The sequence below is a fragment of the Mirounga leonina genome, unplaced genomic scaffold (assembly GCF_011800145.1).
Source record: "Mirounga leonina isolate KUSES-001 unplaced genomic scaffold, KU_Mleo_1.0 Mir_168, whole genome shotgun sequence".
In the NCBI taxonomy this organism is placed as follows: domain Eukaryota; kingdom Metazoa; phylum Chordata; class Mammalia; order Carnivora; family Phocidae; genus Mirounga; species Mirounga leonina.
In genome coordinates, this window is record NW_023270426.1 from 43134468 (window position 1) to 43202938 (window position 68471).

At 39.4% G+C, this 68471-nt stretch overlaps 1 protein-coding gene across 1 annotated transcript; it reads left to right on the forward strand.

Moving 5' to 3' along the window:
• Positions 1-18810: 18810 nt before the first annotated feature.
• SLC30A5 (solute carrier family 30 member 5) lies at positions 18811-55066 on the forward strand. Its single transcript, XM_035014569.1, has 16 exons — positions 18811-19143; positions 27736-27858; positions 28944-29010; positions 30228-30313; positions 35027-35114; positions 38417-38504; positions 39693-39769; positions 40038-40208; positions 40877-41165; positions 41341-41549; positions 42477-42634; positions 43469-43598; positions 46441-46642; positions 47279-47505; positions 53467-53595; positions 54226-55066. Exons 1-16 carry the CDS (start codon positions 19049-19051, stop codon positions 54394-54396), a joined length of 2310 nt encoding a protein of 769 aa, XP_034870460.1. The 5' UTR covers positions 18811-19048; the 3' UTR covers positions 54397-55066.
• Positions 55067-68471: the final 13405 nt, after the last annotated feature.

The following is a 68471-nucleotide window of genomic DNA, read 5'->3' on the forward strand; positions in this document are numbered from 1 at the left end:
TAGATTCAGAACACCTAGGCACAAAAGTCCTAGTGACCCATGAGCCTTTGTGTGCATTAGTTTGTCATCCTTCTCAGCTCTGGCCATCTTATCTCAGCTGTGACATTTCTCTTCAATCTATTTGTCGCTCTTGGACAGCAAAATAAGTGATAATGCAAAGCAACTGTTCCTTCACATCCCAAGTGTCCTGCTTCATTAAGTACACCTTTTACCTCAGAGGTCCTGGGAGTGTGGAGCCCTACAAGTTTTATCCCCCTTGATTTAAATAATAATAATGATGTAGGAAAGATGCTGGGGTTCTGAGCCTATGGCCAAGGAAGAATTCTTGAGATGCCTTTGGTGCAAAAAGGTGATTTTATTAAAGCACAGGGGCAGGATCCATAGGCAGAAGGAGCTGCGCTGGGGTCCCGAGGAGTGGCCCATTATATACTTTCACATTGGGAGGGGGGTTAGGGATAGCATAAGTCTCTAAGGAATTTTGGAAGCAAGGTTTCCAGGGTCTTGAGGGGGCTAGCCATTGTTAGGAAAAGGTAATTTATTACCACCTAATAAAACCTTAGTCGTGAGACCCTGCAGATATATATCGGTGGGCCATATGCTTGAGGGATGATTGCCAACATGTATCTTGGGGGATAGAGATAAAGGAAGTTTCCAAAGGAATTTTTATATGTTCAAGCAGACTTACAGGATCCTGGCAGTTGGGCTAAGATCACCTTTTGCCCTTAGCAAAGAATTAACATTGAGGCAGCTGAGTCCCTAGAAGAATATCACTCTACCTGTTTCAAGGACTTGACAGCCGGCTGTAGGTAGTAAGGAAATTTTTCTTTTGTCTGTTTCCTACATCAGTAATAATAAATAACAAAACAAAAAACTATTTTTCCAGCACAAGTTCAGACCAGTGCCCCAAATATGATTGTCTAGTTCTCTTCCCTTTCCACAGCTAAAGATTTATGCTTTGCTTCTTACAAACTAATCACTTAATATCTAGCTCTCCCTGACAAATTTTGCTATTCATCAAAGCTGTAAATTTGGTTTCTTTATTTCTCTTACCTGTTTCAGATTTACAAGGTCCATGGGGAATATCTGCTCCTCATCAAGGAATGTCTCCATCAATTCCATAGATTCAGATTACTCTGCTCCTACATTCAGGTCTCAATTCCATGAAAACTTCCTAACGTTAGGAATCTTTTTTTTTAAGAGAGAGTGTGCGAGTGTGCAAGAGCAGGGGGAGGGGCAGAGAAAGAATTCCAAGCAGACTCCATGCTGAGCTTGGAGCCTGACTTGGGGCTCAATCCCACAACCCCAAGATCATGACCCCAGCTGACCAAGAGTCGGCAGCTTAACTGACTGAGCCACCCAGGTGCCCCACATTAGGAATCTATAAAACTGGGGGCACCTGGGTGGCTCAGTTGTTAAGCGTCTGCCTTCAGCTCCGGTCATGATCCCAGGGTCCTGGGATCGAGTCCCGCATCAGGCTCTCTGCTCAGCGGGAAGCCTGCTTCTCCCTCTCCCTCTCCCACTCCCCTTACTTGTGTTCCCTCTCTCGCTGTGTCTCTCTCTGTCAAATAAAATCTTTAAAAAAAAAAGGAATCTATAAAACTGTCAAATACAATCATTTTTGGCATAACTTACTTCTGGGCTTTTCAAACCATCGATTTTTTTTCCCTAAATGCCATTAGTAAACCCCAGAACCCAGACTGCCTTTTTTTATGTTGGGTCTAGTGTACCTGACAAAAAATTAGAAGTTGAGGAGTAAAGAAATTCCACATTCATTCTTTCAGTGATTAGATTTTCAATAGAAATGGTACCTTTGGGGCACCTGGCTGGCTCAGTTAGTAGAGCGAGGTTGTAAGTTCGAGACCCATGTTGCGTGTAGAGATCACTTAAAAAGGAAAGAAAGAGAAGAAATGGCACCCTTGCACCTTATTTCAAGTAAGTGTCCTAACTACCTTGGTCCCCTATAGGCACAGGCCTACCAATATCTGATTGAGTCTGGTTGTTTTATTTGTTTTTTTTCTGTAGCGTCCTCTTTACTAACTCGATCTGAAGAATATGCTGTCATAGCTAACATTTGTCATCTGTCCTAATTCATATACCAACTTTCTAGACTTGGTCTTTCTGTCCTTCTCTGGAGAGAACAGAAATAATTTATTTTATATTTAGAGCAGTTAATAGGTGTTTACAGAAACACCTTTGAATTGTCTCCTGTAAAGAAGGGTAGCACCTGGTTAGGTAGTCCTCCAACTTAATTATCTCTATGGTTTCAAAAATGTTCTCAGCATTTCCAACATTATCTGTGTAAGTGAACACTCATTCCACCTTCATATTACAAAATGGAAAACTCTCGAAGGAATACTAAGCATTTGGCCATACAGATTCTAATAAGTTTATTTTGTTTCTAATCATATTCATAGAATGTACTTAAGTCCTTAAGCAGCTTATAAAACAGGAGAGTACTCTAGGGATCCTTATGATCTACTGCTATCAAGCAAATTGCAGAGCTTGTCAAAAATGGAAGAATTTAGGGGCACCTGGGTGGCTCAGTCGTTAAGCGTCTGCCTTCGGCTCAGGTCATGATCCCAGGGTCCTGGGATCGAGCCCCGCATCGGGCTCTCTGCTCGGCGGGAAGCCTGCTTCTCCCTCTCCCCCTCCCTCTGCTTGTGTTCCCTCTCTGTCAAATAAATAAATAAAAAATCTTAAAAAAAAATGGAAGAATTTAAACTTTGAGGATTCAGATTCAAATTCAGCATTCAAGCTCCCATACAAGCCAAATTCACTAGTGCTGTGATAGAACTATGTGCTGGGTGACCCTCAGGATGAAACAAACCAGGGTCTCTGTCTGCATTTCATGCATTTTGAATACAGATGTGGCTGGTGTAGGGACCAAGGCAGGACACCCCAAGATGGGCCACTCGGGCATGAAGACTATTCTGAGCTGAAAGCAATTGAGACCCTACGGGCTCAAGGCAAACTTGTGCCTCTCCCTTAACCACATAGAAGAGTCTAAATGATTCCCAGAATAAGGGTTATTAACAGAGATGAATTTCATCTGAGTGACCCATCTCTCTGGCAGGGCAAGCCTCTAATCACCAAACACCTGCTCTTCTTCTTCTTGTCCTGTGAATTGCATTCCTTCCTTTTAAAGGCCCAGACCACTATCCCCTTTTCCTTAGTTCAGGATGACATATAGACCTCATTTTGCCTGACTGTCTTTGAAATTCCCATGTCTGTGTGGATTCCCCGTACATTCACCATTAAATTTGATTTCTTCCTGTCTTGTGTCAATTTTATTTTTAGTCCAACTAGAAGGATATTGAAGAGGACAGGGATTCTTGCTCCCGGACATTGGCATCAGACCAGGATGAGGGAGAAGCTTCAATAGCTGATAAAAGAGCTTCTCAAGAAAGAATAAAAGTGTTTGTTTCTAAGGTCACCCCCCCCCAAAAAAAAAAACCAACGTGAGCCGATACTTCAAAAAAATTTGCAATAAGATTTAAAACAAACATTAAGCAAAAACAACTTAACAGTTGCTCCAGAATTAGTTTCTCATTAGGGCACATTGAGGGGTGCTAGGTCTCTGCAAATGTCTACTCAAAAGGCCTCTAAAGATTTCCCCAATTTGTGACCATTAATGATGTTCATCTTCTGGTGTTTCTAGTAAAACTAAAACCAGAATTACGAAGATAATGTTGAGGAGAAAAAATTTCCCTTCTTCCCTTCTAGGTTCTTTGGCTGGCCTAATAATTAAATAGACATAAAAGAGATTCACAGGAGAAAAACAAATTTAATTACATCCATACTGGAGCCCCACAATGATGCAAGACTAAAAGGCAGTCAGACAGTTGAGGCTTATAAATCATCGTCAGATGACGTCAGGCCATGTAGCTAAGTCTCTCTGATGTAAAAAGTTATCTCTGGTTATAGCTCTCTTCCTGGTACAAGCTCCCTGCAGATAAGGGAGACGTAAAAAGTTTTTCCTGAGTCTGTTGGGTCTTGATCACTTTCAGCTCAAAAGAATCTACATGCCAGGGCACCTGGGTGGCTCAGTTGGTTAAGCATCTCGCTTCAGCTCAGGTCATAATCCCAGGATCCTGGGATCGAGCCCCACATCAGGCTCCCTGCTCGGCGGGAAGCCTGCTTCTTCGTCTCCCACTCCCCCTGCTTGTGTTCCCTCTCTGTCAAATAAATAAATAAATAAATCTTTTTTTTAAAAAAAAGAATACATGCCAACATGGCACATTTTGGGGTGGCTTATTCAGCTCTCCTTCAATAACAACTTTGACTAGGCTTCTGTACAATTATAGCATATGAAGTGTAATTCTATATAGTATTTTATTGTGGCCTGCTTAGTCAATGTAAATAATTTGGAAAGCTTAATACTGTACAAATATAGTTTTGGGGGATGACTTCTTTAAAAAGAAATCAAGCCCCTGGGGTGCCTGGGTGGCTCAGTCATTAAGCGTCTGCCTTCGGCTCAGGTCATGATCCCAGGGTCCCAGGATCGAGCCCCACATCGGGCTCCCTGCTCAGCGGGAAGCCTGCTTCTCCTTCTCCCACTCCCCCTGCTTGTGTTCCCTCTCTCGCTGTCTCTCTCTCTGTCAAATAAATAAATAAAATCTTTAAAAAATAAAATAAAAAGAAATCAAGCCCCTAATAAGCACTGGGTGTTATATATAACTGATGGATCGCTAAACTCTACCCTGAAACTAATAAGACACTATATGTTAACTAACTTGAATTTAAATTTAAAAAAAAAGAAAAGAAAAAGGAAAAGAAATCAAGCACCAAACAAGGATAACACCTCCCTTTATTACTTTTGTTTCCATGAGAAACCAAGATTCAGCTTGACGTACATCAACTTAAAGAAACGACAAGGATTTAACTTCGTATTGTATGTGAAGTTAAAACACAATGCAAAGTATACAAGAATCTCTGCATGTGTTAGGTAGTTTGGTGTCGAGGGAACTTCAAGTTACCTCAGGTACTTGGGGATTTACTGTACATTATGTGTGGAATTAAGAAAAATGGGGGGGATGACTGGCTGGCTCAGACAGTGGAGCATGTAACTCTTGATCTCAGAGTCATGAGTTCAAGCCTCATGTTGGATGTGGAGCCTACTTTAAAAAAAAAAAAATAGGACTCTCAACTACATAGCCAGGCATCATGGGGCCCAGCTGGACAGAAGGCACAGCAGAGCCCAGGGTACGGTTCTCCCAACTGGAAGGCACCAACGCAGCAGCCGCAAAGGACCCCAAATTGCCTCAGTAGCTGTGTTCATTGACTCCCCATCATTATGGAGACTCAGCAGCTCTCTTTGTTTCTCCAGCTCAACTCCTATCAACCAACCACTTCACTCTGAATATCTTTTTCTACATCATGACTTACTTTACTCATAGCTTCTGCTCTGAGTTTAAGGGTTCTACATTCTCTTGGCTCCCCTGTCCTGCCCTCCATCTGGGGAACCCAGATCTGCTTCCATTACCAATTGCTTGTCTCTTTCCCTCCATCACCAGTACAAATTCTTTTTTTTTTTTTCATTTAAATTCCAGTTAGTTAACAAATAGTATAATATCACTTTTTTTATAAGTAAGCTCTACACCCAGTGTGGGTTTGAATCAACACCACAAGATCAAGAGTCGCGTGCTGACTGAGCCAACCCCAGTACAAATTCTTGAGAGAGAAAACTTGATTGATTTAGCTAGTTACTTAGGCTGCCTCATAGGCCCCAGCCCAACGGTTCTCAAACTTGGTTCTGGAATCACTGGTCAGGTTTATTAAAACACAGATGGCTGCATGCCACCCCCAGAGTCTGTGATTCAGTAGATCTCCAAGGGAGTCCAGTAATTTGCCTTTCTGACAAATCTCCAGGAGATCCTGATGCTTTTGACCTTGAGACCACACTTTGAAAACCACTGCTGAGCTACAGGTTGATGGGCCTTGGATAAGACTTCCATCAGCAGCTGGCAGGGGCACATATTGAATGGTTTTGAATGTTGCCAACTATGAATAAGGAGCTGACAAGTGCCACTTCCCTCAGCAAGAGGCCCTGGACATGAAACTTTGAGTATGGACTATGAACAGGCAAGCCCCAGTCCAACACTGTCCCCTGTGCTCTTAAGTGAGGCCCAGCATCGATCGTTGAGGGCTACCATGTGCCAAGCCTTCAATATGCTAAGTTAGTGGAAGTACACCACCAGGTAACTTGAACTTGCAATTACCAAGGACGCAGCTAAATCATGTCAATAAGCTCTAAAAAGTCAAGATAAATGTTTTGGTTCCCTTCTGAGTATGAAGACACATCAAAAGAAAACTGCAGGGGCACCTGGGTGGCTCAGTCATTGAGGGTCTGCCTTCAGCTCAGGTCGTGATCCCAGGGTCCTGGGATCGAGCCCCGCATCGGGCTCCCTGCTCCGCGGGAGGCCTGCTTCTCCCCCTCCCACTCCCCCTGCTTGTGTTCCCTCTCTCGCTGTGTCTCTCTCTGTCAAATAAATAAATAAAATCTTTAAAAAAGAAAAGAAAACTGCAGAAATTCTCCAATCCTATTGTAACGTAAACAGAAGGGTGAGAGGTGCATAAGCAGGAAAAGCACGTTCCAACAAAATAATGAAGAAAAAACCATTAGTTATGCAGTACTCAGAAGTTCTCACTCTGCATAAACCGAAGTATATTATGATGAAAACAAAGCAGGCTCTGAGCTCTCAAAACCCAGATGCATGCAAAGGAGTAATGTAATCACCTATGAAAAGAGGGGTTCAGCGGATGTGCTAGAGGCAGGAAAAAGCCGAATATATACTGGTTTTAGGAAAGGTCCTATAGAACCAGCCTGTGAAATGTTTCAGGTGGAAGAGTATGCACAATTTTTTTTTGTTTCTGGAGAGTGTAGAATCTTGACAGATTGTAGAATCTCTACAGACCTGCGTCCTTCCCTAGTCATTCCAGGTTGCTGTGCTCCTCTCCCCATTCTGGCTTTCTGCAGCAAGTACTCCCTAAATTCACGGAGGATTCTGTTGTATTACACTGTCCTCTAGTGGCGTCAAACAGTTCTCAGCTCCCCCCCCCCCTTTTTTTTTTTTTAGAGAGAGAGAAAGAGAGGAGGGCAGAGGGAGAGGAAGAGAGAGAATCTCAAGCAGGTTTCACGCCCAGCACAGAGCCAGTCACAGGGCTCGATCTCACAACCCTAAAATCATGACCTGAGCCGAAGTCAAGACTCAGACACTTAACCGACTGAGCCACCCAGGCGCTCCAGCTCATCTCCCTTTTTTATTTTTTTTATTTTTATTTTTTTAAGATTTTATTTATTTATTTGACAGAGAGAGACACAGCGAGAGAGGGAACACAAGCAGGGGGGAGTGGGAGAGGGAGAAGCAGGCTTCCCGCCGAGCAGGGAGCCCCATGCAGGGCTCGATCCCAGGACTCTGGGATCATGACCTGAGCCGAAGGCAGACGCCTAACGACTGAGCCACCCAGGCCCCCAGTGAGTCATTTCTTAATAGGTTAATAGCCCATATTATTAGTTGTCATCTTTTTAAAAAAGATTTTATATATTTATTTGGGAGAGAGAGAGAGCACGGGAGCATGAGTGGGGGCAGGGGGAGAGGCAGAGGGAAAAGCAGACTCCCAGATGAGCAAGGAGCCAGATGAGGGGCTCGATCCCAGGACCCTGGGATCATGACCTGAGCCGAAGGCAGACGCTTAACCAACTGAGCCACCCAGGCGCCCCTCATCTCCCTTTTTTAAAGGCAGTATTTATCACAGGGCCACTCAGACATATGGTGTTTAACAAATGTCTGTTAAATGGACTGGAATGAATGGCAGAGACCCTAGGACGACCATGACTAGAAAACCTATTTCAGCTGCCATGAGAGAATGGGTACTCAGGTATTTTAGGCTCAGGTTACTTCGCCATCTTCGACTTTCCTTGAAAGTGGATAATGCAATGTAGTTTGCCTTTTGCCTCTCCTACAGGCTAAAGGAAGTCCAGTGTAACTTTTTTGGGTAGTATAGCCTGAGAAAGCAAAAATTCCAAAAATGAGAACTGCAAGTTCTCTATTGATAAGAACAAATACAGAGAGTTGAAGTGTTGACGTTGGTCTCTGTTCCAGAACATGGTGACTGCAAAAGCATTTCAAGTGAGCCTTCACATCTCAGTCATGTCTGAAATGTGAGCAGCTCACTTACTAAATAAGGAAACTAGGTAAGCTTATGGCTCATTAATCTTTCTTTTGCCTCGGCTTGGTATATTGTGTGTTTGGGTTTTGAATTTTTTATTTTTCCCTTATGTAGCCATTGAACAAGTGTTTATTGCTTCTCTTATGTGTAAGGCACCCTGATAATCATTCTGGGGGCGTGGTAGAGGGCGGGAGTGCCAATGGGACATACCCTTGTCTTCAAAGTGCTTACAGTGTGGAGAGAAACCAGAATTCACGCAGATTCTATACCAGCAGTGTTTCAAAGTGACCCAAGAGAGGGGAGCCTGGCTGGTTCAGTCGGTAGAGCATGCAACTCTTGATCTTGGGGTTGTGAGTTTGGGCCCCACGTTGGGTGTAGAGGTTACTTAAAAATAAATAAAATCTTTAAAAAAAAACAAGTTCCCCAAGAGAGTGATGGAAAAGTAGTTTTAAGGAGTTCAAAGAAGGAAGAGGTCCTCTCTGAAATAATTTTCTTTGAATGTATGGCACCTGTCATTCCTGACTGAAGACCATTCAACAGCAAACAAACCACAGAGAATTAACAATGACTAAGAGCTGATACCATCTATCTAGAATGAAACTGTAACTAAGGACAAATGCCCCATTCCTGTTCTTCATATAATGAAAATACTACTCGATTTCAACTCAGAAAAAAATATTCACTCAGTAAATATTGGCTCTAAGATACCTTACCAGGTATAGGGAAAGAAAAAAATAAGATATTGACCCTGACCAGAAAGGATATATCATATAGTGGGGGAAAGTTGCTTAAAATTAGCAATCATGCAATGTATCAGAACTGAGAATTTGTGAACAACCCTCCAATTTAAGCTGAGCTATTTTTTGAAGTTTTATTAAAATAATTTATAGGGGCACCTAAGTGGCTCAGTGGGTTAAGTGTCTGCCTTTGGCTCAGGTCATGACCCCCGGGGTCCTGGGATCGAGCCCCATGTCTGGCTCCCTGCTCAGCCGGGAGTCTGCTTCTCCCTCTCCCTCTGCCTGCCGCTTCCCCTGCTTGTGCTCTCTCTCTGTCAAATAAATAAATAAAATAGTTTTTAAATAAATAAATAAATAAAAATAATTTTTAAATACCTGGGTGTTAGTACTGGGTTTATGGGATTTTTTTTTAATCTCTTTTTTTGCTGGAAGAAAATATTGGAAAACATTTGTTGACAAAGGAATGGTATTTGCAAAACATAAACAACTCCTACAATCCAGTTTAAAAATACAAATCACCCAACCAAAAATTGGGTGAAATACTCAGACACTTCTCAAAAGAAGACGGAGAATAGCCAATAAGCATGTGGAAAAAGTGCTCAACTTTTTATTAGTCATCAGGGAAATGTAAATTAAATGAAATATCACCAAACACCTATCAGAATGGCCCAACACCAAATGTGGTGTAGGAAGAGCAATCAAAACTCTCATACAAGGTTGGTAGGCTTGTAAAATAAAACAACTACTTTGGAACACAGTTTGGCATGTTTTTATAAACTTAAAACATATACCTACTCCTAGATACTTACCTGAGAAAAAAAGAAAACACCTGTCTACACAAAGACTTGCCCAAAAATATTTATAGCAGCTTAATTCATAATACCCCAAAACTGGAACAACCCAGGTGTCCACCAGTAAGAAAACGAATAAACTGTGTTATTTCTTACACTGAACACACAGTAACAAAACACACAACCACAAAAAATTATAAATCACTGCTATATACAGCAACACGGATGAATCTCAAAAATATTATGTTGAGCAGAAGTCTTACTCAAAAAAAGAACTCATTGTAGGATTCCATTTATATGAAGTTCTAGAACAGGCAGATCTAATCTATGGTGGAATAAAAATAAAAATAGATGTTTCCTCTGTTGGGTGGAGATGGAGATAGATTGAGAAGGATATGAAGGAATTTTGTGGGGTAATGGTAATATTCCACATCTTGAACAGGGGTTTGAGTTACAAAAATAGATGTATTTGTCAAAACTCAGCAAATGTATACTTAAAATGTGTGTATTTCATTATACAAAAATTTTAAATCAAAGAAAAAAATCTGTATACAAATACTGAACTATAATACAGTGCTCAGTATTGTAAACAAATACTGAACTATATATAATAATAATATACATGCTGAAGTATATTTAGAGGAAGTGTATTAGTAACCACAGTTGACTTTGAAATGCATCAAAAAATATAATGGAACAGAGCACCTGGGTGGCCCAGTCAGTTGTAGAGCTGGACTCTTGATTTCAGCTCTGGTCACGATCTCAGGGTCGTGAGATTGAGCCCCAAGTGGGCTCAATCCCCTGCTTAAGATTCTCTCTCTCCCTTTCCCTCTGCCCCTCCCCCACTCGAGCACACTTTAAAAACATATATATAAATATATATATCAGTATTGTTGCCAGGTGAACTGGGGAGACCCTGGGACCTCGACCCAGCCAGACCCGAAGGAGTCCCCGAAGGTTCTTGGTCTTGTCACAAGAATGAATTCAAGGACAGACATGCAACAGAGCAGATAAGGGACACATGTGGGTAAGTTTATTAAAGCGAAAAGTACACTCCAGAGATAGGAAAGTGAACAAGGTCCAGAGAGACAGCTGAGTGCCCTGGGGTTGGATTTCTTTTATTGACAGTTGTTAACTAGGGGGTAGAATATTCATTACTTGAGATGGGAAGCAGGGTTTTGGGCTTTTCCTTCCTAACTTGGTCAGGGGTTCCAGTCATGGCATCAGCTATTGGGGCCCTGACTGGTTTGACCCGGCTTCTTGCAGCACGTGCTGCCATGACAGTCTCTGAGTTTCCAGAGAGCTAGCCAGGACTTCCTCATTGCTGACCTCCAGGTATCCTGTTAGAACAAAACTGCCTACTTGAACAGTAAGAGAAAAGATAATTCCTTTAAAAGAAAAACTAAATCAGAAAACAATTCCCATATTCTTGAAAATAAGAGAGAAAAACCGAGAAACATATCAGCAGATGTTAAAACTTAATGGTTAAAAAAAGTTTTATTTAAAATGGCAATGATATACAATTTTTTTAACCATAACATTGCCCAAATCTTTGCCTTTTTATTTTATTTTATTTTACTTTGAGGGTATCCAAACATACATTCGTAATTTTTAAATACCTTTATAAAGAGGTGCCTGGGTGGCTCAGTCCTTAAGTGTCTGCCTTCGGCTCAGGTCATGATCCCAGGGTCCTAGGATCGAGCTCCACATCGGGCTCCCTGCTCTGCCGGAAGCCTGCTTCTCCCTCTTCCACTCCCCCTGCTTGTGTTCCTGCTCTCGCTGTGTCTCTCTCTGTCAAATAAATAAATAATTTAAAAAATAAAAAAATTAAAATACCTTTATAAAGATTTAATTCATGTACCATCCAATGTGCCTATTGAAAGCATACAATTAAATGGTTTTTAGTATATTCACAGAGTTGTACTACCATCACCACCAATTTTAGAACATTTTTATTGCACCCAAAAGAAACACCACTCATCAGCCATCACTCCCCAACCTTAGGCAATCATTAGCCTACCTTATATATAGTTTTGCCTATTATGGACATTACATATAAATGGAATCATACAATATGTGCTCTTCTATGATTGACTTCTCTCACTTAACACGTTCTCAAGGTTCATCCATGTTGTAGCATCTACGCAAGACTCTTATCAGATATATGGTTGCAAATATTTTTTCCTCCTATTCTGTGAATTATCTTTTCACTTTCTTGATGGTGTCCTTTAAAGCACAAAATATTTAATTCTGATGAAATCTAATTTATCTTTTTCTTTTGTGGGTTGTGCTTTTGATGTAATAGCTAAGAAATCATTACCTAATCCAAGGTCACAAAGATCTACACCTATATTTTATTCTGACTTTATAGTTTTAGCTCTCAAATTTAGATCTTTAAATATTTGGAGTTAATTTTTGCCTGTAGTGTGAGGTAGGGATTCAAATTTATTCTTTTGTATATGAATATCTAGTTGTCCCAACACCATTTATTGTATAGATTATTCATTCTCCACTGAATTATCTTGGCACCCTTGTTCATAATCAATTGAGTGTAAGTATGAGGGTTTCCTCCTAGACTCTCAATTCTACTTCACTGATTTATATATCTATTCTCATGCCAGTGCCACACAATTTTTATTACTGTACCTTTGTAGTAAGTTTGGAAATTGGGAATTGTGAGTCCTCCAACATTTTTCTTTTTCAATATTATTTTGGCTAGTTGAGGTCCCTTGAATTTCCATGTAAATTTTAAGATCAGTTTGTCAATTTCTGCAAAAATCCAGTTAGGATTTTTACAGGGATTGCATTGAACCTGTAAATCAATTTGGGGGATATGGCCACTTCAATTATATTAAATATGAACATGGACACCTTCCCATTTATTTAGGTTTTCTGTAATTGCTTTCAACATGTTTCACAGTTTTCAAAACATATCTTTTATATCTCCTATGGTCAAATTTATTCCTAAGTATTTTATTCTTTTGATGCTATTGAAAATGGAATTGTTTTCCTAATTTCATCTTTGGATTGTTCATTACAAATGCATAGAAATGAAATTTATTTTTGTATATTGATCTAGTACCCTGTAGCCTTGCTCAATTTGTTTATTTCTACCAATTTTTTTAGTAGATTCCTCATATTTTCTGTATATAAGATGTCATCTGCAAATAGAGGTAGTTTTACTTCTTTCTTTCCAATCTGAATACCTGTTTTCCCATACCCTTGATGATAGTGTGCTATGAATTTTTCTAATTAACTGCTAAATAATATTATTTTCCTTTTTTTAAGATTTTATTTATTTATTTGTCAGAGAGAGAGAGCACAAGCAGGGGGAGCACCAGGCAGAGGGAGAAGCAGGCTCCTCACTGAGCAAGGAGCCTGATGCAGGACTCAATCCCAAGACCCTGGGACCGAAGGCAGACGCTTAACCAACTGAGCCACCCAGGAGTCCCAATAATATTATCTTCATGGGAAGATGTGGCAGGAATTATGAAGGGACTAAGATTTTACCCTGCTTGCAAACTCACAATTAGCCTGCCAGGTTCCTGGAAGCTGGCAGAAGTCTAACCAAGACTCCTGGGTCAGAGACAAAGGACTTTGTTAATCACGCAGGCTGCATGAACCTCATGTTTGCATCACTCCGTCTTGCCACCTCCACCTCCAAATCCCATGGGAGTGATGCCGGACAGCCTAGGTAGATGCTAAGCATGCAACTGAGAGTGTAGGAAACTCCAATCTTTTAAAGAGTCTGCTAGCAAACCTCCCCAACCTTTGTCTTAGAGTGGGACGTTATCCTTATTATCCTGATCAGCAAACAAATCTTCCCCCTGCACCCCCTCCCCCCTGTTTGCTATACAAACAGCCTTGAAAATACAGTCCGTAACAAAGGCTGTCGATGTCTCTGCTGGGAAGACATGCAGAAACAGAAAAGACCTACCGAAATCTGTCTCTAAACAAGATTCTTTTCAGTTTGTTTTCCCCAAAGGGTGTTGCTACCAGTTCAGTTTCTAATCAGTTTGAGAAGAAGGATAATACTGTATTTTCCTCCACTCTAGAATATAATTGGTACTGGCACATGATAGGCATTCAATAAATACTTCCTTTTTGACTACTGAGTGGATGAATGGATAAATGGAAGGATCGATTCCTGAAACACTTGAGGCATAATTACAATGAAACTTCAAGATCCACAATAAAATTCTGATCTGCTAGTTCAAAATGTGTAAATGTGAACTATCTCTCTTCATCTCCTCATCTGCATCCTCCTCATCATACCAGTACATAGTGTTTTTTATTTTTAACTGCTCACATTTAATGACTGCTAAAAACATTACACAGAGTCCCTAATGCAAAGAACTCAAATCCTTAAAACTCCCAACTGCTTCCCTGTAGAGCTTTGCAGTTGTTGTATGAAGCCCAAGATCTCTGAGAATTCCAGAGCACTCAAACCCCCAATCTTCTTCCTGCCTGGTCAGGACAGATGAGGAATTATTGAACATTGCCTCACTTTCCTTTTCTGATTTCAAATAGAAGATACGAGTATGTCTGGCATCAGATGAGGTCATCTTATGAGTTTGGGGTTGCTTTCTCCACTAAGGCACAACATATTATGTGTTGGTTTCGAAGAGCATTGTTACTGCTCCTTGGTCTGAAATAAAATGCACTTACAAAATCTATGTGCAGCTTATTGTTAGTTGAGGTTTGGTACCATATCACGGGTACCATTCAGTGTTCTTAATTGCAAACAACCGCCTCTGCTCTGCCTAGTTCATGCAGGAATTTATTAAGGAACATCGGGTAATTCACAGAACCTCTCGGAGGACCAGAGAGCCAGGCTCTGCCTCTATGGCAACCGGGAGCAAGGCCCAGCCACACCACGAAGGCCACTCCGCCAAAAGCACCACCGCCACTGTCGCTAGGCACCAGTGACCTTTAGGAATGGACACCAGAAGCTCTGCTGTTGCTACTTCCAAAGTGCCGGATGCCTCCTCCGGAGAGGAAAAAGGAGCATCCCCACTTGCTGCTTTCTCAGCTGAAGTCACACCTGGAGATGTCTGACTGGTGAAACCCAGGTCCTATGCCAGAACCCTAGCTGCAAGGAAGTCTAGGAAAGGGAGTTTTCTGGTTTCAACCTTGGGAAGGGAGAACACAGCATGTGGAAAATAACCAAAATATATGTAGCCTTGTAGTGGATACTGTCAGTAAGGCTTCTGCTCATATGGCCTTGGATCCCTTTGCCATTTTTACACATGTCAGCAGCACTCCTAATAACCAGCACCTTCCTCTCTTTGGTCAGAGAACTGCTCCCAAAATATTCCAATTCCTTTGTGTTATGGCCCGAATGTTTGTGTTCCCCCAAGATTCATAGGTTGAAATGCCAACCCCCAAGGTGATGATCTTAAGAGGTGGGTCTTAGGAAGGTTATTAGGTTACTAGGCTCTGCCCTCATGATTCAGATCAGTGCCTCTACAAAAAAAGACCACACAGAGCTAGCTCACCTCTTCCCCCAAGTGAGGAAACACAAAAGGTAACACCAGGAAGTGGGTCTTCACTAGGTACTAACTCTACCAGCACCTTGATCTTGGACTTCTCCGCCTCCAGAACTGGGAGAAAAAAATGTGTGTTGTTTATAAGCCACCCATTTTATGTTATTTTTGTTATAGCAGCCCAAATGTGCTAAGACAGCTCACCCCCCAATCAGGACCCTCGGGGAGCTGTGATCCTCACAGTATCTGAGCTCCCCAGTGGGACTTTGCTGGATATCACATCCTTGCTTGTCCTTCTTTCCTGTTCTACTTCCCACTCTCCTGTTTTTCCTGGGAACATTTACAACACTGGTTACAATCCTGGTTCTCTTAGAACACTGGAGTCAGTTGTCACTTATGCACTCAGGAAGAAAGTGGCAAAACAGCTGACAATGACGTGCACTTTGCCCATTATTATATAATGGACAATTTACTTAACCTTTTTGGGGTTGAACTCTGTCACAGAAAATAATGCCAACCTTGAAAGGTCTTCTAAAAATTAAATGAAATAAGAGATGTCCTGGTACTTAGTAGAGCCCCTCCAAAAAGGTATTTCCCTTTCTTGCTCCTTCCAGCTGACTGAAAGTTAAATTGAGAGAAAATGTTTCATTTCCATATTTGTCACTCTGTGTGAATGAGTCAAATCCAGATTAAAAAATAAACACTGGGGGTGCCTGGGTGGCTCAGTTGGTTAAGCGACTGCCTTCGGTTCAGGTCACGATCCTGGAGTCCCAGGATCAAGTCCCGCACCGGGCTCCCCGCTCAGCAGGGAATCTGCTTCTCCCTCTGACCCTCCCCCTTCTCATGCTCTCTCTCTCTCTCTCAAATAAATAAATAAATCTTTAAAATAAATTAATTAATTAATTTTAAAAAAAACCTGGGATGGAGGGGCACCTGATGGCTCAGTCAGTTGAGTGTCCAACTCTTGATTTTGACTCAGGTCCTGATCTCAAGGTTATGGAATTGAGCCCCACATCGAGTTCTGTGCTCAGTGCGGAGTCTGCTTGAATTCTCTCTCTCTCCCTCTTCCTCTGCCCCTCCCAGCTACTCACACTCTCTCTCTAAATAAAGAAATAAATAAAATCTTAAAAAAAAAACTGGGATGGAGGAGAAGTCTCAGCCAGCCCAGGCTAGCATGAGCCTTCCTGCCGAAGAAGAGACGGCCCACATGGTCAGGAGATTGGTTACATACAAAAAGACTGAGAAAATAAGTGAATATATTGAGAATAATGGGAGCCATGTTTCTCATTCCCAGGGAAGAGAGGTACAAATATAGAAGGGGGAAAGTCTAGATAAAACATCTAAGATTGAATTGTAATTGGAGATACCAGTGTGAATTCCTGGTTGATCCCAGTTTGTCTTAAGAGTAATAGAAAGCCACTGGGAGACTGCAGGGTGAAGTACAGGGAGGTAAGCAGTTCATTATAAGATGTGCATTTAGAGGGGTCCCTGGGTGGCTCAGCTGGTGAAGCTCCAACTCTTGATCTCAGCTCAGGTCTTGACCTCAAGATCGTAAATTTAAGCCCCACATTGGGCTCCACACTGTGCATGGAGCTTACTTTAAAAAAAAATTGCATTTGGAAAATGTTACAATTATGTGGCAAAATGTGAAAAACAGACTGGAGAATGGAAAGAGCAAACTTGCAAAACTAGTAAGGGGTTAGTGGCTAAAGCAAAAGTTGATGGTAGCCTAGACTTGATGATGGTGATAGAGATGGAAAAATTTGGATTGACTGAAGAAATATTGAGAAGGTAAAAAATGACATGATTTGGTGATGGGGAGGTGTACAAGATGATAGCTAGGTTTTTGGTTTGCTAACAAATGGTGTCATCCACTGAGGTAGGAAACATTAGAAGAGAATTAGGTTTAAGGGAAAGATCATGCATTCACTTTTAAACATAAAGAACTTGAGCTTCCTTTGAGAAAACAAAATGTCGAGTTCTGGAAACCAAGGAAAGGGAATGTTTCAAGAAAGAGAGAGAGGGGCTCCTGGGTGGGTCAGTCGGTTAGGTGTCCAACTGTTGATTTCTGCTCAGGTCATGATCTCAGGGTCATGGGATGAAGCCCAGTGTCGGGCTTCGCGCAGAGCAGGGAGTCTGCTTGAGATTCTCACTCTCCTTCTCCCCTTCCTGCACACTCTCGAAGAAGGAGGAGGAGGAGGAGGAGGAGAAAGATCAACTATGTTGAAAGCTTTAGAGAGATGAGGTAGTAAATGGCTGAAAAATATCCATGAGAGAGCTGCTTCAGAGGACAGATGGATGGAGACGCCAAGGCTGGAATGGGTTGAGAAGTGAGTAGGTGAAAAGAATATAGAAGCTCTTCTCCTTCCACTACAAAAACAGTTGCAGGAAATGTACTTACATTGGCCTAAAAGAAAAGCACCATAATTCTAACCAAATCAGAAATATCAAGTGTGTTCAAGCTCCATTTGGGATGAATTTCAATTTACACGTGTCACGCTACCTAGTCTTCTGGGCTCCAAAAGAATGGAACTTGCTCTAGAAAACACAACACACAATAGTTACTCATTACCACTACCATTCTGATTTGAAAATAAGAATTCTACGCCCCCCAAAAAAATTACTACAAAAAAGTCACTCAGAGTCACCTTAGCCTTCAAAGGTCATGCCTTCCTCTGTGTTCTACACATAGGATGTGTTGTCTCACAATGCTTTTCTCCCATATCCAAAACCTTATCCAAATTTCAGATCGGGGTCTATCAGTGAGTCATATCACACCTTATTTGGAAAACCTTAGCATTTATGCCTTTAACCTATAATGTTGCCAACCAGGCCTTGCTCTCAAATTAATAAATATTTTCACAATAGACTATGAAGCTCCATCAGGCACAGTGATTTCTCAATCTTTCATATGTTACTAAGACTTTTTACGTATATCAAATTAAGTAGAGTATTGTAAAGTGCTCCAAACCCCATTTCCATCTCTTGGTCTTCAATTTCCCTATGAGTAATAATAGCTAACATTCATTGATTACTGTGTGCCATTCACTATTCTAGACATTTTTCACATAACACAAATAATCCTCCCAACAACCCTGTAATATACATATTTCTATTCCCATTTTACCAATAAAAAAATTGAGGTACAGAAAGTCCAAGTGACACAATTATTAAGTAACAGAGTTGGGATTCACACAAATACAGACAAGAGAGCCCACATTCCTAAATTTTTAGCAACAGAAAAATAACTCTAATAAGGCCTGGTCCTACCTGGCCAAGTTTTACTGATGTACCAGGATTAAGTAGCATAGTTTAGCAGCCGGATTTTTTTTAAGATACTCTATTCCATCGAATCACACGTTGTCCATTTTCTATACCCTCTTCCGCGGTGCTACAAGAACCCGCTGTACTCCTGACGGCCCTGAGGTGGCGCTGCAGGGACAGGTAAGGGCACAGGCAGCGTCACTGGGAGGGGCTGATCCGGAGCGAGGCTGCGATCCGTCGCCCCGTGGTAGGCGGAACCTAGGGAAGGGCAAAAGAAAGCGAGCGTTCTGTTGTGCGCAGGCGCAGGGCTGGGCACTCCCCCGGGAGTGAGGGCTGCTGGGCCCGATGACGTGGCCTGGCAACGTCTGCGCCGGTGCGCCTCTGGGGACCCCGGCGCCGCCGGAACTGCCCGCGGCCTAGTCCCGACGCGCGTGTGCTTGTGAGCCGGAGCCGGGGACAGCGGCGGCGGCCGAGCCTGCGGGGACCCGACGGGGCCGCTGCCATGGGGGAGTGACGCGCCTGCGCCCGCTGTTCCGCGGCAGCGGCGAGACATGAGGACACCCCGCGGCGGGGGCAGCGGCTGCGGCTCGTGAGCCCCGGGATGGAGGAGAAATACGGCGGGGACGTGCTAGCCGGCCCCGGCGGCGGCGGCGGCGGCGGCGGCGGCCTCGGGCCGGTGGACGTGCCCAGCGCTCGGTAAGTGACGGACGCGGCTCGCGCCACCGGAGCGCCTCTCTCCCGCGCCTGCGCGCGCCGGCTCGCTCACTCGCGGACCCGGACGGCAGCTGCCCCCCGGACGCGCGCGGGCACCGGCGTCCCTCCCGTCCCGCTGACGGCCTGGAACGGCCTCAGCCCAGCCCGCGTCCCACAGCGGTCCGTCCTGTCCCTGTGCCTCCTGCGCCTTTCATTGGCTCCCCTGTTGCCCGCTGCAGAATGAATGCTCTAAAGCCCAGGGCGGTTCTGCTGGAGTCTGGCGTCCGAGGCATACCGTTAACCTTCCCTCTGCCAGCCGGTTTGCGGGAGGGGTTTTTCTGCTCTGTGACAACCATTTCCGTTGGCTCTTTCTCCCTGAAATAGTAGTTTAGTGACTACTAAACCTTTCTGACGTCTCGCTGCGTAAGTTAGGGGAAGGTGTCACCATCTAAAGGCGAACAAACCAAAGTACAAACGGATGAACTTCGACATTCAGGTTAACCCCGCACATCAAAAATTCAGCCCGTCCAAAAAAAAAAAAAAAAAAATTCAGCCCGTCATCTAGCTTTCTTCATTTTCCTTGGCTTATTTTATTTTATTGTTAAATGAGAAATGTGTGCTCGTTGTTTAAAAAAAAAAAACTCAAATACTACAAAAATTCAGAGAATAAAAAGCGAAAATTCCTCTTCACCCGCCCCGCCCCCCATGTTCCCACTAACCTCCCGAGAAGTAAGTATAGTAACTACTCTCGAGTGTGTCCTTGATCTATCTTAAGTTCTGAGGTAGGGTCAAAGATGCATAAAATACGGCCCAACAATTTTGTTGGAATTTGGTATTGTCTTCATTTTTAATGAGGTTCAGTTTTTTCGTTCTTGAACACTTTTTTTGAGATTTAAAGATTGTTTTGATAAATTATTTGGAACTGTAGAAATAGCGTTGCTGATATAAAAGGAAAGGACATTTAAAATGCTGGAACAGAACTTAAGTCAGCTGCATTTTTGTAGTTTAAGTTTAATTTTCTAATCTCTTTGAAATAACAGCATATCACATATTATTTACTGAGCTATGACAAGTAAATGCAATAGGGGATTCTGGTCTAGATTTTGGTAGTAGAGGGGAAAAAATGCTATAAAGGACAATAATAGGGGGCGCATGGGTGGCTCAGTTGGTTAAGCGACTGCCTTCGGCTCAGGTCGTGATCCTGGAGTCCCGGGATCGAGTCCCGCATCGGGCTCCCTGCTCAGCAGGGAGTCTGCTTCTCCCTCTGACCCTCCCCCCTCTCATGTGCTCTCTCTCTCTCATTCTCTCTGTCTCAAATAAATAAATAAAATCTTAAAAAAAAAAAAAAGGACAATAATAGGTCTGTTAACAACTGGACTATGGGTGATAAAGTATAACCATGTTAAATTTTCTGAAGTTGATAACTTACCTGATTTTATAAGAAAATGTACATATTCTTAGGAAATCAAGTATTTAGAAGTGTGATATAAGTAACTTATTCCTAGTTGAGAAAAAGCCTGTATTTAGAGAGAGAGAGATAATAAAGCAAATGGGACAGTTAACAATGAGGGAATCCAGGAAAAGGGTATACTCTTCTTGCCACTTTTAGGTAAACTGGAAATTATTTTTAAACAAATAAAGTTACTATTTATTCAAGGTAGATGTGTCAAACAGTCTTTTGCTATCCTGTTGTAGTATTTGCTTAGCAGAACTGCCCTTCTATTGTAGTTCATTGCAAAATCAAATTCAACTCAGGAGTGGTTGAATTTTTAATAGATTCCAAGTTGCAAGAATTTTCCTTTGTGTAGACTAATAATTAAATACTAGTTATAATCTGCAACAAAAGCTAGTTCAAAAATCCTTTAATTGTGGATATTTTTGTGGCTGAATTCACAAAAAAGGAATTGTTTTAAATGTTTCTGTCTTCTGTAAGGCCTCTTTGCAAGAAAGAGGGTGACAGTCAGCATTTGTTGAATACCTGTGTTCCATGTCCTTTGAGTATAGCATCTCACTTAATCCCTACAACAGTGCTATAGACTACATAGCACATCCTTGTTTCACAGATCAAGAAACTGAGACCTAGAAAAAAGTTTAGGGGCGCCTCAGTGGCTCAGTCGTTAAGTGTCTGCCTTCGGCTCAGGTCATGATCCCAGAGTCATGGGATTGAGCCCCACATCAGGCTCCCTGCTCCACGGGAAGCCTGCTTCTCCCTCTCCCACTCCCCCTGCGTGTGTTCCCTCTCTCGCTGTCTCTCTGTCAAATAAATAAATAAAATCTTTTAAAAAAAAGAAAAAGAAAAAAGTTTATTTTCCCAACTAATAACTGAACTGAGAGTCAGTTATCCTAAACCACATGGATTTCACACACTGATTGTGTTTTTTGTTTACTGGAGAACCATGAACTGCTGCAGTGGGCAAAGCTAAGAAGCACATTTAAACCCAAACCGAAATTTTGGTAATTCCAAGTTTAGAGAACCAGAGATTTTTACATAAAAGACCAGTGATAACGTTTGATGAAACTAGTTGATGGCAAATAATGATTTATCAGTTGGGTAGGTGGAATATATCCCCAAGTCTCCCAGAGTCAGTGAGTGACTCAGGGGCCACTGCCCCTGTTGAAGAGCCTTTCTCTCCTAACCTCCCCCTTTCCTTCTTAGTAAATGAAGCTGTTCAGTTTCCCTGCACAATATGAGCTACAAATATCTACTTATTAGTATATGGTTATTTAGCCTTAGTTAGTGTTTCATCTGTAGCCCAAGAGGAAGACTTCACTAATGAGGCTTTAAAAATCAGAGTCCAGGAATGCCTGGTTGGCTCAGTTGGTTAAGCGAGTCTGCCTTTGGCTCAGGTCATGATCTCAGGGTCCTGGGATTGAGCCCGCATCAGGCTCCCTGCTCAGCTGAGAGCCTGCTTCTCCCTCTCCCAGTGCTGCTCCCCGTGCTTGTGCTTTCTCTGTCTGTCTCTCAAATAAATAAAATCTTTAAAAAAGAAAGATTAATGTTTTATAAATAAAAAATCAGAGTCCAACTTTTAACTAAATGTTAAAATAATTTTCCTGATTTAATAATGGTAGCAAAAATCTTGAACATATATTACGTGAAAAGTCACTATCAAAATATGTGTATAATTGTAAATATGTGAATATATGAAATATGCATGTGTCCTTACATGAAGATGCAAAGGAAAAGATTTGCAAGGATGACCACTTGATCGCCTATGAGGAACTTAGAAATGATTTTATCTAAAACTTTAATAACAAGCAGCTATTCAGGAATTACTTTTATAATCTCTATTTTAAAAATTAAAAAAGGAATAAAGAAAATTAGTGTCAGAAAGATCATAATAGTAATATGTTATTAAGAAATATTTTACTTAGGGGTGCCGGGGTGGCAAATCAGTTGAGTGTCCGACTCTTGGTTTCAGCTCAGGTAGTGATCTCAGGGTTGTGAGAACACTCAGCATGTCAGGCTCCGGGCGCAGTGTGGTGTCTGAGAGTCTCCCTCTGCCTCTCCCGCTCGTGTGCTCTCTCTCTAAAGTAAATAAATCTTTTTTTAAAAAGATAAGTATTTTACTTAAATTAATGTTCCTTATGACTAAATCTTGCCTTTGAAGTGCCAAATTTTTCAAGTTTTATTAATACTTCAAACGGAAAGTACTTAGAAATTGGGCGCCTGGGTGGCTCAGTCGTTAAGCGTCTGCCTTTGGCTCTGGTCACGATCCCAGGGTCCTGGGATCGAGCCCCGCATCGGGCTCCCAGCTCAGCGGGGAGCCTGCTTCTCTTCCTGCTTGCGTGCACTCTCTCTCTCTCTGTCAAATAAATAAATAAAATCTTAAAAAAAAAAAAAGAATTTCACATATTGTCCAATCTTGTTAAAACAAGTATATTAAATATAATTTACCGATGGGTTAGCCTGGTGATGGTTATTAAAGAAGGCACGTTCTGCATGGAGCACTGGGTGTTATAAGCAAACAATGAATCATGGAACACTGCATCAAAAACTAATGGTGTAATGTATGGTGATTAACATAACATTAAAAAAAAAGAACAAAAAATATATATATATATAATTTACCTTTTCCTTGATTACCTCTTATCATTCTATCATCTGGATAACTGAGCTTAAATACAGTCATTTATTCAAAGGCTTGTTCCTAGTACTAGTATTTTGCATATGCTGCTCTCTGCTTTGAAATACACTTTCGGGTTTCTTACTTTGTGATTCCTGCTTAGTCTTTATTTTTATTTTTTTAAGTACGCTCCACACCCAGCATGGAGCCCAATGTGTGACTTGAACTCATGACCCTGAGGTCGAGACCTGAGCTGAGATTAAGTGTCGGATGCTTCGGGCTCCCTGCTCGGCAGGGAGTCTGCTTCTCCCTCTGACCCTCCCCCCTCTCATGTGCTTGCTCTCTCTCATTCTCTCTCTCTCAAATAAATAAATAAAATCTTTAAAAAAAAAAAAAAGTGTCGGATGCTTAACCGACTGAGCCGCCCAGGTGCCCCAAATTCCTACTTAGTCTTTAATACACACTTAGACGTCTCGAGCTCTAATGACAGACCCCTGCTTACCAAGTTACAGTTAGTTGCTTCCACTATTCTTTTAAAACTCCATTACTTATTGGGTCACATAAATATTTGTTTGCTTGCCTGTCTTCCTTAGGCCTCAGACTCCTTATGGGCAGGGTCTCTATTACACATTAAGTGTCACAGATAGCACCTAGAAATATATTCAGTTGTAAGTAACCCAATGAAGAGAACTTTAAACAAATGAGGAGATATTCTTCTCACATGAAAGAAACCAGACGTTGTAGGTATTTGCTCAGCACCTCAGTGATACCATCTAGGACCCAGATTCCTTGTCTTTGCTCTCTACCATCCTAAGTGTATTGGCTTTCATATTCAGGCTTGTTTATAGGATGGATAACACTTTTAGATAATGTTAACATTTTGATAACATTTTTTAGATAAAGGTCCTCCCTTGAAGGCAGAAAGTATGTCCAACTGCATCTTCCCTTTTGATCAGGAAGAGGGAAGCGCACCCCTAGGTCTTACTGGCTGTGTATAGCATCTGGCACATAGTAAGTGTGCGAAGAATATTTGAAGAATGCCTAACTGGCCCCATGGAGGATATACAAGGCTCTTTGCTGACACTGAGAATTCCCAGACTGCTGTGATTTTTAATGTACTTCTCTTTTTCCTGGTCTTTATTTTTTCCCTCATCTTGACATTATTATTCTTTGTGTCCTTGCTTGTATCCTGCTGCTTTATTATTACACCTGATTAAGAGCTTAAGGAGTAAAGCCCATGCGGTTTTGAGTGTTGCTCTCTACTTGATTTCATTCTTTCTATACCTATGTAATTTTCAGCATAATCAAGCTATTGAACTTTTTTTTTTTTAAGATTTATGTATTTAGAGAGAGACTGAGCATGCGCAGGGCCAGAGAGGGAGTGAGAGAATCTTGAGCAGACTGCCTGCTGAGCGTGAAACCCGATGCCCAACACGGGGTTTGATCCCATGACCCTAAGATCATGACCCCAGCCAAAATCAAGAGTCAGACACTTAACTGACTGAGCCACCCAGGTGCCCCAAGCTATAGAACATTTTTGTCAGCCCAGAAAATATGTTTGATCTTTGAAACAGAAATTTTAATTAAGTTTATACTGTTCAACAAGTGGGTTAAATAGGAACTTCTTTAGGGTTCTTTAGGATGTGACTTACATTATTCCACAATAACATTTTTATTAGCTTTTGGGTGATTAATTATCACATAGTTAAAATCCCCCGGGGGGAGGGGAATCCCCAGACTGCACTATAAAAGGCCCCCCAGATTGTGTTCATGATAAGAAAAGACACTTTGGTCAAATCTTTTTTTTTTTTTTAAGATTTTATTTATTTGACAGAGAGACACAGCGAGAGAGGGAACACAAGTAAGGGGAGTGGGAGAGGGAGAAGCAGGCTTCTCGCGGAGCAGGGAGCCCGATGTGGGGCTCGATCCCAGGACCCTGGGATCATGACCTGAGCCAAAGGCAGACGCTTAATGACTAAGCCACCCAGGCGCCCCTGGTCAAATCTTTTTTTAATTTAGTGTGATATTATCTGGACTAAAACAGAAAATGAGCCATCTTGGATGGTGAAGATGCTGAGATTCATTCTTTCAAGGACTGAAATTTACTTTAATAATTGCATCAAAATCTTCCTAAAATATATATTTTCATGCCTCTTAATCAGATTACTGTTTGTTTAATATAGTTTAGCTCTTGTTAATTCAGTGCCATTGCACTGGATTATTCATACTCATCAGTTTTTATATTTTACGTTGATATCCCCATTGTCTGTCAGATTGTTTTAATTCTATTTGAATGACTTGGGTTTCTTTTAAACTTCTGGTTTTGCTTTTTATATTTTTTCTCCCATTGATAGAGACTTCTTATCCCTGTCAGTATGCTGGCCATGGGCATCCCTCACATATCGTTTTTGGTTTTGGTTTTTGTCTTTTTTCCTTGCACCTCCTTTTTAATGTAGTAACACCTATTTGATATAAACTTAAAAAGTCATCTACTGAGTGGCTTGCACAAGATGTCCTATTAGGGTGAGAGAAAAAATACTAAGAATTCCACAACTTTTTATCTCATTCTTTTTAATTTCTAATTTGTGTATGTTGGGTTTTTTTTTAAAGATTTTTATTTATTTGTCAGAGAGAGAGAGAGAGCACAAGCAGGGGGAGCAGCAGAGGGAGAGGGAGAAGCAGGCTCCTCACTGAGCAAGGAGCCTGATGTGGGACTTGATCCCAGGACCCTGGGATCATGACCTGAGCTGAAGGCAGACGATTAACGACTGAGCCACCCAGGCGTCTCTGTGTATGTTTTATAATGTATATAATATAACATCAGTACAGTAATACACTTTTACAACATACAGATAAATAGTCGGTTTCATGTGCAAAATTTTTTTTTTTACTGCTAGAGAGTATATGGTCAAAGAAGACGCCTAGGCTAGAAAACTGAAGTAATTTCTTTCCTAATTTCAGTTTCTTTTTCAGGAGCTCCTTTTTTCTTTCTTTGTATGGTAGCCTAATTTTTTCATGCATGCAGTATTCTTATGTCTCAGAGAATGTTATTTATAGTTCTTTGTTGTTTTCTGCTGCTGTTACCTATGATCCCTTTATCTTTTAGATTTGTTGGGTTTTTTTGTTTGTTTGTTTGTTTTTTAAAGATTTTATTTATTTATTTATTTGAGAGAGAGAGAGAGAATGAGAGACAGAGAGCATAAGAGGGAGGAGGGTCAGAGGGAGAAGCAGACTCCCCGCTGAGCAGGGAGCCCGATGCGGGACTCGATCCCGGGACTCCAGGATCATGACCTGAGCCGAAGGCAGTCGCTTAACCAACTGAGCCACCCAGGCGCCCAGATTTGTTGTTTTTGTTTGGTCTCTCATAAGCTTATCTTAAAGGACTGATTATCCATGTTTGCCATTCATATTTGAATGAGCCCTAAAAAGCTAATTAGAACACCTGTGTAGGGCTTGTTCCTAGTGGATCCCTATAAGGGTTCTGCTGAGAGATTGCAGCCTGGTTGTTAGGATATTGGAGGTAAAAGAAAAGGAGGTGGGGTGGGGTTAAGAAGGAAACTTACTTTTAATTTCCATGATTTTATTCTAGCACCTCACCCCTCCTCTCTGCTTTGCCTTATGTCTAGACCTCTCCAGAGACTAAGCCTCATGTGTCCTGTCATGACTGAGGAGAGAGTTGTTGATGCTGCTCCTCTTTTCAGCTCCCCAGCCTTTTCTGAGGTGCTTCAGATTCCTGAGCCTTTACAGGACTCTGTAGGGCAGGTTGCTTGACTTTTCAACCATGACTCTAAACTGCCATCACATAGCAAAGCAGAGGAGGGGCAAACCTAAGGCATTTACCATTCCTCTGTTCCTTCTTACATTGTGCTCTTCTAGTTTCATCGCAGGTAGAGTTTGGTGTCTGTTTTTATTCTCTTTGTTTGAAGTAACTGTTAGGTTTAAAAAGCAGATTACAAAATAATCTGGACAACTCAGTTAACCAAGAACATACTTTTTTTTCTTTTAAAGATTTTATTTATTTATTTGACAGAGAGTTAGCGAGAACAGGAACACAAGGGGGGGGGTGGTGCGTGGGAGAGGGAGAAGCAGGCTTCCCGCCAAGAAGGGAGCCCAATGTGGGGCTCGATCCCAGGACCCTGGGATCATGACATGAGCCGAAGGCAGACGCTTAATGGCTGAGCCACCCAGGCACCCCGAATATATTTAGTTTGGCCTCTTTTTTTGTTGTTTTTTTAACAGACTGTGTCTATATATGTATGTGTATGTGTGGTGTGTGTGTATATATATATAGAATGTACATATATATAAATAGAATGTACATTAAAAAGAATCTGGAAGTTTATATACCAAGATATTAATAGTAGTTATGTGGATGGTGAGTTGTTTGGCTTTTTTGTTTGTTTCATTTTTTGTAATGAGTATCTGTGGTTTTTATAATGATCCTTATTGTATAATAAGAAAAAAACATATTACAGAGTTCCTTGTGATTTTAATGATACTGAAACTTGTTTCTGCTCTTATTTTTCAGATTAACAAAATATATTGTGTTACTATGTTTCACTAAATTTTTGAAGGCTGTGGGACTTTTTGAATCATATGATCTCCTAAAAGCAGTTCACATTGTTCAGTTCATTTTTATATTAAAACTTGGGTGAGTGTCTGTGGTTCTTTTTTCCTTAATGTTTTATTTATTTGAAACTTCTGTTTTAACTGATTATCTTTAGGAAATTTTAGATAAAATATTTTGTGCTATTTATTCCTCCTTATACTATAATAGCGTGCCAAAACTAGACTTGTACTATAGTTTGTGTTAAAGAGGTTTTTGCACATTTCTTTTAATGTTCAGCTTAATAGAGGATTGCTGAATTTTCACGTCCGTTTCATCATTAAGTCTGTGCAGCATCTCCTATCAGTTAGCCTCTGAAGAACTCCACTGTATACATCCCTGAAAGAGTAAGAGTGAAAAGGGCAGATAATTTCTTAGTATTTTCATAAAAATAGTTTTGACCCCACAGTCTCCCTAAAAGAGTCTCCAGGCCCTAGGAATTCCCAAACCATACCACTGGTGTAGTTCAGCCTTCCATCAGGCATAGAATGTAACCTGAGACTTGTCTTGGCACAGATGTTCCTTATTTTCTAAGTTAAACTGTGCTGGGCTTTGTTCATGATGTGCTCCCTTCACAGTACAGGGTCCTCATATAAAATAAATTTTATATTATTCTGCACATAGTAAGAAATTCTCTCTGAATAAAGTTTCTTTGGACTTGAGATTGATAGTGACCACTCTCTGTTAAAGACTCCAGGGAGTTAATTTTAGTAATTATGGAAAGTGATTCTTGACTAGGAAATTTTAAGTAATCAGTTGTATGCATTTTTATATAACCATTTTGGGAATGTGAAAGGTAAGGACATTCTTAATTTCTGTTATTTCAAGATTTGTTAATAAGTTCTGGAGAAGATAGGATTTTTTTTTTTTTTTTTTTTTTGTATTTCAAAGTATGAAAAAATATTGAGACCCCTTTCTTTTGTGGCTTGTGAACTGGTTCTGAAGGCGTTACAAAATAAGAGTTCCCCGTATGTTCCAGTGGAAGCCTTAGAATAAATATTGTTCTCCAGTATACTTTGTTTAGATGGTAACATACCTTTCAAGTTGTAGTATGTTCATTTAAAGTATCTTTACTTAACATCACACTTTGTATATAAGATAGATTAATATTAATGTTTCCTTATTCACAGGACTGCATTTTTTATGGTTTTGTTTCAAAAGCCATTTTCTTCTGGGAAAAGTATTACCAAACACCAGGTGAGTTTTTTCCACAGTCCTTTTTTCCTAGCAGCTTTCCTAGTCATTAGGCCAGGAGAAGTGTTGATCAGAGTTACTTAAATGATTTAAGTACACAGCAGAACATTTCCATAGTTAAGTTGCTCTTGACTTGCTTTTCAGTATCAAGGCTTCAAGAATAAACTATAAAGTATTAAGATAACAGAATGTTTAAAAATGGAGAAGAGAGTAGAAAAATTTTAAGGTATAAAGTAAATTTTTTTTTAATGCAGGACTCTATTCTAAAGATTTCTAAATGTGACATGGAGACATGCCCAAAAGCCTAGGACAAATGTCATTAGGAGGCAGATAAAGCATAGGGGTTACTGAGGACTCTGGAGTCAGACAAATTCAGATTCTGTTTGTCCTCCTTATGAAGTCTTACTTTGAGCAAGTTACTAATTTTTCTCTACCTCAATTTTCTCACCTGTAAAATGGAGTTAATAATACCTTTGTAATGGAGCTGTGAGGAATGAATGAATTAATACATATAAAGTTCTTGAAATAGTGCCCAGCATATTGTCAGCAAACAATACGTATTAGCTGTCACCCTCATCATCATCATCATCATTTTCTTTAGGCACCTGAGGTTCAGGATGCATATAGAAATGTCCTGCATTCTGTATTGTCATCTCACATTATTACCTCTTTGGACAGTCGTTAGATCCTACTATATGTTTGCTTTGTGCAACAACTTAGAAAACTGTGCCATGACTTTTTATTAGAATGACAAATTTATGTACCTCTGTTTTAGAGACCATGCATGTTTTAAAAATAGGATTAATATTTTAATCCCCATCATAGCTTTTTTTCTCTCTTTTCAAGTAATTGAAGCTCTGAATATCTAATGGAAAAGAATTTAAAGACTAAAACATCACGTGTTCTAGCAAACTAGTGAGAAACTATTGAAAAAAACCCACAAATTTGTATTTTATAGAAAAAGATTTCAAGATCTAACAACAGACAAGAATATAGAAAATGGAAAACAATACTGTCTTACAAATCTAGATTTAGTCAAGGGATCTGCACATTTTCTATTTAAGTTCAAAATATGTGATTATTTTTTAAAATGTAATTACTTAGCCTTTAAAATATCTAAGTGCTACCATTATTTTCTTTCCCTGTATATTTTATTTAAGATTTTAAGATACTAGCAAAACATACGACTAAAATTTTTAATTTTTTGTTTCCATTCATAGTGGATCAAAATATTTAAACATGCAGTTGCTGGGTGTATCATTTCACTCTTGTGGTTTTTTGGCCTCACTCTTTGTGGACCACTAAGGTAAATAAAAATGCATATTTTGAATGTTTACTTATATTTCTTAATTTTGAATATTAGTTTTATTCCATTATATTTTATGTCAAGTATTTATGTTAAGTTATATACAAATGCTTCTCTCACTCCTATAGCATTGGATATAACTCAGTATTTGTTTATATGGGGCGGGCTGACAAAACCTCTTTAATTTGTGGACTATCTTTTGGTGAACACTGTAAATGTATTGTTCATGATCTGTTGTGATATTTTACTAGTTAAGAGTCCAAACAGTTTCAGAAAATTTTTAACATAGGTGGTTTTTTATCATCCATTGGTGATCCCTTTTAGCAACTGATTTTAGAAACTAAAAGGTCTGAAATGGTAAATAAAAACCAGTAGGAAAGCAAAATTTGGGGGGCACCTGGGTGGCTCAGTCAATTAAGTGTCTGCCTTCAGCTCAGGTCATGATCCCAGGGTCCTGGGATTGAGCCCCAAGTTGGGCTCTCTACTTACTGGGGAGCCTGCTTCTCCAACTCCCTCTGCCTGCCGCTCTGCCTGCTTATGCGCATGCTCTCTCTCTCTCTCTCAAATAAATAAATAAAATCTTGAGACACCTGGGTGGGTCAGTTGGTTAAGTATCTTCCTTCGGCTCAGGCCATGATCTCAGGGTCCTGGGATCAAGTCCCACATCGGGCTCCTGGCGCAGCGGAGAGTTTGCTTCTCCCTCTACCCTTTCCCCCTGCTCATGATCTCACACTCTCTTTATCTCTCTCTCTCACTCAAATAAATAAATAAAATCTTTTTTAAAAGAATTTCTTTCCTGTGAGATTGTATTTTGTTCTGTATGTTATTAAATCACTGTCCCAATGTGTTAGGGAAGAAAGGCGGAAAATTGTTAAATTCTTACTTGACTCCTTATTTAGTCTTATATTTCCCATCTTACAACCCGGCACTACCACCAGCTCCTCTGCCAACACTGCCCCTCTCATTCTTTTATTAAAACTATCAGGATGGGGCGCCTGGGTGGCTCAGTCGTTAAGCGTCTGCCTTCGGCTCAGGTCGTGATCCCAGGGTCCTGGGATCGAGCCCCACATCGGGCTCTCTGTTCAGCAGGGAGCCTGCTTCTCCCTCTCCCTCTGCCTGCTGCTCCCCCTGCTTGTGCTCTCTCTATCTCTCTGTCAAATAAATAAAATCTTTAAAAAAAAAAACAATTAGGAGCCCTGGGGTGGCTCAGTTGGTTAAGTCTTCAACTCTTGATTTCAGCTCAGGCCATGATCTCAGGCTCCTGAGATCAAGCACTGCATTGGGCTCCATGCTCAGCATGGAGTCTGCTTGTACCTCTCCTTCTGCTCCTTCCCCCTCTTGTGCACTTTATCTCTTAAATAAATTAATTAAATTAAATTTAAGAAACAAACAAAAACAGGGGCGCCTGGGTGGCTTAGTCGGTTAAGCAGCTGCCTTCGGCTCAGGTCATGATCTCAGGGTCCTGGGATCAAGCCCCGCATCCGGCTCCCTGCCCAGTGGAGAGCCTGCTTCTCCCTCTCCCTCTGTCAGCCACTCTGCCTACTTGTGCTCTCTCTCTCTGTGTCAAATAAATGAAATCTTTAAAAAAAAAAAAAAAAAAGCCATCATGCAGGGGTGCCTAGGTGGCTCGGTCAGTTAAGTATCTAACTCTTGATTTCGGCTCAAGTCTTGATGTCAGGGTCATGAGATCGAGCCCTCATCAGGCTCTGTGCTGGGTGTGGAGCCTGCTTGGGATTGTCTCTCTGTCCTTCTCCCTCTACCCCCCATCCCCATTTGCACAAGTGTGTGCTTGCTTTCTCTCAAAAAAGAAAAAAGGAATTGCGTGATTTTCTTTTTGAGGGAGGGGCAGAGGGAGAGAGAGAATCTTAAGTAGGCTCTCCACCCAGGTTGGAACTCCATGCTGGGCTCCATCTCACAACCCGGAGACCATGACCTGAGCCAAAATCAAGAGTCGGACACCTAACCAACTGAGCCACCCAGACGCCCCATGCAATTTCTTGATTAGAAAGACTCCTTCGGTGTTCCATAGCCTGTCTTATTTTAGGTTGGTATTACTTTGCTGATATATTTATTTTCTTAAATTGTATCTCGCAGTTATTAATAGAATTAAAGTTAGCACTGCTGTGTTCTGTTACAGATTTTTGAGTAAAGAGGAAAAATGAAAATTTTTTAAAAGAGCAGCTAAAAATCTTAATATTTAGATCCTATAAGCCCTGTTTTGGCTGGTATTAATGTTTTTCAGGGTTTTTTTGGTTTTTAAGATTTTATTTATTTGTTACAGAGAGAGAGAGAGAGAAAGCACAAGCAGGGGAGGCGGCAGGCAGAGGGAGAAGCAGGGTGGGGAGCCCAATGCGGGACTTGATCCCAGGACCTTGGGATCATGACCTGAGCCAAATGCCGATACTTAGCCGACTGAGCCACCCAGGCGTCCCAGTTTTTTTTTTTTTAATATTTCATACATATAAAAGAGTAAATATGAATGTTTAAATAATAATAAAGTGGGGGCACTTGGGTGGCTCAGCCAGTTAAGCATCTGACTCTGTTTCGGCATAGGTCATGATCTCATGGGTCGTGGGATTGAGCCCCACATTGGGCTCCGTCTGCCCCTCCCTCTTCCTCTCTAAAAAAAAAAAAAAAAAAAAGGCGGGGTGTCTGCTTGAGTTTCCCTCTGTCCCTCCCCCCCACTCTCTTTTCTGTCTCTCTCTCTGTTAAATAAATAAATCTTCAAAAAAATAGTAATAATAAAGTGAACCTTCATGTATCTAACACCCAACCCCCAAAAATAAAACCTTACCAATACCTTTGAAGCCCTGTGTGCCACTCCTGACTGTGTCCCCATCTCGCCCTACCCTTGGGTATAATCAGCATCTTAAGGTTTGTTTTTCATTTTCTTGGTTTTCTTTATAGTGTTTTCACATAGTATCTATGTCTTTTATGTTTGTTTTTTTAATGTTTAACTTTGCAAGTTTTTTACTTTGTATGAATAGAATTACATTGCATGCATGTTCTACAGCATACTTTTTCCATTTAATGTTATGTTTGAAACTTGCCCATATTGATGCATATAAGATATATATAGTTCATTCATTTTGATGGCAGTTTTTTGAAATAGGATTCATATACCATAACATTGATTCTTTTTATGTTAGTCCATTTGGGCTACTATAACAAATACTGTATCGACTGGGTGGCACTTTTTTTTTTTCTTTTTTAAGATTTATTTATTTTAGAGAGAGAGCTTGCATGAGCAGGGGGAGGAACGGAGAGAGAAAGAGAGAAGCAGAGTCCCCACTGAGTGTGGAGCCTGACATGGGGCTCAATCCCAGGACCCTGAGATCATGACCCGAGCCAAAGTCAAGAATTGGAAGCTTAGGGGCGCCTGGGTGGCTCAGATGGTTAAGCGTTTGCCTTCGGCTCAGGTCACGATCCCAGAGTCCTGGGATCGAGCCCCGCATCAGGCTCGCTACTCAGCGGGGAGCCTGCTTCTCCCTTTCCTTCTCCTGCTCCCCCTGCTTGTGCTGTCTCGCTCTCTCTGTCAAATAAATAAATAAAATCTTAAAAAAAAAAAAAAAAAAGAAGAATTGGAAGCTTAACCAGCTGAGCCACCCAGGTGCCCCATAGACTGGGTGGCTTTTAAGCAACACAAATTTATTTCTTAGTTCTGGAGACTGGGAAGTCTAATATCAAGGTGAGGCAGACTGTCTGGTGAGGGACTGCTTCCTGGTTCATAGATAGCTATCTTTTCTCAATAACCTCACAGAGCAGAATGTGCAAAGAGAATACTCTTGTAGTCTTTTTTTATGAGGACTCTAATCTCACTCATGAAGGAGGGTTCCACCCTCATGACCTATGCACCCCAAAGGCCCCAATTTCCAAACACCATCACACTGGGGATTGGATTTAACATATGAATTTAGAGGGGACTCAAACATGCAGTCTGTACCAGATTTAAAGTGTACAATTCAGGGGCACCTAGGTGGCTCAGTTGGTTAAGTGTCTGCCTTCGGCTCAGGACATGATCCCAGGGTCATGGGATCAAGTCCTGCATAGGGCTCCTTGCTCAACGGGAAGCCTGCTTCTCCCTCTCCCTCTGCCTGCTGCTTCCCCTGCTTGTGCTCGCTCTCTGTGTCTCTCTGTCAAATAAATAAAATCTTTAAAAATAAATAAAACCATTCTCTTAAAAAATAAAAAGTGTACAATTCAGCATTTCTTAATATATTCATAGAATATCATTCATTTCTATTGTTGTACAATAGTCTATTGAATGGATATATTCTATATTATTTATTCCCTTACCAGTGACATTTAGGTTGGGGATACTGCAAACATAGCTGATAGGAGCAACCTTCTAAGTGTTTCCTCATACACATACACAAGAAATTGATTGATATAATCCTACAAGTTGTACCATTTCAGGTTCTTTTTTTTCTTTTAATTAAATAAGCTCCACGCCCGACATGGGGCTTGAACTCACCATCGAGATCAGGAGTGGGGTGCTCTACCAACTGAGCCAGCCAAGTGCCCCTAGTCTCAGCCTTTCTGGGGTAGATAAGGCCAGAAGATAGATTATTCCAAAGCAGTTGTCCCTATTTATTTTTCTCAGTGTTTTATGAAATCAAGGGGAAATATTTATTTTCTCTTACTGTAGTTGAATTTATGCTTCTTGGTGAAGATCAGATATATTTTATGAATGATAATATTGTATTTTTATAGGACTTTGCTGCTATTTGAACACAGTGATATTGTTGTCATCTCACTACTCAGTGTTTTATTCACTAGTTCTGGAGGAGGACCAGCAAAGGTACAATTTTCTGTTATTAGACACTTGAAAATTGGAAGTTATACATGTAAAATATTATCCAAACCAATTAAATAAAAATCTTTACCATTTAAAAGAATGTAGGGGCTTTTTCTGTTAATTTTAACTTTTTCTTACAAACTTTTTTTTTTTAACTTTTTATTCTGAAATCATCAGATATTCGTAGGAGGTTGCAAAAATAGCACCAAGAGTGCCCTTCACTCAATTTCAATGGTAATTTCTTACCCAACTCAAGTAAATTATCAAAACCAAGAGATTGGGGCACGTGGGTGGCTCAGTCGTTAAGCGTCTGCCTTCGGCTCAGGTCATGATCCCAGGGTCCTGGGATCAAGCCTCGCATCGGGCTCCCTGCTCAGTGGGAAGCCTGCTTCTCCCTCTCCCACTCCCCCTGCGTGTGTTCCCTCTCTTACTGTGTTTGTCTGTCAAATAAATAAATAAAATCTTAAAAACAAAACTAAGAAATTGACATTGGTATAATCCATAGACCTTATCAAGACACAGAACAGATTGATCACCACAAAGATCTCCATGGTGCTGTACTCAGGCCTCTTGCCCACCTCATTCTTTTTTTTTTTTTTTAAGATTTTATTTATTTATTTGACAGAAACACAGCGAGAGAAGGAACACAAGCAGGGGGAGTGGAAGAGGGAGAAGCAGGCCTCCCGCAGAGCAGGGAGCCCGATGCGGGGCTCGATCCTAGGACCCTGGGATCATGACCTGAGCCGAAGGCAGACGCTTAACGACTGAGCCACCCAGGCACCCCCGCCCACCTCATTCTTTACCCTTATTCATCAATTTTGGAAAACACCTAAGAACTTGTTATAAAGTCTGATGAATATCCAACATTTTGCCAACTAGGCCTTATTTATCTTAAGTAACTTAAGTATTATCCTTTTTTGGTAAATGAGTCAAGAATCTGCAATTCCAAATTTTTATACCTACAGTATTTCCTTTTTACCAAATTGCTTGCTGTGTATGATGCATTGTCCCAGTTATAGGGGAAAGGAGAAATAAAGACAAGTAAGATGTAGTAGTCCCTGTTCTAAAAGGAGCTGTTGCTCCCAAGTAATGGAGGCAGATGAATAAAATTAAGTGAACAAAATAACATGCCAGGTAGAGCAGAGAGACTACCCAACCCATAGATTTCAAATGGGATAATTAATATTAAAGCATATGCCACTGTTTCTTTCATCGCACTCATAGAGTACTCCAAAATAAATGTCAACTAGATTGAAGCATTTTGTGGATAAAAATAAATATATAGGGGCGCCTTGGTGGCTCAGTCATTAAGCGACTGCCTTCGGCTTAGGTCATGATCCCGGGGTCCTGGGATCGAGCCTCACGTCGGACTCCCCGCTCAGCGGGAAGCCTGCTTCTCCCTCTCCCACTCCCCCTGTTTGTGTTCCCTCTCTCACTGTGTCTCAGTCAAATAAATAAATAAAATCTTTAAAAAATAAAAAAATAAATATATATATAATATAAAATAGTCTCAATATAGTATAACAGTATGTAAAATGTATGTAAATATGCAACGTGCAATACAAATATATGTATAAAGTAATATATATAAATGTGATATACTATAATATGTAAAATAATATAAATAGAGCTATAAATGTGTGATAATATAAAAACATCAATATATATAATATAAAATATAGATGGATAATTAACTACAAGCAAAGAACTCTGAGCATAAAAGCAATGGGAAAAAATCACAATGGGAAAACTCAGTACATTTGTACTTCATAATGATTATAAGTTTCTGTGTAACAGAAATCGTTGTGCAGACAACAACCAACAACAGAAAATTACCACAAATAAAAGTTTTACATTTCTTTCAAAATATAAATTAGTAAAGTCAGTTAAGAAAAATGCATAAGATTCTCAATAAAAATGAGCCAAGGGCAGCGAAAGACAACTCACAAAAGAAATACAAATGTTTTTAACACATTAAAAAAAAAATTGGGGAGCCCTTAGGTGGCATAGTCGGTTAAGCCTTGACTCTTGGTTTCAACTCAGGTCATTATCTCAGGGTCATGAGATTGAGCCCCCGTGTCGGCTCCTTGTTCAGTGTGGAGTCTGCTTGAGACTTCCTCTGCCCTTCCCCCCTTTCTCTCAAATAAATAAATCTTTTAAGAATATAATTTAAAATAAATAAAAATTTTGCTGCACTAATACTCAGAAGTTAGAATATAAATCGTGCATATCGTGCCCTTAGTGTCTGTAATGAATCTGGGCATCTATTCAGGACACAGCATGTTTTTTTTCTTGGTTATGACTGAAGCACTACAGAAGTTGCCCTCTTTAACAAAAGATTAAATTCTATTCTCCATATCTGGATATTGTTGATACTGTCATATTCTAATATAATGAAAATAATGAAATTTAAAATTGTGTGGTTTATGTGTACTGGCTTTTGTCAAGATATCCGTCTACCACACTAAGAGAATTTATCAAGTGTAGTGGTAATCATGTTAATGAATAGAATAGGAGTCTCACTTTAAATTTTAACTTTTACTTAATGAAAGTATGTGGCAGTATACCTGTAAATTTATAAATACAGAATGTATAATAATGCTATTTAGATGGCTTTTATACCCTAAATTCTGAAGTATTTGCATAAACTAGGCAGTATGTTTTTCCTGATTTTTTTTTGTCAAAATCCTTTCCTGGGATGAGAATATAAACTTATAAAAAATTCATCAGCTTTTAAATGCTCTACAGTTTTACTGGATATGAGAAATGACTTTGGGGGCGCCTGGGTGGCTCAGTCGTTAGGCTCGGTTCGTGATCCTAGAGTCCTGGGATTGAGCCCCCTGTCAGGTTCCCTGCTCAGCGGGAAGCCTGCTTCTCCATCTCCCACTCCTCCCCTGCTTGTGTTCCCTCTCTCGCTGTCTCTCTCTCTGTCAAATAAATAAATAAAATCTTTAAAAAAAAAGAAGAGGGGCGCCTGGGTGGCTCAGTCTTAGTTAAGCGTCTTCCATGAGCTCAGGTCATGATCCAGGGGTCCTGGATCGAGCCCCACATAGGGCTCTCTGCTCAGTGGAGAGCCTGCCTCTCTCTTCCTCTGCTGCTCCCCCTGCTTGTGATAAATAAAATCTTAAAAAAAAAAAAAAAATACTGCAAATTTATATTATATAATAGAAGGGCTTTAATGTGAGATGTTATTTTTTCTTTAAATATTTATATGAAAAACATTTTTCTTTAGCATTTGTATAGTCATGGTCTTAAAAGTCAACTCTTGAAATAGCCATCCTTGATAATATTTTCTTCATTTTCAGACAAGAGGGGCTGCTTTTTTCATTATTGCTGTGATCTGCCTATTGCTTTTCGACAATGATGATCTCATGGCTAAAATGGCTGAACACCGTATCCTTTTGCAATAGATTGGAGTAATTTAGTCTTGCAGAAAAATAGAAGACTGGCAGAATGGGACGAGAAGGAGGATTGAATTAAAATCAGTCATGAATGAAACTTCCATGGATTAATGTAGGTATTCAAATAATGAATAAATTTATTCTAAACTAAATATTTTATAGCATCTCCATCAATATCTTCTATAGGGACAGTGAAAGAATATTTCAGAATGTCCTGGTGCTTAAAAAAAAATTTTTTTTTTATTTGCCAGTCAACAAAATCACTCTTTTGGCTCCCTTGTAATAAATTCAACGATTTAAATGCTCAATTTAGAAGTCAGTTGCAATTATTAAATACAAACTTCTTTGAAATTTAATGAAAAATCTTTGGCATCTTCTTGCCCGAAAGAAAAAAGCTGAAATTCCTTCACCTGGTAATCACTCTCTTGCTCTAAACTGTTATTTCTAGTTGAGCTTCCACTATTCTATAACCCCAGCTTTCCAGTCAAATATGTATACTCCTTTTCCTCTACAAACAGACATACCTTGTTCTTTCCTGTCCATACACCTTTGCCCACTCCATTTAGCTGACCTTAGAACACCAGTTTTGATTCTTCTGGTTACTTATACTGTCCTAAAGCCTGTCAGTTAACTAATTAATAGTTTACTTTGTTATAGTGAAAGAGAGTGGTGTGACTTTGCAGAATTCCAGGTTGCTTGTGATATGCCACCCCTGCCCCTTTCTCCTTGCTACTTGCTTTACCGAGGCTTATGTGGTCAGTGATTTAGAAACAGATTTAGGACTGATTTGACATGTTCTGAAAGAGCAACCTTAATTCCATGACAGTAGTGGTCCAAGAAGGTCCTTGCTCTTGTCCCTTTCTCCTACTTACAATGTGCATGCATATACTTTTGGAGGTTCACTACCAATATTTAACAACTATATCTCAAGCACTATTATAATTGTTTTGGAAACAACAAAAGAAATGCAGGCCATTCCAATTTGTAAATCATGTCCCAAAATTAAATTTTTAATTGTTTTGTTTTTAAGGGCAATAAACTGTTGCAAGTAGTCAGGTTTGGGGCCCCCAAACTAGTCTATAGTCAGCCTAAAATAATGTAGCTAAAATTTTAGGAGGACCTCAGGATTCAAAGAGTTAATATTTGGGATTTTTTTTTTCCTTTACTGCAACTCACTTAGCTGAAGGACATCATGACAGTGCTCTAACTCACATGCTTTACACAGCCATTGCCTTCTTAGGTGTGGCAGATCACAAGGTATGTTCTTTTCTTTATTCCTGACGAGATCAAGAGACTGTGAAAAGTTACAGCAACTGTAACTTTAAAAGTGCACTTAAAATAAGTTACCAGTAAAAAAAAAAAAAAAAAGTTACCAGTAATTTACAGTACTGCCTGACATTTAAGTAGTTCAGTAATTTGGCGTATGGAAGAAACCTAATAGCTCCATTTCTTCAAATATTATGTATTTAAGGATTGGGTATTGGACTGTGTGTTTCTAATGAAACTTATCTAATTTTACTCATAGGGTGGAGTATTGTTGCTAGTACTGGCTTTGTGTTGTAAAGTTGGTTTTCATACAGCTTCCAGAAAACTCTCTATAGATGTTGGTGGAGCCAAACGTCTTCAAGCTTTATCCCATCTTGTTTCTGTGCTTCTCTTGTGCCCCTGGGTCATTGTTCTTTCTATGACAACTGAGGTAAGAGTAGGAATTTATTGGTAATAAGTAAAATGAATTGCTCTTACTAAAAAATTTTAGTTCAGTACATTGTATTTTATTTCACTTTGAGCTTGCAAGAATCTTAAATTATCATTGCTTTTTTTATCATTTTTGAAAAATTTTGGAGTAAATTTATTGTTTATAGAGAATACAAATGAGGTACTATTACATTTGTATATTCATCCTATTCCTGTGGCCCAAAGGAATCAATTAAAGAAATATTTATTAATTTTAGAGAGAGAGAGAGAGAAAGAGTGAGCTGGGGAAGGGGCAGAGGGAAAGAGACAAGCCGACTCCGTGCTGAGTCCATTGCAGGGCTTGATCCCACAACCCTGAGATCATGCGTCGGATGCCTAACCAACTAGCCACCCAGACACTCCTAAAGAACCCGTTTTATAGTTATTGTGTGTTACAAGGATTGTGGGTCACCTAGTATTTATATAATTATTAAACCATAGTGCTTTTGCTTTCAATACTTTGGGGATTACTGGGAAATGTACTAATATTTTGCAGCTCTTATGTCTTGGCATTTTATGAATCATTGAGTTAGAATATTTGTTTAAATATAAAGGGATTAACTAAAACATAAGATGTGAACTTTATTCCGGTGTAGTACTAACTATTTTTTTCCTTTTTTTAATTTCTAGAGTAAAGTTGAGTCTTGGTTTTCTCTCATTATGCCTTTCACAACAGTTATCTTTTTTGTCATGATTCTGGATTTCTATGTCGATTCCATTTGTTCAGTCAAAATGGAAGTTTCCAAATGTGCCCGCTATGGATCCTTTCCCATTTTTATTAGTGCTCTACTTTTTGGAAATTTTTGGACACATCCAATAACAGACCAGCTTCGAGCTATGAACAAAGCAGCACACCAGGAAAGCACTGAACATGTCCTGTCTGGAGGAGTGGTAGTGAGCGCTATATTCTTCATTTTGTGTGAGCATTTTTCCCCTCGGGAAATTTCATCTCATGGATTCTGATGTTGAAATCATTTACTTAATTTGGGAATTTGTTTAGTGCTTGCATTTAGTGCTGAGAGATACCGTGTTGATTTTGGTAGCTTAAGCTTTTAAAACTTGTAATGTTGCTGTTGTTTTCTCTTTTTTAAAAGCTGCCAACATCTTGTCATCTCCTTCCAAGAGAGGACAGAAAGGCACCCTAATTGGATATTCTCCTGAAGGAACACCTCTTTATAACTTCATGGGTGATGCTTTCCAGCATAGCTCCCAGTCAATCCCCAGGTTTATTAAGGAATCACTAAAACAGATTCTTGAGGAGAATGACTCTAGGCAGATCTTTTACTTCTTGTGCTTGAATCTGGTAAGATTTTTATATATTTGTGGCATATCTTAAAAGCTTAATCTTTTAATTTTGACAGTCTGGTATAATTCTCATAATTACCAAATTTCTGATACTCAGGGGCTAAAATTATATTTTCTCTCAGTGATAGGAGGATTACAGGATCATATTCAGACTACTTAAGCAAACAATTTTTGAGGCATTTTAGATTTTTATCTACTTCTTATAGGATCTCACCATAGACCAGGTTGCTAACATTTTATAGCCTAGTTTATTGAGTTCTACAGACATAAATGAAACTATTTCCTTTTAAATAATTTATAAGATGAACATATCTGATTCAGTGTAGTATCTTACAGTTTTGTTGTTGTTGTTTTTAAGATTTTATTTATTTGTCAGAGAGAGCACAAGCTGGGGGAGTGGCAGGCAGAGCAGGCAGGGGAGAATCAGGCTCCCAGCTGAGCAAGGAGCCCGATGCGGAACTTGATCCCAGTACCCTGGGATCATGACATGAGCCAAAGGCAGATGCTTAACCAACTGAGACACCCAGGTGTCCTTATCTTACAGTTTATATGAATTGAAATAAAGTGGCAGTATATCTTCAAGTAAGATTTGCATAATAAAAGGTTAAGGGGCGCCTGGGTGGCTCAGTTGGTTAAGCGCCTGCCTTCGGCTCAGGTCATGATCTCAGGGTCCTGGGATCGAGCCCCACATCGGTCTCCCTGCTCGGCGGGGAGCCTACTTCTCCCTCTCCCTATGCCTGTCCTTCACCTGCTCGTGCTCGCTTGCTGCCTTTCTCTCTCTCTCTCTCTCTCTGTCAAATAAATAAAAAATCTTTAAAAAAAAATTTTTTTTAACTAAAAGGTTAAAATTCTCATGATTAAGTTCTGATAAATCTCTTGAAATCTCCTAACATATTCCTCCCGTTTTTCTTTAAATTTTTTTTAGCTTTTTACCTTTGTGGAATTATTCTATGGCGTGTTGACCAATAGTTTGGGTCTGATCTCAGATGGATTTCACATGCTGTTTGATTGCTCTGCTTTGGTCATGGGGCTTTTTGCGGCCCTGATGAGTAGATGGAAAGCAACTCGGATTTTCTCCTATGGGTAGGTACACTGACCATCAAGGTGATATAACACAATGAAAAAATCCTAGGGGCAAATTCCATCTTAGGGAATAAAATTTTATTCCTTTTAATACAAATAATTTTTCAGAGCCTTAGTTTTCTTTAAATTGAAGTAGATACGAGGAAATAAACCAAGCATATGATAAATAATAAATTGCAGTAAGCTCAAGATTATATTCCCTGACTAATTCCTCTTGTATGGAGAGAGCGAAAATCAGTTAGATTTTGAGCTCTTTGCCTAACAGTTTATTTGAGACAATGGAATGTGCATGGTCATTTGCATCTTTGCTGTTAGAGTATTCAAAATTTGAAGGGACTATGCATGAACATGAAATATCCCTTCATCAACTGAATAATTCAGTTCAACAAATGTTAGAATCCTTGATTTGTACAAAGAATTTTGATAAGACCTACCCTGAATGGATTGATAAATTCAGCTCTTTTCAGCTGTTAATATTTTGAAAGCTAGGTGAGCCAAAAATACAAATAATTTTGGTACAAAGCAAAATCTCTGGGCTGTGACAGAGGTACAGAGCCCATCAAAGGAGAGCCCATTAAAGGGAAAGAAGGAACTTCTTGCTAAGAAAGGCTTTGTGTAAGGGGAAACATTGAAGAAGGACTTAGATAAATATTTGTAATTGCAACAAACTTAAGTACAGAAAGACTCTTCCAGCATTAGTATGGTGTTTAAAATCTTGGTAATTTTCTGATCGTATTATTTATATATGTAGTTGAAAATCTGGACTTATATCCTCTTTTTACTTTAAAAATATTTATCATTTTCCTTTTCTAAAAATACATTCTACATTTTTAGGTATGGCCGAATAGAAATTCTCTCTGGATTTATTAATGGACTTTTTCTAATGGTAATAGCTTTTTTTGTGTTTATGGAGTCAGTGGCTAGATTAATTGATCCTCCGGAATTAGACACACACATGTTAACAGTAAGTATTTTCCTGTTTGAATTTCTATTCATACCCCCTACAGCATTTTCCATGCTAAAGTTTAACTACTCATAGTTACTGATCTAGGAAGGTTTTGTTTTTTAATTTAAATTAACATAATTTCTTATCTTGTAATTATATTTATGCTGCTGACTCTTAGAAATTAATCCTTTTCTCTAATATTTTAGTCAGAATATTAGGTGACAGTCTATTTTTTTTTAAAAGATTTTATTTATTTGAGAGAGAGTGAGAGAGAGCATGAGAGGGGAGAGGGTCAGAGGGAGAAGCAGACTCCCCACTGAGTGGGGAGCCCGATGTGGGACTCAATCCTGGGACTCCAGGATCATGACCTGAGCTGAAGGCAGTCGCCCAACCAACTGAGCCACCCAGGCGCCCTTAGGTGACAGTCTAAAACATACAGATTTCTTTCTGACTTATTAAATGTTTTTGTGTGAAGATATGCTTTTTAAATACCTGAGGAAGGGGCACCTGGGTGGCTCAGTTGTTAAGCGTCTGCCTTTGGCTCAGGTCATGATCCCAGGGTCCTAGGATCGAGCCCCACATCGGGCTCCCTGCTCGGCAGGAAGCCTGCTTCTCCCTCTCCCACTCCCCCTGCTTGTGTTCCCTCTCTCGCTGTGTCTCTCTCTGTCAAATAAAATCTTTAAAAAATAAATAACTACCTGAGGAAATTTGCAAAATGATAGGGAAAGAATCAGAAAAATATTATCATTTTAAAGGCTTTACTTTGTTGATTGTACTACTGCTGTAGTAGTTTATAATGTTCTTCCTTTACCTCCAAACCTTTGCATGTGCTGTTTCTTGTAGTTGGCATGCCCTTCCCTCACATCTGCCTTTCAGCCTTTGTCAGGACTTTGCTTATATGTCTCTTCCAGTGAGATACTTTCCCTTAATCCCTCTCTTCCCTCCTCAAAGTTTGGTAGATTTCCCTTTCTCAGTATTCCTGTTGTATCTTGCCTTTTTTTTTTTTTTTTTTTTTTTTTTTAAGCAACATTGAGTTATAACTCCTTTGTCTTTCTTCCACAATTAAAGATGTAAGTGAAGTATCTTCAGGACCTGAATTGTCTGTCATTAACTCTTAAACTCTAGGACCTGGCTTGTTAGTAGGAAATCAGCAATTAATTGTTGAATGACTGTAAGTTATAAATCTGGTTGCTGGAAGCTTATATTAGTAAAATGCTTTGGATTACAGTTTAGAAATATATTTTAAATTTTAAATGATTTTATCTTTTGATCTTTAATATTTATTACAGAAATACTTGGAAAAATATTTGCACAGGTGTGTAAAGGTGCATGATTCCTTGTGCCATTGTTCATAATGGTGAAAAAATGTCCACCAAGGACAAGACCGGTTAAATAAAGAAATAAAGCTGTCATTTGTAGGATACTGTACAGCCAATAAAAAGAATGAGGCATATCTGTATACACTGGCATGAAAAATACTTATAAACTGTACTAAGTTAAAAAAAAAAATGCCAAAGTAGCATTATAATATGATGCTATTATTGGTTTAAAAATGTGTTTATGTATGTATTTTAGTATGTGCATAGAAAGTACACCATTCTCTTAGTGACTAATTTTTGGGGGTTAGATTATAGGGAGCTTGCACTTTCTACGTTACTTTTTTCTGATGAAATCTATACAAATGAAGTATTTATCATTAGAGGAGAAATACTTGAGATGATGGGGTCTCTGTATGCAGTGTTTGATTTAATTCAAAATTCAGTAACCATTTTCAAGCTCTTCATAAAGCTAACTAAAATTTTAAAATCTGACAGATAAATGGTCTGAGCCTCAGTAAGAAGTGTATAATACATGTTTACTAAAGTAAATCTCTTGTCTTACAAACTTTGGAAATCAGGGGCGCCTGAGTGGCTCAGTCGTTAAGCGTCTGCCTTCGGCTCAGGTCATGATCCCAGAGTCCTGGGATCAAGCCCCGCATAGGGCTCCCTGCCCTGTGGGAGGCCTGCTTCTCCCTCTCCCATTCCCCCTGCTTGTGTTCCCTCTCTTGCTATCTCTCTCTCTGTCAAATAAATAAATAAAATCTTTTAAAAAAATTAAAAAATAAACTTTGGAAATCAATTAGAATTATCTGTCCCCATTATTTTTATATATTATTTTTATAAATCAAGTGGATTTCTCTAAAGGAGAAATTTTAATATATGTAAATTAAGTAACACCCTGAACCATCCAAAATCATTTTGTAAGAGAGGATAATCAAGGGTAAGTAACTTTGTTTATCCTTTGGGGTGTTATGTGGCATTATTAAATCAAGATAATTCCATTCACTTTGTTTAAAAAAAAAAAGGTGAAAGGTTACTATTACATGTTTGTTTTTCTATTACATGTTTTTTACTTTGGGAAATTTTACTATATTTTAAGAAACGCAATAAGATAATATGTATTTGTAATCCACTAGTTAGTAAATTATAATCATTGCCTTACAAACCGAAATAAAAATGAGATTTCAGCTACAGTGCATACTTGCTCTAGTAAGCAGTACTTTCAAACTTTATTTAAATAAAACAAAACTCTAGCATAACTTATTCATAAACCATGAACCAAGTACTTGTTCTTCACTTGATTAAAGCAAGCCCAAATTCCTCTACTTGTCAAAACTTTGCTATTTGAAAGTTAAAATGTTTCCTCTAAAATATTCTAAAATCTTTTTAAAAATTTTGGATTTCCTTACTGAACTTAGGTTTTACAAAAATACTTTGAAAACTGTAAACAGAAAAACATATTTAGATATATAGTAACTTTTAAATAACAAATGTACTTTTAAAATTACAAATTTAAAGGTTTTCTTTTCTCCTTTTACTAGCCAGTCTCAGTTGGAGGGCTGATAGTAAACCTTATTGGTATCTGTGCCTTTAGCCATGCCCATAACCATAACCATGGAGCTTCTCAGGGAAGCTGTCATTCATCTGATCACAGTCATTCCCACCATACGCATGGACACAGTGACCATGGGCATGGTCACAGCCACGGATCTGCAGGCAGAGGCATGAATGCTAACATGAGGGGTGAGTCCTTGCCAAATATTGCCCTACTTTTCAAGTGTGTTCTGAATTGACACTGTCTTATTTGTATTAAATATTAGGCTTCTGGTACAGTTGTATTTTTGAAAAACAGTCTGCTGCTAAAAAAATGTCTGAAGTCATCTGCTGTAGAAAATGCTCACATTTGTTCATAAATGTCAATTTTTAAATAGATTATTGTATTATAGAGTCTTTTTCATAGTAACATTTGCATGAATACTATTTGGAAGGGAAATACTGTGTCATTATGAACTTTCACTACAAAAGAACCAGGAAATTTTTATTGTACTGTAAAATATATAGGGGAATTATTTATCACTTATTGTGTTGAATTATTGTGATTGCTTAATTTGGATAACATCAAAACTTGGCTCGTGTGATTTCTAGGAAAACCACACCATCATAAAACTCACCACTCTGTGCTATAGTTGCCTGTATCTTTCCCTTTTTACCACTGTGCTGTGAATTCTTTGAGAGCAGTGACCATGGTTTTTTTGTTTTTAAGTACTATCCCCTAGCAGAATTAGGTGCATAGTAGGTACCCAGTAATATTTATAAAATGGATAAAAGAACTAAATTAGATGTGCTTTAATTTTTAATGTTTTCATATTTTACTTGTAGGTGTATTTCTACATGTTTTGGCAGACACACTTGGCAGTATTGGTGTGATCGTATCCACAGTTCTTATAGAGCAGTTTGGATGGTTCATTGCTGATCCCCTCTGTTCTCTCTTTATTGCTGTATTAATATTTCTCAGTGTTGTTCCACTGATTAAAGATGCCTGTCAGGTTCTACTTTTGAGACTGCCACCAGAATATGAAAAAGAACTACATGTTGCTTTAGAAAAGGTACTGTGTGCAATTTCTTCACTGTATTTTTTCCTTTTAAAATAGAATTTGAAAATATAATAAATAAATAAAATAGCATTTGAAATCGAGTAAGTTGACCCAACTAGAAATGTGCAAAATATGAATTAAGAAAATACAGTTTTAGGACATAAAAAGGGGCACCTCGGTGGCTCAGTCGGTTAAGCATCTGACTCTTGATTTCAGCTCAGGTCATGGTTTCAGGGTCGTGAGATCAAGCCCTGCATCCGCATGGAGCCTGCCTAACATTCTCGGTTCCTCTCCCTCTGCCCACCCCCCCCCAACTTGTGTGTGCGCACACACTCTTTTTCAAAAATAAATGAATAAATAACATATAAAATAGGGAGTGAATAAATGGAGAGATTTTTCTTGGATGGGAAACTGTATTGTGAAGTTGTATTTCTTTCATTTAAATCTCAGTGCAGTTGCCTCTCCTGAGATTCTTTTCTTTTGGTTGTTTTTGTTTTGGGGGAGACTAGGTAATCCAGTATTACTTAGAAACTTATTTGGAAAAGTTAATGCTTGAGAATAAACAACAAAAAAAATACAAAAATTACAGAATTAACTAATAGGATCCCATTCCGTGATTATAAAGTTACAGAATTAACTAACACAACTAACAGTTTTATTCTTGCACAACAGTAAACACAAAAATCAATTTTTAGAAAATTGGTTGTGCAGAAACAGACCCAGGAATTTATGGAATTCAGTATGTAGCAAAGATGGCATTTCAGATCAGTGGGGAAAAAGGGTGGGCCTAATTAATATTTCCACTTGGTGGAAAAGAAAAGCTATATCTCTTTACCATCAAATATCAAAACATATTTCCAGTGGACTAAATATGTAAATGATAAAAAATAACAAAACTACTAAAATAAAATAGAAGAATATTTTTAGTATATTTCTCTACAGAGGTAGAGAAAGCCTTTTTTAATAAGCTTGAATTGAAACTAGAAGCCAAAGGGCACCTGGGTGGCTCAATTGTTTAAGCGTCTGTCTTCAGCTTGGGTGGTGATTTCAGGGTCCTGGGATCAAGCCCCTTGTCAGGCTCCCTGCTCAGGAGAGAGTCTGCCTCTCCCTCTGTGCCACCCCACACCCACTCATGCTCATGCTCTCTCTCTCAAAAAAAAAATATATATTTTTTTTTTTAAAGAAAAAAAAGCAGGGGCGGGGGAAAGAAGGGGGTGCAGCACGTGGGTGGCTCAGTCAGTTAAGCATCTGCCTTCGGTTCAGGTCACGATCCCAGAGTCCTGGGCTCAAGCCCCACGTCGCACTCCCTGCTCAGTGAGGGGCCTGCTTCTCCCTCTCTCTCTCTCTCTCTCTCAAATAAATAAAATCTTAAAAAACAAACAAAACCAAAAAAAAACACCTAGAAGCCAAAAAGGAAGGAAGAAAATCTAGAGATAAGAGCAATTTAAAATTATCGATCAGCAGAAGACTCCATTAACAAATAAATACAGATCGGGGTGCCTGGGTGGCTCAGTCAGTTAAGCGGCTGCCTTCGGCTTAGGTCATGATCCCAGGGTCCTGGGATCGAGCCCCACATCCGGCTCCCTGCTCAGTGGGAAGCCTGTTCCTCCCTCTCCCACTCCCCCTGCTTGTGTTTCCTCTCTCGCTGTGTCTCTCTCTGTCAAATAAATAAAATCTTTAAAAAAAAAAACAAAAAACAGATCTTTTACAGAGTGGACACCATGAGCAAAGCTCACCCACTCCCAAGTTGAAACAATTTATGGACCAGAAATTATCACTGAAATTAAATGGTGGCGGACACATCCAAGGAATATTGCAGGGGTTCAATCTCTTTGTCAGTCTTGTGATACACGATGAATGTGTGGAAATGGCAACTAGTGGGCCACAGAACAAGATTGGAATGGTTGTAATATGAGGAAATGGTATGTTAGAAGTCTTGGAACGAGTATAAACAATGGGTGTGTACTCTGGAAGAAATCAACTGCTTCCACATGTCCTCTCTCCAAAGCACTTTTACTACAATATAAAAATCAGGTCACGTGCATTTTCATATTGAACTTTTTTGTTAAGTAAACTTTTGCAATAATCAGAATGCTTTCTCAGGCATTGTGAATGTAGAAAATTGAATATTAGCTCATATTCTAATTTTTTCTGACGTGAACTGCTCCTGTTTGAGACCAATTTGTTCCAAAGCTTTTATGCATTAATATAGAAGCAACTAATCAAATGTGAAGCATGGCAAGGATGCCTTTTTTCCATCTTTTAATGGAAAGATAAAGAACCTGCAAACCTGAGCAAGTTTCTTATGAAACATTAAATGTAATTTTCAAAACTCTTGTAATAGCTTTTGAACATAAATGGGGGAAAATATTTGAATACAGGAATAGAAATAGAACTCGGGAGAAAAAGAAAAGGCAGACAAGGGGAAAATATTTGCAGCACATATAAACAGGCAGAGACTTACTATCCAAAATAATTTTTTTAAATTAAGAAAAAGAGTCTTGGGGCACCTGGGTGGCTCAGTCGTTAAGCGTATGCCTTCGGCTCAGGTCATGATCCCAGGGTCCTGGGATTGAGCCCCGCATCGGACTTCCTGCTTAGCGGGAAGCCTGCTTCTCCCTTTCCCACTCCCCCTGCTTGTGTTTCCTCTCTTGCTCTGTCTCTCTCTCTCAAATAAATAAATAAAATATTTTTTATAGTTTTTTTTGAGATATTTATTTAAGAGAGAGAGAGTGAGAGAGAGCACGAGAGGAGAGAGGGTCAGAGGGAGAAGCAGACTCCCTGCCGAGCAGGGAGCCCTATGTGGGACTCGATCCTGGGACTCCAGGATCATGACCTGAGCAGAAGGCAGTCGCCCAACCAACCGAGCCACCCAGGCGCCCCTAAATAAATAAAATCTTAAAAAAAAAAAAAAAGTCTTGTAGGAATATGGACTAAGAATATAAACCGGCAATTCATAGAAAAAACAAATACAAAATAAATGTTTTTCAGCTTGTGGTCTGCCATATCTTTTTTTTTTTTTTTTTAAGATTTTATATTTAAGGGGCGCCTGGGTGGCTCAGTTGGTTAAGTGCCTGCCTTTAGCTCAGGTCATGATCTCAGGGTCCTGAGATCGAGTCCCACATCAGGCTCCTTGCTCAGCAGGGAGTCTGCTTCTCCCTCTCTTCCCTACTTCTCTCTCACTCGCTTGCTCTCTCAAATAATATTTTTGTAAAAAAGATTTTATATTTAAGGGGCACCTGGGAGGCTCAGTTGGTTAAGCCTCCGACTCTTGATTTCAGTCAGGTCATAATCGCAGGTTCCTGGGATTGAGTCCCGCATCAGTCTGTGCACTCAGTGGGGAATCTGCTTAAGATTCTCTCTGCCTCTTCTGCCCCTCCCCGCACTAGTGTGTCCACTCTCTTGTTGTCTTGCTCTCTAAAATAAAATTTTTTTAGGGGCGCCTGGGTGGCTCAGTTGGTTAAGCGACTGCCTTCGGCTCAGGTCATGATCCTGGAGTCCCGGGATCGAGTCCTGCATCGGGCTCCCTGCTCGGCAGGGAGTCTGCTTCTCCCTCTGACCTTCCTCCTTCTCATGCTCTCTGTCTCTCATTCTCTCTGTCTCAAATAAATAAATAAAATCTTAAAAAAATAAAATAAAATAAAATTTTTTTAGATTTTATTTATTTATTTGAGAGAGAGAGCACAAGCGGGTGGGGGGGAGGTGGGCAGAGGGAGAAGGAGGAGCAGACACCCAGTGAGCAGGGAGCCCAGTGTGGGGCTCGATCCCAGGACCCCGGGATCATGACCCGAGCCAAAGGCAGACACCCAACCAACTAAGCCACCCGGATGCCCAAAAATAAATAAATTTTTTTTTAATTTTATTTTTAAGTAATCTCTACACCCAGCATGGGGCTCAAACCCACAACCCTGAGATCAAGAGTCACAGGTTTTACTGACTGAACCAGGCAAGCACCCCTCATTTTTTTTAAGTAAGCTTTACCCCCAACATGGGGCTTGAACTCATGACCCTGAGAAAGAGAATTTGATTCCTTTTTTTTTCCTTTTTAAATAATCTACCCTCAACATGGGCCTCAAACTCACAACCCCAAGAACAAGAGTCACATGTTCTTTTTTTTTTTTTTTTAAGATTTTATTTATTTATTTGACAGAGAGAGACATAGTGAGAGCAGGAACACAAGCAGGAGGAGTAGGAGAGGGAGAAGCAGGCTTCCAGCGGAGCAGGGAACCCGATGTGGGACTCGATCCCAGGACCCTGGGATCATGACCTGAGCTGAAGACAGACGCTTAACGACTGAGCCACCCAGGCGCCCTTTTTTTTTTTTTTTAAAAAGAGAGTACAAGCAGGGGGAGAAGTAGGGAGAGGGAGAAGCAGGATCCTGCTGAGCAAGGAGCCCCACACAGAGCTCAATCCCAGGACCCCGGGATCATGACCTGAACCAAAGGCAGACTCAACCAACTAAGCCAGCCAGACGCCCTTGCCATATCATATTAAATTAGGATCTACTGATGAAAAGTTGGTATCTTGACTATTTAAGGAATAACATCTTTACATTGTTTTCATAAATAAAATTAGTAAAGTTTTCTTACCTTCTTATTAGTGAATACTACATCCTACATCCTACCAAAAGGAAAAAAAAAAGTTCTATTTCAAAAATAAATTATGCCCATTCTGGAAAACTTCCAAAATATATTTTTTATTTTTTTTTGTTTTTATTTAAGTAATCTCTGCCACCAATGTGGAGCTTGAACTCACATGTTCTACCAGCTGAGCCAATGAGGTGCCCGTGGAAAGAAGCACTTTTAAAATGTGCTTTTCTATATTAAGGTATTTTGAAAATAGGGGTGCCTGGGTGGCTCAGTTGGTTAGATGTCTGCCTTCAGCTCAGATCATGATCCCAGGGCACTGGGATCCAGCCCCAGCTCGGGGCTGCCTGCTCAGAGGAGACTCTTATCTCTCAAAAAAATAATAAATAAAATCTTTAGAAAAATTTTAAAAAGATTTGAAAATAAAAATGATGAAAACTGTTTTGTACTGCTTTGTTAATTTTTCCCCATTTAGTTATGTCATGTTGATAAACACTCTCATACCTTTCTAATGAATGTAGTGTTACATTGTATGCAATATCTATTACTTAATCAGTTCATTGTTAAAACATAGAGGATGGGGCGCCTGGGTGGCTCAGTTGGTTAAGTAACTGCCTTTGGCTCAGGTCATGATCCTGGAGTCCCTGGATCAAGTCCCACATCAGGCTCCCTGCTCGGCAGGGAGTGTGCTTCTCCCTCTGACCCTCCCTCCTCTCATGTGCTCTCTCTCATTCTCTCTCTCCCAAATAAATAAATAAAACCTTTAAAAAAAAATCATTTAAAACATAGAGGAGGGCGCCTGGGTGGCTCAGATCGTTAAGCGTCTGCCTTTGGCTCAGGTCATGATTCCGGGGTCCTGGGATCGAGTCCCGCATTGGGCTCTCTGCTCCTTGGGAGCCTGCTTCTCCCTCTGCCTCTCTTTCTCTGTCTCTCATGAATAAATAAATAAAATCTTTAAAAAAAAAAAATTAAAAAAAAATAAAACATAGAGGATATCTTTTGAACATGTTTATATAAACATTAATATGTGAATTGTGTATGAACGTGAGGAAACCAAGTAGTCCATTGAAAGTATCCAATGTTTAGAAAAGGCAAAGTACCTCTTAAAGAGGTGAAAATGGGTATGCAACTATTGAGTGTAAAGACACCTGTGACCCCCATTCATTTCCTCTTCAGAGCTGTCTTCCCTGACATCACTCCCAGTTCAAAATATTTTAGGCAACTTTACTTCAAATGAGTTGTCCCTTTCTTTTCTTACTTCTTTGCTCTCCTTATTATCTTTTTTAAAAATCAGCTTAATAGTGGTTTCTGGACCAAAAAGATTGCTTTGTGTTAAGTAAATTAGCCTTTTAAGTCCATTTACATCACCTCTCCTTTTATTTGACAGATACAGAAAATAGAAGGATTAATATCATACCGAGACCCTCATTTTTGGCGTCATTCAGCCAGTGTTGTGGCAGGAACAATTCATATACAGGTGACATCTGATGTGCTGGAACAAAGAATAGTACAGCAGGTGATAATCTTTTGTTTTTAAAGTAATTTCATTTGAGTTAATTCATGTATAAACTGGGACATATTATAAATCATACGGTTGAGTAATCATTTATTCAAAAATATCAATCTTTTAGCTGTCCAAGGATAATATAACTTATTTTTTATATCTAGATTTGTTTTCTACCCCAAAATGGTTAAAATAAAATTAAGTTTTAGTATTTAGATGACAAGTTTAAGTGAATGTAATAAAGTTTACTTATGATCCACCTTGGCTCCCAATCGATTATCCAGAAATAAATTATTATAAATACAGATCTAGATTAATAATAATCACAGTCAAGCTGGCAGCGTATAACACTGTGATTGGAGGCAAGGATCAAAGCAGTTCCTATATTCCTATTCTAAACCTACCATATTGGAAACAAAAGCTGTTTCCCTTTTCAACTTTGAATGTCAGGTCAGTAATTTACTGGCCATCTAAAGGATTATAGCTAATATTTGACCAAGTAAATAAATAATAAATATTACTTTGAGGGTTATCTTTGACTGTCTGTGGCTATGAAACACCTGATAGGTAATACCAGTTATTTAAGACATACACTAAATGTATTAATCTAAATGCTTTAAAATGTATGGGTTTTGATAACAGGTTACAGGAATACTTAAAGATGCTGGAGTAAACAATTTAACAATTCAAGTGGAAAAAGAGGCATACTTTCAACATATGTCTGGCCTAAGTACTGGATTTCAAGATGTTCTAGCTATCACAAAACAAATGGAGTCCATGAAATACTACAAAGATGGTACTTACATCATGTGAGATAACTCGAGAATTACCTCTGGGGTATGAACAATGAAGACTAAATTACTCGGTATTTATAATACTGCCAGAAGGAAGAAAATTGCACATAATTGTACAGAAGCATTTGCTGTATTTGAAAAAAATTCTGAAGTTCCCTACTATTGGATCAAGGAATCTTTCTTAAAGGATATTTAAATACAGAATGAAGCATTAATTGTACAAGTCAAATAATTACTTGAATTATGTGTATAACAGGAATCTTAAAATTTGAGTGAACATGATGTATCACATCATCTTCAAAAATGAACATATAATGATGGATTCTAGTGAAGACCAAAATTACTTCTGTGTGTTTACTTTCTGTCAGAAAGCATCTCCATTGTAAATAATGTATTTACATGTTTATTACAAAGACCCAAATGAAAAATTTTTAGTCAATTTTTTGCATAGCCCTAGGATAAAATAGGAATTAAAGTTCTATATTTATGGAGTTTCTGTATATAAAACTGGTTTCTAATTATAACTTAAATCCATTAAGTAAAAGCTGTATTGCCACTTTAAATGTAAACTAAATTATTTGAGAAAAAACAACCACTGAAATGAGATAAGCAGTGAGAATAGGGAAGTTTAACATTATTGATGTATTACAAAAACCAACCACTCTGTAAAATAAATTTTTTTACTTTTGGTAATATTTGCAAATGAATAATTACTTTATTAGGGTAAAGAACTTATACTAAGTTGTGTGCATGTTATTCAATCACTTGTCTTCTTCCTCTGAAGTAGAATATTCCATTTCTTGTTATGAATCTCCCATTCCAAGTTGCTTGTGAGGCTGGTATCCAAACAGTGAGAGGGTTCTCATCTTTTCATTTAGCTCCATATTTTGTGGAACAACCAGTTGAGAGAATCATAAATAATGTCAACTCACATTTGAATTTTCTGCCTTTAAACATAACGTTTTTTTTAAGTTTCTGGAACATGTACATCTATAAGAAGTATCAAAGAATAGGTAGTTAGTTTAGTAAGTAAATCTTGTCCGTAAGTTCTTGGGCACCATGAAATCAAAATATCTACCCTGTAACTACTTTCTATAGCAATATCTAATTTATATTTTTTCATTTCCAATTTAAACTGAATGTATAGTCTGAAAAAACTGTATGATAAATAGATCTATAATAATATGCAGCTTTATGAACACCAAAGAATGTTGTTCAAAAGAAATTTTTGAATACCTGTTTATAAGCATTTGAATATTTTCATTCTTACAATAGGAATTTTGATAAGCAGGATGAATTAATTTTAGTATGGGTACTATTTTTTTAACTGTACCATAACAGCAAACATGTATTGTAAATCATATTTTTATCTTAACAATTATAATATGTGAGAGGTTTTAGAAATTTGTTATAAGTTATTTTGATATTCTTTGTCTTATCTTTACACATTTTCTGGTCCAGAATCTTCAATACATAATTAAAATTTTTGAGTGGTGGGAAAATAATTGCATATTGATGTTTTAATGCAATTTTGGTATGTTAAAAAATTTTTTAAGTAGATAGGTACAGTAAATATTGCATCATTGTTAAAGTTGTCATTTCCTAGGAGGCATACAACAGCAGAAAAATTAAATTACTCTAATGAGAGATAAGGTGAGACATAGGGCAGGGGCTGAAGGGGATGCAGATCAGAAGTAGGGAAACCAGTATTAAAAGCACCAGGGTATGGGGCGCCTGGGTGGCTCAGTCGTTGGTCATCTGCCTTTGGCTCAGGTCATGATCCCGGGATCCTGGGATCGAGTCCCACGTCGGGCTCCCTGCTCAGCGGGAAGCCTGCTTCTCCCTCTCCCACTCCCCCTGCTTGTGTTCCCTCTCTCGCTATCTCTCTCTCTGTCAAATAAATAAATTTTAAAAATCTTTAAAAAAAAAAAAAAAAGCACCAGGGTATGGTTTCTAGCTCATACAAACATTGTGACTTTAGGCAAATCATGTTCTCTGGGTATCTTTTTTTTTCCCTTGTACATAAAACCAGAATAAAATTTGCTTAAGTTTATAGGGTTATGAGGAGCAAAAGGAATAATGTATGTGAAATGAATTGAAAAAAAATTTTCTTAATGAATTGAAAGTTGAAAAGGACTCAATAAAATTGAGGAATTGTTATTCTAAACGTGCCTGCAAAGGTAGCTTTCATTAATTTGTCTATTTTTTTCTATTAAAATCAGCATCCCAAGATATAAACTATATTTTAAAGTTCAAAATAATACCGCAGTGGCCTTTTTAACAGTTCATTTACCCCAAGAAGGATGGTGGTGGTTGTTTACCGTACTTACTAATTTCTCTCCTCTTCCTTTTTTTCTCCAGCCATTGTTTTTCCCATATTACCAATTTAGGAAAGCACGTGATTTCCACTTAGAATTAACTTTAGGGGTGCCTCAGTCAGTTAAGCGGCAGCCTTTGGCTCAGGTCATGATCTCAGGGTCCTGGGATCGAGCCCTGCATCGGGCTCTCCGCTCAGCAGCGAGTCTGCTTCTCCCTCTCCCTCTGTGATCTCTCTTGCTTTCACTCTCTCTCAAATAAATAAAATCTTAAAAAAAGAATTAACTTTACATCTGTTATAATATAGATTTATTATTCTTTTTAGATAATAATTGATCAGACTTTAAACTTTCCTAATTTCAGTAGGATAATGAAGCTAGGGATGCCTGGGTGGCTCAGTCGGTTAAGCATCTGCCTTCGGCTCAGGTCGTGATTCCAGGGTCCTGGGATCGAGTCCCACATCAGGCTCCCTGCTCTGTGGGAAGCCTGCTTCTCCCTCTGCCTGCTGCTCCCCCTGCTTGAGGTCTCTCTCTCTCTCTGACAGACAAATAAATAAAATCTTTAAAAAAAAAAAAAAGAATAATGAAGCTAGTTATAATTAGATATCTCTAAGGGTTCTGGTTTTCCTTTAAATTTAGATTATGATTCTCCCCTAAGATACTTATTATATCAATGCAGAGATACTTGTTTTTACTAGTTAATGGTCACATGGTTCAGAATTTAAGAATAAATGGTGGGGCGCCTGGGTGGCTCAGTCGTTAAGCATCTGCCTTCGGCTCAGGTCATGATCCCGGGGTCCTGGGATCGAGCCCCGCATCAGGCTTCCTGCTCTGCGGGAAGCCTGCTTCTCCCTGTCCCACTCCCCCTGCTTGTGTTCCCTCTCTCGCTGTCTGTCTCTCTCTCTATCAAATAAATAAATTAAAGAAAATCTTAATAAATGGCAAAAAGCTTTACACCCCTGTCACTCAGATACACAGCTCTCCTCTCTAGAAATTACCACACTTGTCAGTTTATAGTATATCCTTACAGATATCTTATGAATATACAAATACATGTATGTATTATTTTTCACTTAGAAATTATTCCAAACATTAAAAAGTAGCCTTAGCTGCAAAGTAACCCTATTGATGCAGTTTTTAGGTTGGTTCCAATGTCTTGCTATTATAGACTGCTGATACGAACAGCTTTGCACAAATACTATTTTGCATATGTGCAAATAAATATGTAGAATATATTCCAGCATGCAGAATTTTAAAATCAAAGGATTTAGGGCATTTATAAATTTGAAAAATACACTAAATTGTACTGTATAGAGATTGTAACAGTTTACCTCCCCTCAGCAATGTTAGATGTCTTAAAATATTTTAAGACGGCACTTGGCTGACTTACTCAGTAGGGCATGTAACTCTTGATCTCAGGGTGGTGAATTCAAGCCCCATGTTGGGCATAGAGATTACTTAAATATATAGAAAAATAGATAAGTAAAGCTCACATAATAAAAATTCTTTAAAGATTTTATTATTTATTAGAGTGAGCACAAGCAGGGGTAGCGGCAGGCAGAGGGAGAGGGAGAAGCAGGCTCCCTGCTGAGCAGGGACCCCAATGTGGGGCTCCATCCCAGGATCATGACCTGAGCCAAAGGCAACCACTTAACCTATTGAGCCACCCAAGCACCCCTCACATAATAAAAATTCTATCAGAACTTTTTTAATTTTTAAGACAAATTCTTAAAATTTAAGAATTTTAAGGCAAACATTTCTTTATAGCCTTAATTCATATGCAAGTTAAATATGCAGAGATTATACATAGGTGCTAAACTGAGTTCAGTTATAAAATTTTTTTTTTTAAAGATTTCATTTATTTATTTGAGAGAGAGAATGAGATAGAGAGCATGAGAGGGGGGAGGGTCAGAGAGAGAAGCAGACCCCCTGCTGAGCAGGGAGCCCGACGTGGGACTCGATCCCGGGACTCCAGGATCATAACCTGAGCCGAAGGCAGTCGCTTAGCAACTGAGCCACCCAGGCACCCCTGAGTTCAGTTATAAAACCACTAATGTTCATTTCATTTTTAGAGTGATTTTCAGAAGGAAAATTTTCTAGTAAATAATGTTGGTAAAATTAGATTTTTTAATCAAAAATTTTTCTGTGCTTTGTCTATCCACAGTATGGTTTCTGAGACAGATGATGAATATTTTCTGCATATACAAATATGGTATTCTGTTACATTTTTTTCTTCTCTATTTTGTTGAGGTACACTAAGGTACACAATGAAATACATTTTAAGTGCTCAGTTCAGTGAAGTGAGGATATGGAGCAACTGGAACTCAGTGCAAGTGGGAGAGTGAAATGATACAGCCACTTCGGAGAACTGTTTGCATTTCTTTGAAAGTTAAACATACATCTACCCTGTGACCCAGCAGTTCTGCTGCTAGATCTTTACCCAAGTTTACCCAAGGAATGGAAAGGTGTGTCACAAAAAAACTGTACAAGAATGTACATAATCATGATAACCAAAAACCAGAAACAACCCAAATACCCATCAACAAGAAGATGGATAAATAAATTATAATGTATTCATTATGAAACAGTACTCAGCAGTTTAAAAAAAAATTACTGTTTCAAAAATAGAGGTAAATCTCAAAAATACTATGTCAAGTGAAAGCAGCCAGACTCAAAAGAGTTCATACTTTATGATTACATGTACTTGAAATGCAAAAACAAAGACGATAGTGATAGAGCACAGGAAATGGTTTATATTCTCTATTGCTGTCATAACAAATTAGCACGAACTTAGATGTTTAACACTAACTGTCTTACAGTCTGATATGGGTCTCACTGGGCTAAAATCAAGGTGCTGCAGGACTGTTTGTTCCAGAAGCTCTGGGAGAGAATCAATTTCCTTGCTAATTCAGGTGGGTGGCCGAATTAAGTGTTTGTGGTTGTAGGACTGAGGCCCCTGTTTCATTGTTCATGTTCCCAGCTTCTAGAGGCCACCTGTATTCCTTGGCTTCCTCCATCTTCACAGCCAGCAACGGTGGGTCATGTGCTCCTCACACCTCAAATCTCCTGTTTCTTTCCCCACTGTTATATCTTCTTCTGACCTATTTTTCTGCTCTCCTCTTCTACTTTTAAGGACTCATGGGGTTACACCAGGCCCATCCAGGTAATCCAAAATAATCTCCCTATCTCGAGGTCTTCAAAGTCCCTTTTGCCATGTAACATATTCAAAGGTATATTCATATTCTCAGGTTGTAGGCATTCTGGCAAGGACATCTTGAGGGGGAGTGGCTCATTATTCTGCCTACTACATGGTTGCCTTGGGGAGATGGAATTTGTCTCCCCAGGGGCATAGTTTTGAAGTGATGGGAATGTTCTATATCTGCATCCAGCATAGGTATATATCATTGTCAAAATCTTTTTTTTTTTTTAATTTTTAAGAGATTTTATTTGTTTATTTGACAGAGAGAGACACAGTGAGAGAGGGAACACAAGCAGGGGGAGTGGGGGAGGGAAAAGCAGGCTTCCCGCGGAGCAGGGAGCCTGATGCGGGGCTTGATCCCAGGACGCTGGGATCACTACCTGAGCCGAAGGCAGACACCTAACGACTGAGCCACCCAGGCGCCCCTCATTGTCAAAATCTAACTTACAATTTAACTTCTATATTATTGCATTTTCTTTTTTAAGTGTTCTTATAATTTGTTAGTGATTATTAATTTAGAAGCTACGATATGCTAGGCACCGTATAAGCAGTTTACATGATCATCTCATGCATTTTTTTCTCCTAGTACTCTGGCATTATCACATACTAAGTTTGCATTAACTGCTCTAGTTCAGTAATGCAGTATGGTGGAGCAGATTTTTTCAAGTACACATTGTTCCACCTAATTGCTATTTTCCATTTAAATTTAAAGACCAAGGAGGTTTCCCCCTGCAACAAAGTATAGTACATAGATCTGCCAATATTAATATTCACATAGGGAAAAACTGTCTAAGAAAATAATAAAATTCAATTGTTTATGGTTTTTTAAGCATTCAATAAGTTCATTCATACTCAACAAAAATTTACTGAAATCCTTTATACCAAGACTCTGCTATAGGGCTAAAGTCATCAATGAAACAAAGTCCTGCCCTAATGGAGGAGACAGACTGATATGTGAAGAACAGTTTGTGATAAATACTGAAGAAAAGCAATAAATTACTGACTCCTTACCATGTATCAGATTGGCAATGTCCTAAGCAATAAATATATAATGATCCCATTTTATTCATAAGGAAACTAAGGCAGAGAAAGGTTAATTAGGGGCGCCTGGGTGGCTCAGTCAGTTAAGCGTTTGCCTTCGGCTCAGTCATGATCCTGAAGTCCTGGGATCGAGTCCCCTGTCAGACTCCCTGCTCAGTGGGCAGCCTGCTTCTCTCCTCTACCCTTCATCACCCCACCTCCATTTGTGTTCTCTTTCACTTGCTCACTCAAATAAATAAATAAAAATCTTTAAAAAAAAAAAATAAGAAAAAAGTTAAATTAATTTGCCCCAAATCTTACACCTGCTAAGTGGTAAAGCCAACTTTCCAAACCAGGCTCTCTATTTTCAGGACTGACACTCAACTGAAACAGAATACAAGGAGAGAGAGTAACAGGGTGCTAGAAATTGGCCAAAGAGGATCTCTATGGAAGATGTGAGAACCTGTTTTAAGTAAGGAGGTAAACAGTATCTAGTGTCCTAGACCATATTCTACAAATATCCACTATTCTAGACAAAGCATCAAATGCAAAGGCATCTGAGGCAGGAGGTGCTTAACATGCTAGGATAGCAAGAAAACCAGTGTGATAGCAAAATCAGGCAGGTGGTGTGAGGACATGGAAAACCTGTGGAGGGCTTTGAGGAAGAGACTGGAGCTGATAGGTTTCAAAAGGATCAAGGTAGGAGAGTGACAGTGCAATCTAGGGAAGAGTTAGAAAGCTTTTGCCAAAATCCAAGTGAGTGAGAGAGGACGGTGACTTGGACGATGTAACATGTTCATTGCCTCTTATTTGTAAGTTTGCTATTTAAGGTAAAAAAAAAAAAAAAAAAAAAACCCTTTCTTCAATACACTTATTACAGCGGAGAAGATAGGATGAAAATAGCTATAATTCAAGATCTGGAGAGATTTGGTGCCATGTGGGAGGGCAAATTTCCAATTATGGAGAGATTACTTTTAGCTGAAGGAAAAAAGGTGTAGCCTCACAGAGGAGGTGGCATTTGACAGACCTATAGGACTGGTGGAAATAAGATGGTAAGGGGCTTAATTCCATCACAGTGAACTGTGTAAACGCATTAGTAGTTTAGTTTTGCATAATCATGGCTTTTGAATATGGAATTAGTTAAAAGCAGAGCGCTCGGGGTACTTGAATACCAGGTTACAAGTTAACCATAGACCTGTAGATCATCATCTGGGGGTTAATTGTCTAGCCCTCTGAAAAGCATTAGCTAAATTGCACTGACATACTTTTCAAGTGGGGTGTCCCATTTTGAAGTTGCTTACATTTTCCATAGGAGCAAGATACGAATGTCTAATCTGAAAGACTGCAGGTTGATATGGGGGCTAGACACTGGCCTAGGAATCAGGCTTTCCACCATAGCTGTGATCTAAGGGCCAGTCACCCGTTCTCTGACATAAAATGACGGTGTTTGGATCCAGTGAATATAAGATGATCCCTTTCAGTCTTATGAAATCAAGGCAGTAGTCCTAAATTAATGTATGGAAACTGTTTTGTTAAAGGCACCTACCTATTTAGACAAGAGAGGCATTAATGGCCTAGTATGTATAAAGCAGGGTAGATGACACAAAAAGGTCTGATACATCCTCTGTCCTTACAGGAAAGCAATAGTTACTGAGCATATAAAAATATGTAAAAGAATGAAGAGATACATGCTGACAGAAATGAATGAAAGAACACTCTGAGTTCAGAGGAGGAAGAAAACTCTCCCAGGAACACTAGAGAAAACTTTATGGAGGAGAGGGCATACATTGTTAATCAGGAAAAATCAGTGGAATTAGCTATGATTTTGAGCTTGACTTGTCCACATCCTGACCACATGACAAATCGGCTTAAACTGAGCTTCAGCTTCCTCACGAGCATCACAGAGTTTTTGGAGGATCAATGACCTTTCATCTACTCCCACCTCTTGACTCCACCAAACAGCTGAATCCTTACTTCAATTTCCAGGCCTAGCATGAGCCCTCTCGCTCTCCATCACCCCTCTTTTGCCCTTCCTCTTCTTCATTCCCTTTAATCTACTGCTGTGTTCTTGCCATCACTTAGCACATAGGATGTGTGTTGCTACAATCCTTGTTACTACAATCCTTGTTACTACAAGGATTAAAGTTAGGGTTTGGGCATCTGGCTGGCTCAGTCGGAGGAGCGTGCGACTCATCTCAGGGTCATGAGTTCGAGCCCCACATTGGGTGTAGAGATTACTAAAAAAATAATAATAATAAACTTTAAAAATAAGAACTAGGGGGGCCTGGGTGGCTCAGTCGCTTAAGTGTGTGCCTTTGGCTCAGGTCATGATCCCAGGGTCCTGGGATGGAGCCCCGCATCAGGCTCCCTGCTCAGCAGAGAGCCTGCTTCTCCCTCTCCCACTCCCCCTGCTTGTGCTCTCTCTCTGTCAAATAAATTTTTTTTAAATTAAAAAAAATAAATTAGGCTTTGTAACTGAAGATTCCTCAATGAGTGCGATATTCAGTTGTGAAATACTTCACCTCGGGGCATAGCTTATTCCCAGAGCAGTGTCTGAAAACAAAACAAAACCACCACCACAACAAAAACAACCAAGTTCGCTTGGGGCACCTGGGTGGCTCAGTTGGTTAAGCATCTGCCTTTGGCTCAGGTCATGATTCCAGGGTCCTAGGATCAAGACCCACCTTGGGCTCCCTGCTCAGCAGTCTGTTTCTCCCTCTTCCTCTGCCCTTCTCTGCTTACGCTCACGCAGGTGGGCACTCTCTCTCTCTCTCTCTCAAATAAATAAAACCTTAAAAAAAAAAAAATCAAGTTCCCTTGGTAGACCGCTGTGGTTAATCTCTACAAAAAGAGCTTCAGTGCTGAGAAGTATTTTACATGAGAGCTAGTTCAAGAAAAATTTAAATACATATAGCCACATTTTAAATATACCAAAAACAATTTTTCACTACCTTCTCAGGTACCAATTCTTTAACACTCTTACTTCTATAAACAAATCTGCACATTCCCCACACCCATCCACATACACACAGTAGGGTGGGAGTAGAAGCAGAGATTATCTTGAAGCTTCCTGCTCTCACAATACAGCATTCTGTTATTTTTTTTTTCTGTAAAGATTGAAAGATTCTTAAAGTTCAAAGAGAGGAAAGCTCAAGATATAGATAAGCATCCTCTTTTGCTTGAGACCTGAAATCAACCATGCCTGAAGCTAGGTATTCCCTGAACTTTCCACTTTAGAGCCAATAATTTTCCTTTGTTATTTAAGCCAGTTGCAGCTGGGTTCTTATCACCTGCAACAAAAAGTCCTTATAATAGAATTTTGATGCAAATGCACTCTTGGTCTTTTAAACCAAAGTCCCCCTGTTTCCCCCACTCCTGCCCATGACAGATGGAAAAGGGAAGAAAAGAGGCTGATGAGAGAAAGAAATCTAATACAAACATATTGTAATACTTTATCTTCACATCTGTAAGAATGTGTACCTTAATTAACAGCAGGTATCCCTAGAATCTAGCACAGTGTACAAAACATAATTGAAGCTAAGAAAGTATTTATTGGTTGAACAATCTTGATTTATTCATATTTTGAAAAAAAAGATTTAAAAATTATTTTAAAGCCTTTGTACTCTTGGGGCGTCTGGGTAGCTCAGTCAGTTAAGTGTCTGATTCTTGGTTTCAGCTCAAGTCGTGCTCAGCGGGGAGTCTGCTTCTCTCTCTGCCCCTCCTCCCATTTGTGCTTTCTCTCTCTCTCTCTCTAATAAATAGAATCTTAAAAAAAAAATCTTTGTACTCTTATACGTGCACAGAATATTTTTAAAGGATACCCAAGAACCTTTTAATACATTTTCCTTTGTGGAGGACTACTTACTCTATTGTATAACGTCCTTAACTGTTGTTACATGTAGCATCTAAAACCTTAAAAAAAAAAAAAAAAAGGCAAAACTGCTATGAATAATTCAAGGGACAGTGGTTAAGTGTTTGTTAAAGTGGACACTAGCTCTAGGGCATCTGGCTGGCTCAGTCGGTAGAGCGTGGGACTCTTCATCTCAGGGTGGTGAGTTCAAGCCCTATATTGGGTGTGGAGTTTACTTTAAAAAAAAAGAAAGAAAGAAAAAGACGTGGGCGCCTGGGTGGCTCAGTCGGTAAAGCGTCTGCCTTCGGTTCAGGTCATGATCCTGGAGTCCCATGATGGAGTCCCATAATCGAGTCCTGCATCGGGCTCCCTTCTCCGCGGGGAGCCTGCTTCTCCCTCTGCCTCTGCCTGCTGCACCCCTACTTGTGCTCACTGTCAAATAAATAAATTTAAGGGGCGCCTGGGTGGCTAAGTCGTTAAGCGTCTGCCTTCGCTTCATGGTCCCAGGGTCCTGGGATCGAGCCCCACATCGGGCTCCCTGCTCCACGGGAAGCCTGCTTCTCCCTCTCCCACTCCCCCGCTTGTGTTCCCTCTCTTGCTGTGTCTCTCTCTGTCAAATACATAAATAAATCCTTAAATAAATAAATAAATAAATTAATTAATTAATTAATTAAAAAAATAAGGTGAGTATACCCTAGCTCTACCACTGGGAACAGTGTCCCACTGAAGAAGTTACTTCATGATGTTTCTATGTATCCTCAGTGTCCTTTTTCACTCCTATTTCCAGCTCTGTCTTATCTCATTTTCAGTCAACATAACTACTCCTTGCCTTTAACTTAATCTTCTTTCAGTTAGAAATGTGTATGCTTTTATTTATTTATTTATCTATTTTTAAAGGAATTAGAAATCTATTGAATACACCCCAAGGGAGCAGCAGGTAGGACAGCAGAGGAGAGACTGTCTGCTATGCATGTTTTTTTTTTTTCTAAAATTATAATATTTAAAATTTCAGGGGCACCTGGGTGGCTCAGTCATTAAGCATCTGCCTTCGGCTCAGGTCATGATCCCAGGGTCCTGGGATCGAGCCCCGCATCGGGCTCCCTCTGCTCCTCCTCTCCCTGCTCTTGCTTGCTCCTTCTCTCTCAAATAAATAAATATTTTAAAAAATAAAATTTCAAATACACACCAAATGGAAAGAACAGTATAATCATCCCCTCTATATCCTCTGTGCATTATCTAGATCTAACCAATATTAAAGCAAATATGGCAAATTTTAGCTACATTTGTATATATAAACACCCTAGAGTAAGCTTACATTTATAATATTATTATGATATTAAATTTATTAATATTTATTATATTTATTATACCTGGGTAAATTAACAAGAATTCGTTAATAACATTTTTATCTAGTCAAGTTTCAAATTTTCCCAATCATTTCAAAATTCATCCACAAATTTCTCTTATATAGTCTTTTGTCCCAATTAAGATTTAATCAAAGTGTATGTTCTGTTATGCATAGTTTTATTTTTTTTTATTTTTTTTTTAAGATTTTATTTATTTATTCATTTGAGAGAGAGAGAATGAGAGACAGAGAGCATGAGAGGGAGGAGGGTCAGAGGGAGAAGCAGACTCCCTGCCGAGCAGGGAGCCCGATGCGGGACTCGATCCCGGGACTCCAGGATCATGACCTGAGCCGAAAGCAGTCGCCTAACCAACTGAGCCACCCAGGCGCCCTGTCATGCATAGTTTTAAAAAGTCAAATTGACAGGGGCGCCTGGGTGGCTCAGTTGGTTAAGCGACTGCCTTCGGCTCAGGTCATGATCCCGGGGTCCTGGGATCGAGTTCCGCATCGGGCTCCCTGCTAGGCGGGGAGCCTGCTTCTCTCCCTCTGCCTCTGCCTCTCTCTCTCTCTGACTGTCATGAATTTAAATAAATAAATAAATAAATAAATAAATAAAATAAAATAAAAAGTCAAATTGTTCTTTACAATTTAAAACAAAATCGGCACACCCTTGTCCCCCATTCCTGCTCTCTAAAAGGAACCATTTTCTGTTCTTAACTGTGCAATTTCATTTACAGTCATAATTTCGATAATGTCCTTATAATGCTATTTTTGGGATATACAGTTTTGTTTTGTTTTTTAAAGATTTTATTTATTAGAGAGAGAACACAGAGGAGGAGGGGAGGAGCAGAGTCCCTGCTGAGCAGGGAGCCTGACTCGGTGGGGCTCTATCTCAGGACCCTGAGATCATGACCTGAGCAGAAAGCAGCTGGTTGAGCCACCCAGGTGCCCCTGAGATATAGTTTTAAAAATTGCCCACTAGCTCTTTGCAGTGGAAGATGCGGGTTTTTTAATACCATCACCAGCACGCATGCGCACTTAAAATACATCCTCTCTCTCCTCCCCCACCTACCCAGCATAGTAGAATCATAATTTCTTTCTTTCTTTTTTTTTTTTTTAAAGATTTTATTTCTTTATTTGACAGAGAGAGACACAGTGAGAGAGGGAACACAAGCAGGGGGAGAGGGAGAGGGAGAAGCAGGCTTCCCGCTGAGCAGGGAGCCCGATGTGGGACTCGATCCCAGGACCCTGGGATCATGACCTGAGCCAAAGGCAGACGCTTAACAACTGAGCCACCCAGGTGCCCCTAACTCTTTTTATTTTCATCCTTGTTTTGGAAGACTGCATACCAATAATTTCTTAAGAAAGGGTACATGCGAGATAATTTTTTAGATGTAAATTTGAAAATGCCTTTATTCAACGTCATGGTTGTTTGATGGTTTGGCTGGGTACAGATTTATAAATTGAAAATCATTTTCCCTCAGAATCTTCTAGCTTTCAACATTGCTATTGAAAGTCTAATTCCATTCTGATTCTGGATCCTTTGTATATGCTGATTGTTTCCTTTATTCTTAATGTTTTATGTCAGCACAGTATGTCATGGGATCCATCTTTTCTTCATTTATTTTGCAGAATGCCCAGACGTGAATGCATGAAACTCATGTTCTTTGGTTCTGGGCAGTTTTCCAGTATTATATATTTAACAGTATCCTCTCTGAATTTTCTCTGGTCTATTTTTCTGGAACTATTAGTTGTGTGTTAGACCTTGTGGAATGCTCTCTAATTTTCTAAGCTTTTCTATAGTCTACCTCTTTGTCTTTTTATCCTTTTTTCTGGGAAAGTTCCATGACTTTTTCTTCCAAACCTATTGCATTTTTAATTTTTCCTGTCATATTTTTAAGTTCCCAGCGCTCTTTTGTAAAGTTGCTTGTGGATGCATTATTTTTATTTTTCTGATGATATGGGTGGTAAGTTATTTTCCATTTTTTAGCTTTTTACTCCTCAAATTGCTTGTTCACTTAGAATTTATTTTTCTTTGTTTTGGTCTCTTTCAAGTTGGAGCATTTCCTCGAATGTCTGGTGCTCAGTGGCTGGCTATTAATAGTTAAAAATTAGACACTAAAATATTGATTAGAAGTTCAGGGTCAGGGGATGCCTGGTGGCTCTGTCGGTTAATCATCTGCCTTTGGCTCAGGTCATGATCCCAGGGTCTTAGGATTGAGTCCCACGTCGGGTTCCTGCTCAGCGGGGAGTCTACTTCTCCCCCTCCCACTTCCTCTCCTGTGTTCCCTCTCTCGCAAATAAATAAATAAAATCTTAAAAAAAAGTTCAGAGTCAGTGTGCAAGTTGGTCAAGAAGTGAGCAT

What these genes read in the sequence shown, in the direction of transcription:
- SLC30A5 (XM_035014569.1), top strand. Translation starts at nt 19,049, where the DNA reads ATGGAGGAGAAATACGGCGGGGACGTGCTAGCCGGCCCCGGCGGCGGC. An exon ending in AAAGTATTACCAAACACCAG is followed by an intron (nt 29,011 to 30,227) that starts GTGAGTTTTTTC and finishes TTCCATTCATAG; the next exon opens with TGGATCAAAATATTTAAACA. An exon ending in CTGGAGGAGGACCAGCAAAG is followed by an intron (nt 35,115 to 38,416) that starts GTACAATTTTCT and finishes CTTCATTTTCAG; the next exon opens with ACAAGAGGGGCTGCTTTTTT.